General features: G+C 33.9%; 3 protein-coding genes across 3 annotated transcripts; all 3 read right to left on the bottom strand.

The window, feature by feature from the left end:
• Positions 1 to 15,824: 15,824 nt before the first annotated feature.
• On the bottom strand, positions 15,825 to 17,206 carry LOC133193278 (complement C1q and tumor necrosis factor-related protein 9B-like). Its single transcript, XM_061329235.1, has 2 exons — positions 16,771 to 17,206; positions 15,825 to 16,249 (listed from the first exon to the last, which is right to left on the bottom strand). The coding sequence occupies exons 1-2, from the start codon at positions 17,204 to 17,206 to the stop codon at positions 15,825 to 15,827; spliced, it is 861 nt and encodes a 286-aa protein (XP_061185219.1).
• Positions 17,207 to 24,485: 7,279 nt separating this feature from the next.
• Positions 24,486 to 37,552, bottom strand: LOC133193276 (uncharacterized). Its single transcript, XM_061329234.1, has 2 exons — positions 37,060 to 37,552; positions 24,486 to 24,910 (listed from the first exon to the last, which is right to left on the bottom strand). The coding sequence occupies exons 1-2, from the start codon at positions 37,550 to 37,552 to the stop codon at positions 24,486 to 24,488; spliced, it is 918 nt and encodes a 305-aa protein (XP_061185218.1).
• A 265-nt stretch (positions 37,553 to 37,817) lies between these two features.
• On the bottom strand, positions 37,818 to 44,393 carry LOC133193275 (uncharacterized). Its single transcript, XM_061329233.1, has 5 exons — positions 44,283 to 44,393; positions 43,746 to 43,964; positions 41,330 to 42,578; positions 38,414 to 40,411; positions 37,818 to 38,275 (listed from the first exon to the last, which is right to left on the bottom strand). Exons 1-5 carry the CDS (start codon positions 44,391 to 44,393, stop codon positions 37,860 to 37,862), a joined length of 3,993 nt encoding a protein of 1,330 aa, XP_061185217.1. The 3' UTR covers positions 37,818 to 37,859.
• Between the last annotated feature and the right edge of the window lie 27,696 nt (positions 44,394 to 72,089).

Raw genomic sequence — 72,089 nt, 5'->3', positions numbered from 1 at the left:
TTTCCTGTAAGTCTATAGAGGCTACAAAGTCGGAAACCTCAGTGTTGTCTGCCATTAACTGCACAAAGTCGTGCTCCCAAATAGTCACAACATTCATGCCGAGAGATTTGAGATATTTTTCTTTTTTTATAGTTAATGCAAGCAGTTCATCTAAGGTTTGGTTAGTGCGCGGCACGCGGAGTCTACGTTTGTTTGGGTAACATATAGAACATCCGTGCCACAGACATCCGTTAAATTCATAAGCGGTGTTTGTTTCCCTACAATAGCCATCTAATTTATATTTTGAATTGGGAATTTTATATTCCCCCTCGTTTAAAGCATGTGTTATATATATCGGAACATTTCCTTCTCTTTTTTCCTTTTCCATAACCCATTCTAACCACTCGATAGAAGCTTTACTATACTGATCGCGATGATATCCCGAGGACGGAACTTGAGCAAGGGGACTATCGAGAAATAGCTCCTCCTCTACAAAATAATCCTCTTCTTGTAAGGCCTGCGTGTTAACCCACCCCCTTCCCGGAATGTTTACGCGAACCCCCCCATCCAATCGCCTGGCTTCTGCCCATAAGACTTCATCCTGGTGTCTAAGTTTAACTTTTAAGTCCTCATGCAGAAATTTAGATTTAAAAACTGCCATGCAAACACTGGCAATGGTTATATGTTGGAACGGATCTACGCTACCTTTTAGATAATATTCAATGTTCCCATCGTCATTTAGTTCAAAGTCACCTTTACCTGTTATTTCCATTAAAATTTCTCTAAACTTTAAACAGGCTTGACGAAGTATATCAACATCACTTCGACAATATTCTACAATTTCTTTGGCAAAATCAAATTGTTCATTGTTATTAATTTTCGTCTGATACCAGGTTAAAAATTCGCTGCGGTCTGTATTACTCATTGTATCACATCCGTAATGAGCAGGATCGGGGTACGGCCCCACGTAACTTTGATTATTATTTGTGTTGAAGAAATGAGGGAAATAACCTTTTTTCTTTTCGTTTAAACCAAAAGCTTTTGGTAGATTGGATAGTTTTGTAGGCAAAAAATTGTAGGAGTCGACAATTCGAATGTTTATTTGATTCGCGACATGTATATACATAAGTTTTGATCCCGAATAGATAACTTCCGGTATGATACTGTTCTCGACTAGATATTCTAACAAAAAATACCCGTCATATCCTTTCATGTTATGAGCTATCGCGGTATAATTTTTATGTTGCTCTGAAAAAAGCCACTGACCAAAGTCTTGTTTTATATTTTCTCCTCGAAACACGACTTCGCGAAAACCGCAGGTCTGTTCACAGGGTTCACTACTGAAACAATCGTTTTCATGATCAAAATGATCACATTCAGGACATCGCTTTCCGCAGAATTGACACTTAATGTCGATTTGTTGTTCATCTATACACATCTCGCAAACTTTGTGAGCAATGACTAAATTTGGAACGTGTTCAAACTTTCCGCAATGAGACTGTTGACAATTTGAACACAACAAACAAGTCGGTCCGGTGCAGGCTTTACATCGCGCGGGGTCGTGAGTATATCCTTCGGGACACTGTAAAATGCAATCGCTTTGCGTGCACTCAAAATCAAAAAAAATAAATTTTGGGATGGATTTCTTGCTTTCATTTGGGCGTATGAAACACAGATGGTCAGCTGGGACATATTTACCGCAACTCTTACACAACCACTCGCCACACACGTGTCGTTCGGGGTCAAGCACCTTTCGATCTATCACTTTCTGACATGTGACACACTTCCACCACCTGACACACGCCGATTCTTTTCGTTTACCTTGCGGAACTAAATGGCTTTTGTAACAAGAGAGTGATCGACAAGTCATATGACATAATTTGCAACTCATTTGCACATTTGAACGCCTACACTCTTCTTTTCTTTTACATACATAACACGAGGATTCACATTGATGTAAATTTTTATACGGAACTAAACAACGTGAGCAAAACTTTGATTTGCCAAAAAACCCACAAATATTAACAATAGCATCGAAATGGGGACTTTTGGTTCCAGTTTTTTTATCTTCTATATCTGATAAATATAAATAGAGGCGTTGTTTTACACTATCTTCGGGAGGGGTTTTGATAAATTTATTTCCGCCTACAGCCCTTATCACTAAAATATCTACATTCAGAAATTGTTCAAAAGTATTTATATCCGAAACGGCTAGGTGGCGATCTGTAGGTACACCGACTAACCTACAAAGTTCTTTAGTAAGTTTAGTCTGTCGCTGTCCTGGATCCTGTTGATGACGCAATTTTGAAAAATACCATTGAGGAACTTTTTTATATTTCCAAATTAACTTTTCTAAATTACACTCGTCATCACCCTCAATGAGTAAATGCCAATCCGTTGTGATGACTTGATTGGCTTTGGCAAATGCCATAGTTATAGCACGAGCCATGCAGGTTTCATCCTGGTTATTAATGGTGATAACAGACCTTTTTGTCTTAGTTGATCTATTAGGCCCATGAAGTCGCTGTATGGCTCGTCCACGTCCGCCTATATAAAATAAAATGTAGGTTACCCAAAAAAAGTAGTTAGAGTTATCTCTCTTTTCCCAGTAACGTGAGAGAAAATACTTACCGGTAGGCACTTGCACGGTTCCAATATCTAAATAAAAACTTTCATCTAAGGGCATGTCTTCATAACTGGTCAGGACGTGGTTTATATGATCCAGAATGACCTGTGGTGTCATATTTTCGATTTTCCGCAAAGGGACAATAATAGGTGTATTCAGAGAGTCTGAGTGTACGATGACACGAATAAAGTCACTTTCAGCCCTTAGATCTTGCGTAGCGTCTCTTAATGTGGCACCAAACATCTTAGAAAGTTTATCTTGTACATCTATCACTCTTTTTTTTTCCCGGACAAGGTCCGAATTTAATTTCACGACGTAATGTCGATCAATGGCTTTGTTTGTTTGATACGTTTTTTGGTTTACTTTACGGAAGGTATAAGAAATTTCTTCTTCTTCTTCTTCATCCGTTGAAGGCCCTGCCCCTGTTTGATGCAGTCCTTCGTGAAATCGGAAAAGTTCATTATTGTCGTGAAATACGGCACCACACCATTTACATTTTTGAATTAATAGAACTTCTTCTTTTTTTTCTTCTTCTTCTTCTTCAAGGATTCTCCGTAATTTAGCTGGAATGAGGATATTTAATTCTTCCACTCTCTCGTGGGTATATTTATGAAATCGGAAAGTTTCTTCATTTTCAAACCTTCTCGGACAATATGGGCACTGAAAAACCATATCCTATTTTAAAAAAAAATATATATATAAGTATTATAGTCATTTGTTTTTGTGTGTGTTTGGTTTTTTTTTTTTTGTAAATAAAGAAAATATATATTGTATATATCGCCGCGCGCCGCCGCGCGGCGCCGCCGCCCCCGCCCTCTTTTTTCGTTGGGAATGGGAGAAATCATAGAGAAATGGGGGGAGGGGATCCCCGTACTCCCCCCCCCTTCTCCCCTTCCCCCCTCCTCCCATTTGGAAATGGAAATTATGAAAAAAGTGGGGGTTAGTTTGACCAAATGGGTAAAAATTTAAAAAAAGTGGGTGGGTATGTGCTCTCTCTTTCTTTCTTTCTTTCTCTCTCTCTTTGTCTGTCTAGCTCGCGCGCGCGCGCCTTGCATCTTCTGATGTTGCCGCTCCCTCCCCCCTTTGTCTCAAAAAAAAAAAGGCCAGACTAGGATAGTCATTCCACGATAAAATGGACCAATTCAGAGTATAAAACATGAAAAAAAAATACTTGTTTCAAATACCAAAATGAACATCATAATTCTCCTAAGGACATATCAGTGAACTTGAAAACAAAGAATTGTCCACAAATCTGGTATCGTTAACTTTTGACAATAATTTCAAGATACCATTGATTTTAAGAAAATGTTACGGAAGTTAATGCTTGATCAATTCTTATTAGTTTTAAGTAAAGCTGAATTTGACCAATTTTTCGTTTCTAATGTACAGTAAAGAACGCTAAAGTATGATTCATGAAGTCTCGCATAAATCCGAATTTAAATTAAATTTTCGGGGAAAATGTCGTTACGGAAGTTAATTCCCAGCAATAAAAGTTAAAAAATTCTCTTCAGTAGTTAAAATCAAAGTTTGTTTTAGGATATTAAACAAAAGTCTGAAGCATTTCGCTCCGAAAATAAAATAAATTTCTATACCTTTAATGCAAAAAACTTTCCTGAATTACCGTTACGGAAGTTAAATTGTTAAGAGAGACAACTGTTTTTATCTAATTCATTTTGTTATGCCGAAAATGTTATCGTCTAAAATAGCTGAATCGCAACTAGAATCGACGATATAAGGTTCCGTGATAACTTTCAGATAAATAAGTTTCAGTTCTTTTTGAAATCTACATTCTATGCGTGAAATTTAAAACTAAATCGTTATGGAAGTTGATCGATTTTAAGCGACATGCTTATGACTTCGCATGAAAAGAGATCCATGCATTTCTTTGCGAGAAGTGGTTTGATTTCTTTTTATATAGGATAAATGACATTTTTTAACATTCATTGCAATCTATTCGAAACAATTTTACGGCTGAAAATTTCATCTTGAATTTTGTAAATAAATAAAGCGACATTAAGATTTGCAGTGGAATACATTTTTCAACATTACATTATGTTCATATCAAAACTTAAAACTGCATATATTTCGGTGAATATTTACAAAACCATGTGTGTATGTGAAGTCTTAGAGTTGAAATCGATCTTTATTTTATAGTTGAGATATTACAACGGTAAATCAGATTGTTCCCGCTTTCTTTTTGACAAAATCAGTAAACTTGAATGGAAAAAAATGTCATTACATTAAACATTCTGTATAAACTTTTATACTCCCTTAAATTTCCCGTTTTTTCACTGTGTGTGTGTTAGTTTTTTGTTGTTTTTTTTTTTTAACGAGGTTCGTTCCTGAGCTTTTAAGCATATTTTTGTTTTCACCTCTATTTAAAAAATTCTGCATAATGTTTTAGTTCTTATGATAGATTTAAAATTCTACAATGCAAATCAAACTATGATATATTAAAACCCCATTATTAAATTTCATGCCAAAATCATTGAGTTCCTATTTTTTCTGGGGGGAGATTTTTGTTTAAAAAAATAAAATGATTAATTTTCTTTTCGAAAAATTTACAGTACAGTATTGTCAAGTTCGGCTTCCTAATTTTCCATGCAGCCTGCACACAGAGTTATTTTGTGCAGTGAACTGTTTTATGCTCGTCCTAAATAATATATTAAATTAACTGCATTGAATTCTATCATCATATTTGACAAATATCTCCAATATGTTTTGCAAGTCCAAGAAAAAATAAGCCCCAATTTAAGCTTAAAATTAACACTTTTTTAGTAATATCTAAAAATCAACACCACAGACCCCTACTTTTAATTCCTGTCTTCTGAATGTGTACGATAATTTTAACTATTCTGCTTTAAATTCAGTAAAATGACATTATACTTTCTAATGATTTTATTGCTTCAGTGTTAAACTTTTAATGGCAACAAAAAGACATAATTGACCATGCGAAGTAATTTGAAACCTTTCTTGATGTCACAAATTTTATTCCTATAATTTATTTGGAGGAAAAACTATAAAAAGTTGATTTATACATTAGACGTAATAACAGTGTCAAAAGAAGCGCATTAACCCCCATTCTTTGTTTTGACTTTTAATTGAGGTATGTGTGTAGATTCGAAAAACACACTTGATAAAAAAAAATTCTCAATGCTTTTGACAGCAAGATTTAACCTCCTTATAAAATATTTATTGTCTTTGTAAAACTTTATCAACCCACTTTTTCTCTGAATCTTGTGGAGAGTTTTCAGAAATGGATTCAAAATCTACTAGAACAATGCAAGTATTTTTTTTTTTTTTACTTCTTTTTAGTTTATTTTTTATTTTATTTAAATAGGCAACGACTAACAAAGTTTTTTTTTTTTTTTTTTTTTAAATCTCTTGTAGTTTTGTAGAAGACTTATTTTTCCTAGCAGCCACTCTTCCGTATGAATTACGGTATCATATTTATATGATGGTTTGTCTTTGGAATAAAGATGTTCAAAATTCCCGACGAGCAGTTCTGAGGGAAATTACTTATATTAATGGGTCCTTAGATACATGGCTCGTTCCATTTATAACTAGATCGGCGGGACGTTTGATATTAAGAAGAAACTCTCTACGTCTTGTTCACCGTGACATAAACATTTTTGTTAATGGACCTGACAATGAAGTTCGTCCTCCATCCAAAGTAATTTATATACAAAACAATGTAAAACGAGGACATTCCCTACTTTCTGCTGTTCATTAGAACTTTCGGCTGCTTCGTCGTCTTCCTGATGAATTAAGGATGCCATCAACATCCGTGATAATAATTGCAGCCCCTCTTCATTTATTTTAATAATCAAACTACTTTGTATGATATTCTTTACTATTTTGTTTTATTTTTTATTTCTACAAAACAAAATATTTATGATAACTTATTCTGATTCCTCGTCGTTTTTTATTTAAAAATGACGGGTGTTTAAATAAAACGTTCTCCATCTTTTCATTTCGTTTCTTTCTTCTTATTTTTTTACATACATCCAGAAAGAACAAGACCATTAACCAGAAAACTTACAGCAAAGAAAAGTATTCAAGGATTAAAAAAATGATATATAAAAGATATAAAACTTTTATCTCAAAAATCAAGCATTTTACAAGAGGACCTTAAAGAAAAATACATAGAACTAAATTTAAAATCATAACTGTTTTTTTTTTTTAAAAATTCCCTTACTTTTAAATGGCTGTTGTCCTCGATGATTAATATTAGTAGTTAGATCTTGTTTTTTCCTGTTTTATACCATGCGGGGACTTTTTTTAAAACAAATTCATCATTACAATTTTAAATTCAGTTCGTGGTTTTCCAAACTTCAATTTAGGTTTTAATGGTTTTATCCTTATTAACTCCATGTATTTTATGTAAAATACTTTCTAACGAGTTTCTAATTACTCCTGTACTTTAAATAAACCCATAGCACTAATCATTTCAGTTCTTTTATTTTTCATTATACTTACTGTATGAAAACTTTTCCATTGTGTATTACCCTTTTTTCTTTTTTTAAATAACATTTCCTTGTACAAGGATTTCTAAGCTGATGGGGGGGGGGGGGGATGATAAGTCAGGCTGTTCCTGTATAAAACATCTTAAAGTAATGAACTGATAGAAAATGGAATGAGTATAGTTATCTTGTATAAAAGAACCCTTAACGGCATGTTAAGTAACGCCACGGTGAAAAGGAACACAGAGTATATTTGAAAAGCTTTGTGATAGTAAATGTCTAAACTAAAATGGAGATGGTATGAACTAAGCTATAAAAGATTTCGAGAATTTTTTTAGGAGTTTTTAAAACATGTATAAAAAAAATTTATAACTGACAATGAAAGAAATATATATAAAGTGTATGTATATAAATAGGGATAACCAATGAGAAAGGAGGGCTAACATCTCTGAACTATAAAAGGAGAACATACAAAAAACCGTGTTTTATTCTTGTATTGATTTGAATGAAGAACATGGAATCTAGTTCAGCGATAAGCAATTTGATGGTTACGGAATGTGAGAAGGAATTAAATCAGTCTGACAGTGTTCCTCGAAAGAGGCCAATCAGAGCAGTGATCATTTATAGTACGATAATTGCAATGATGACACTCTTATCCGTTAACACTGTTATTCTGGAGGAGAAACGAGGGGGAAGAAATACACCAAAGGTACTGGAAATCCGTGACTGCAATCAATGGAAGAGCGAAAATTCAACAGCAGTACAACTATCGTGTCCCTACAGCAATAAATTTCCACTGAGCGAGGACATCTTTGTGCTTATTTGTGATAAAAAACAAAAAATGTCCATAGATATTCGACGTTTTAAAGGACATAATGCAACAGTAGAAGGAATCCATTTAAATCTCAATCAGTTTTTATATTTAAAAACATTAATGAGACAGATAGTTTCTACAACTACAGAGAGTACTTCAGAAGAGAATGTCAGATGAATTGCATCCTTTGTATATAAGACGAGATTAATAAAATGTAACTATGTAAACTCAAGATGATGTTTTCTTCTTCTATTTGATCATTCACATGATAATGCTATATGAATAATTTACCAAGAATAAAATGATGACAGTTCGTATTACTAAAAAAAAAGTGGGAGGAGGAAGTTAGTTTGCACATGACAGACAAAACAGCTCTGGAAAAAGTGTGATGTAGAGTTGGAAAAAAAAGAGAGAACTTGAGAGGAGTTATTCGTCACGATAACTGTTAAAACTTAAGAACACTTTCAACGTAAATGCGAGAGGTTTTTAGATATTTAAAACGAATGTAACCTTCTAAGTGGAATGTTTGAAAATCTTATTTTGAATACGACCATACCATGTAGTTTTAATATGTACTTATTTTCTTCATACTATCATTATAACGTAAATTCTCTTCTGTTGTTGGAGAAAGGTCATATGAAAAATACCAATTTATAGACCACTTTGACATTTAATCTTTCGCTATATTCAGAGTTTAATATTCTCATTTTCTTTGTTAACAGTAAATATTTGTAAATATAGACTCCTCCTCTTGGATTATACTTATCCATCGACTGGTATTGCCTGTCTCTATCGTTCGAAAATCGCGCATATCAGGCAGGCAAGCCAGTCTAACGTATCCATATCTATTATGATTAAAAACCCTCCCTTTTTCCATAAAATATCTGACTCTCCTCTCCCTTACTAATCATCGTCTGGGGCTATATCTGCCCAACCAATCATCGTCTGGGGCTATTTTTCCATAAAATATCTTACTCTCCTCTCCCTTACTAATCATCATCTGGGGCTATATCTGCCCAACCAATCATCGTCTGGGGCTATATCTGTGATCCCTCCCCCTCTTGGGTCTGCTTGACAGGAGGGCTATACAGCCTAACCAATCAGCGTCTGGGGCTATATCTGTGACTCCTCCCCTTCCTTGCTTGGCAGCTGGGGCTATACAGACCCCTATGCAGCACTCAGGTGAGCTAAAAAGACTGAGCAAGAAGCAAGGGGTGAATTTATGCCCTCACAAAATCAATGTATCAAACTAAAACGCTGACATTAAAGAAATAATTTAATTATTTTTAACATCTGTAGATTAGGTTAATCAAGTAATAAAACCTAGAAGTCTCTTTTTTCATTCATCCAAATAAATATATAAAATTAAACCTTCATACATTTACTTATAAATGCATTTAATATTAAAATTTAACAAAATATAAACAGGTTTTAGGTCACCCGAGTGACTAATGTGACCTTTTGGTATCTGTTTTCACCCGTCGCTGTGCATCGGTCGTAAACTTTTAAGAAACTTTCTTTGGATCAGCTGGACCAACTTCAACCAATTATAGCACCTATGTGTAAAGGGAAACAAAAGGAAAGGCGTTCTGGTACTAATGCCGGGCTCAATTAATAATGAAGTGAAAGTTTTACACAAGACTTGGAGATATTATTGACTTTTGATTTGTTCAATTACCGTAAATTATGTCACCGATACATGTAGCTATCTATACTACTATATTACTACTATAATACCGATAAATCGGAAGAATACTGTCTTTTGTTTTATATATTTTAAACATCATTGGTACTTGAAGATTACCAATTTGTTTTTATTTTTTCTCAATTAAGCTTCGCTAATCAATAATCATCGAAAATTCCTCAAAAAATTCCGGAAATCATCTGGATTTTTTTTGGATTTTACAATCTTGCGCGTGCGCATTACATTCACGCTAAATCACGGTGTTCAAATCAGAGAAGACAAAAGTACTATGTAGATATATATTTTTTATTTTATAATTTCCCTTATAAGAAATCATAAATATATATGAACAGAATATATAACAAATTTCCAATGAAAAATTTACAGTATTTGTATTATCGTTTCTGACTTCATCCATGCAAATGTGATATTGTGGCCACGTGGGTAATCATTCGCCATCTCGGAGACGCATTTATTATATGTTATTTATGTCTCTGGACATCTCAACGGAGGCAATATTAATGTAACTACCCGATTTTATTTTATCCTTCCTTTCTTTTATGCTTTTTGAGGGGAAAAGGGGGGGGGGTGTTACAACTCCAGCTAAAATCACATCTTAGTGAAGTAGGCACTCCCCCCCCCCCCCCAAAAAAAAAAATTACAATAACATTATTTTCATTTCTTAACTTTGAAATAAATCGGAATAATTAAATAACGTCAATATAACCGATATTTTCAAGTTGAAATGTGTCTATATGATTGGAACTTGAATTTGTTCGCCATGTTTACTATTACCTTCACTGCTGAAATTTATAACGCGGTAAATATGAAACATAAACTAAGGGCAAAGAAATATTTGATTCCATGCAAAAAATTCACATTATATTTCTTAGGAGAGTGTAGTGCAATTAATAGCATTATTGTAGGCTTATAGCTTTGTTATTTAAATACATGTAATGACCTCTGACCCTGGTCTGTCAACAATACGGTGAACACCTCCTGAGTTACCTGGGGCCCAGGTATAACCAATAGCCATGTTGTCAACAACACGTACCTCCTGTCTTTTATGTATGCCTTTGTGTTTATTGTCCTGCCTGTTTACCCGCGTGTATGGACATGCATATGTAGCATGCATTCGTAGCTTTTATTTAAATAATAAAATGCTTTCTTAAGTGGTTCATGTGAGATATGCATGACACCTGCATAAAAGTAGCATTGCAGAAAAAAACAAACATATGTAACCCGTATTAGCGGATTATGTAATTTTTTTCTGCAATGCTTGCGCCGTGCATTTCCCACGTGAACCATCAAAGAAAGCATTTTATTGCTTATATTTAAATTCACCTCCAAAAATTTCTTTAACTTTCAAAAAAAAGTGGGTAAAATATGTAAATTATTGTTATTGATCTTCAGTAGGTTATATAGAAGGGATAGCCTGTTTTTCTAAATATGCAAAGGTTGTCATGGTAACTACGCTTGATAGGTAGTCTGGAGTCAGCCCTTGCGGCCCGTACAGTTCATAGACAGTCGAGGATCCAGGAATTCAAGTTAGAGGGGGCGCATAAAGTAGGCAGGGGGTCTGGTGGCCGCCTTGAGGCAGCCAGTGGGACCAGGGCGAAGCCCTGGGGGACCCAGGGGGCTAAGCCCCCGGAAGCTCCTGGATTCTAGAGATTTTGTAGGGTAAAAATGAGGTCTATCGAGTGGGCATTTTTACATTTTCTCGACGAAACTATGATTTACGCTTTGACAGTTTTTTTTTTTTTGGGGGGGGGGGGGGGGGGGCGCCGGGTGCGCCACGCCCTTAAATCCGCCACTGTTCCATCAATGCTGCTAAAATATCGATTGTTTGTAAAATATAATCCATGTATAGTAAATCTCAAAACTATGAGGCGGGACAAAATTAAGATCGTAAAAAAATATTTATTCATTGATGAAATGAATTATATTTAATCGTAGCAAACAAACTAACGTTTTATTAAATCGCCACAAGAAAAAATACACACAAAAAACAAGTTAAATTGTCTTCTTCAGCAGCCCATGACAGTTCTCAAGTGATGTAATTACTTTTGATTGAAAACGTTTAATACTGCAGTAGATTAACTTTTGTTATCACTAAATAGATATATTAATGTTTATGAGGTATGTATTTTATTTTTGCTGCATTATTTACGTATGAAGTAAGAAAAATCCCCATATTCAGTTCAAGATCCGCTCCCAAATTTTCATTGGCTGTCCCAAAATAAAATCGGTGAAGGTCAGTAAACTTTAAAGTTTGCGGTAAACTTAGACTTTACTAAATATTTTGGAAAAATTTATGCTCTTAATAATTACATCAAAAACATTAATTTTAAAATGTTTCCGATTGCATTGTACGATTTCAATTAAAAAGTGGAAATGATATTGTATGATCCAAAAAGAGTTGTACCCCACCCCCACCCCCAGGAAAAGTCTTCATTATTGCAGCAAGAAGTACTTTCAAGTTCCTACTTTCCTACTTAGGATACCCTTGGTAAATGTCCGATATGCACATGGATGCATTCATAACAATGTCAACCCGTGCACGCACGGGTCAAAGTCTAGTATTGAATATAATAATTCATGAAGAATTATAAATGAATAATACAAAAAAACAAGATGTGTTTGTGAATTACTGATGCCCCCGTATGGCAACTTATAGTAAAGGTTAAACTTTCTCAAATGCAAATAAGTAGGGTCTTTTCTCGAGGAATATACCTGTGAAATATGAAAGCCCTAGCAGCAACCATTGAATAGATATGGAAAAAGTTAAAGTTTTCTAAAAGTAATTCAAACATCAAGGTCAAATGGTCAAAATTAATGGTGCCTAAGGAAAGGCCTTCTCACAAGAAATATACAGGTGAAATATGAAAGCTGAAGCACGAATCGTTCAAAAGTTATGACCAAGGTTAAAGTGTTTCAAAAGTAGGTCAAACTCCAAGGTCAAGGTCAATGGATTACAATTGTTGGTATCCAAAGGAAGGTCTTGTCACAAGGAAAAAAACATGTTAAATATGAAAGCCCTAGCAACAACTTTTCAAAAGATGTTTACAAGGTTAAAGTTTTCGAAAAGTAAGTCAAAGTCCAAAGTCAAAGGGTCAAAGTTGTATCCAAAGGAAGGGCTTGTCACAAGGATTATATATGTAAAGTAAGAAAGCCCTAGCACCAACAGTTCAAAAGTTATGGCCAAGGTTAAAGTTTTTCAAAAGTAGGTCAAACTCCAAGGTCAAGATCAAAGGGTCAAAGTTGTTGGCATCTAAAGGAAGGTCTTGTCAGAAGGATTTTATATGCCAAGTATGAAAGCCTTAGCACCAACCGTTCAAAAGTTATAACCAATGTTAAAGTTTTTCAAAGGAAATATATGGAGATAACGAACAGTATTCAACCTCAAAAGTCCATTAATCAATACAAAATAGGAGCAGAGCAAACACGGACCTCCAAACATCAGAGGTGGGATCAGGTGCCATGGAGGAGTGAGCATCCCCTGCCGACCGGTCACACCCGCCGTGTGCTCCCTGTCATGATCGATAAATAACGGAAAAGTCCGTCGACAATTCAGTGTGTAAATAATGGCCTAACAATTAGTGTGAAAAGCGTCAGTCAGCATTTGACTCAATGATAAATTGTATTTGCTGACAAGGTCATTGTATCGACCATAGAACTTACGAAATGATGACTTTAAACGAGACAGCTGCTATTCTTGTTTCATTAACTTATTTGTCAATAATTTACCTCGTTTTAGAAATTGTACATACGTAGAGCATGCTCTTGCGTATCGAATCAACTGAGAGATATATACCCCGTATGCAGGTGATGAAGGTATATTGCTGCATAAGTAAGGGAAGTTGACGATTGAAAAGTTAAAGTCAAAAGTAAGTCAAACTTCAAGGTCAAAAATGGTGGTACCCAAAGAAAGGTCTTGTGGCAAGGAATACACATGTGAACTATGAAAGCCCTAGCACCAATTGTTCAAAAGTTGTGGCCAAGAATAAAGTTGGGAAATTTTTCGCAAAACTGGGTCAAACTCCAAAGTCAAGGTCAAAAGGTCAAATATGGTGGTACCCAAAGAAATATACCCCTGAATCTTCGATACGGGGGCATAAAATGTATTTTTATTGTTTTTAATGGTCATGTAGACTTGTAAATATGAAATAAACATCAGTAAAAATACTTTACATTTAAATGCGTACAATAAATATAACTAAAAGAACAGGACAGCATGATTAAAGGGTTTTATGCTGAAGGACCATATTTACAGTATAAAATCATTAGATTTTATTCTTTATCATTTACAAGGTTGTACATGTACATTTCTCATATTCAGGCGATCGTTTAAACCCTTAGCCTTTTTTCCCTTTACCTTTTATAAAGCTGAACAGTTCATCACAGCGACCAATTATAATAGCACCATGAACGTATTTTGACAGTTTTATTATGACTTCACAAATCATCATGAGAGGAACTGCATGTACTTTAACATTGTTCTTACATGTACATGATGGTTTGTAATGGAAATTATTTATATATGCATTCACTTGTATAATATATAATTATCTACTTAGTTTGGCGCATGCAAGCGAGTCTTCCCAGGTTTAAAATGGGGCCGACTTCATTTGTTACAGATCGGCGTACGCCGAATTGCGCCGGTCATATGACCGGCGTAAAACAGCTAAGTGGCAAATGAAGTAAACCGGCGAAAACAAAATATAATTATTCTAAATAATAATCAATTAATTATGATCTATCACTTTTTACATTATGTCTTAGCGAAAAAAAGGTTGAATTATTCAAAATTCAATGTAAAAAAAAATCAAGGACCTCATGAAAAATTTTAATTTCTAAAATAACAACAGATTTTAAATATATGAATGGAGATTTATTTTGTTCAAAAAATGCAAACAATTAAAGAACATGCCGAGTTGGTAAAAAGTATCAGCATTTTAACAGTTGTTTTATCTTCCCGTCGTATTTCTAAGACCGGCGAATCCCTCTCCGGTCATTTCAAATCGGCGAGATCGGCGTACGCCGGCGAACCTTCCCCGGTCAAATGAAGTAACAAGCCGGGTTATCAAAGGTCAAGCGGCGCATTCGGCGTGTGCCGGTTTGACAAATGAAGTCCCACCATTGAAATCGGCGTACTTGACGAGGCGAAACTGAGTCCTTATAAGGATTTCAATTTCACTCTCGGGATGCCTCCATGTTACTAGTTGATGCAGATTTCTTAATTGGCGCACCTGACCGTACTAACTGCATTTGTGGCTAGCAGGGACTCTCTTCTCATAAAAAACCAATATTGAAAACAGAATGTGCATGTGAAACACTGATCATGACAGCTCAAGGCCAAGGTAAACGTATTTAAAATGTAGGTCAAACCTTAATATCCAAAGAATGGTCTTGGCACAAGAAATACATGTATGAAATATGAAAGAATTCGGAAAATATGGTCAAAGTTATAATTTTTTCTTTTCAAAAGAAGGTCATACTTCCAAGATCAAGGAAATGTTGAGTCTTGAGCCCTATCTATTGGTAACGAAAGGAATAGTCCTGCCACAAAAAAAATGTAAGTTAAATATGAAAGCCCTAGCAGACAACCGTTCATAAGTTATAAGCAAGATCAAAGTCTTTTCAAATCCAGGTCAAATGCAAAGGTCAAGGTCAGGAAGAAAAAAATGTTGGTTCCCAAGAAAGGTCTTATCACAAGGAATACACATATGCATATGAAAGCCCTGGCACCATTCCTTCAAAAGTTATAGCAAGGTTACAGTCTTCAAAAGGTCAAGCTTCAAGGCCAAAAGATCCAAAAAAATTCAAAAGAAAGGTTTGGTCATGTGGAATGCATAAAATGCGAAATATAAAAGCCCTAGTTCCAACTGTTTTGAAGTTATGGCCAAGAAAATGTTGATAACATTTTGTAAAAATAGGTCAAAATTCAAGGTCAAGGTAAAAATGTTGGTACCAAAGGAAAGGTTTAGGTACAAGGAATACGCTTGAGAAATATGAAAGCTCTAGCACAACCATTCAAAAGATTTGGTAATGTTTAAATTTTTGCGGACAAACAGCAGACAAATAGACAGGCGGAGGGGGACATACCTAAAACTTCGATTGTGAGCACATAAAAAAGTAAACTTTAACAGAAAAGAAAATACTACTTGTACCAGGAGGTTTCAAATTTTAATGCACTAAGGTTTGGTAATAAAAAGTTTAGAATCTTAAATTGTCGAGTTTTGTTTCAAATTTTAGATGCTATTCGATCAAAAATCCAGAAAAATCCGTTCTGCTGAAATCATCACTCAAAATTTGTCCATAATTATCAGTGTCCCTTGTGCGGATGAAGATTTCGTCTCCCTCGTTCACATTTAGGATAACATTTCCAGTAGCACTATCACGCTGACCTGCAATCGTAGCAACGTAAATTGCTCCATTAGGAACCGTGTTAACGACCAACTCTGTAGAATGGGAGGCTGAGTTATAGAGAGACATTGTCCAGGTGAAGAAATAAGTACCAGACCTAGGGACAATGAACACTCCGATACGAGGATGGTAACCATTGCCTTCATTAGTTTTGACCGTATCAAAAATCAGAGTATGATGCCCGCCAGGGTTATTCAAATGGCTACTCATGTGAGCATGAAACGCAATGGGTTGTACTGCTAGGATTCTTGTTGTATCTATAAGAAGAAAAAAAGGTAAAGTCTCGATTTGAATTCTCAAATTAAGGTACAAGTACAAAGGTAAATCATTTAAGGACAAAAGTTTTTGGACATCTAAAAGCGCAGTCTCTCAAGAAAAGTCATTGTCGTGGGGCCTACAGTTTTAATCTGTCTTTCGTTTGTTTGGTATTTCTGTCGTCAGTCATGTCTGTAAGAAACGTTTTAAAAAATTTTTCTAAATACTCGGAAACTGAACATAGGAAAACTTTCCCATTGGTGATGCATGACAGTCAGAATAATAGTTTTTTTTTCGATATTTGCAAAAAATGCTGAATTTTTGGTTATGGGCAGTACGAGTTTTTGATTTTTGACATAATTATGACTGTTTGAATCACCATCCCTGAAAGTCCATGAATAAGATTTTTGCCTTGATTTTTAATGAGGATATAGGAAATGTTTCCCCTCTAGGGGATTTATTATAACATATTGAATATTTCAAAAAGGCTACTTGTATTTTGCAAAATGTGAATAAAACATACCCCGCCTGATCCTTTGGTTTCCTTTCCTTCTACAAGGTAAATGAACGTGCCTTCTATAAAATTCAATGCCTGTTTGATTTGATCCCTTTGGATTAAAAAGCTGGGTACGTTTAGTGTTATCAGTTATCGTTATCAAATTTGTTTTTTCAACAGCATGACCATCGGAGTGTTTCGGTGCACTTAGCTTTTCAAGTTGAATAAGTCTCATGTTTTGGTCTCGAATGATCTCGTTCTGATTTTCAATTACGTTTTCTAACGCTGACATCCTAGAACGTAGCAACTGTACTTCCTGCAACACAAACTGTAAAACATTTTCTAGATCACGATCGTCTTTACCACAAGCAGGAGAAAAATTGCCAAACAGCAGGAGAATCACACAGAGCACCATGTCTTGTACTGCACCTTTGTATATACAATAAGTTCTACCTGTGCCCATGTGGTCAGACCGCACTACTGTTTATCTGCATTTGAATAAATGATCTCTAAAGCCTTGAACCATATGCTTGATTTCATTCTGAGTGCAAATATTATGTAACGTGTAAAAGGTAAAGATAACGAACAGTGGTCAATCCCATAAACTCAGTTAAAGGAAGGAATCTTGAAAAAGGCAAAACACAGGACACCTGGAAACACCAGAGGCGGGATCAAGTGCCTAGGAGGAGTAAGCATCCCCTGTCGAACGTTCACTCCCGCCCTGAACCCTATGTTTTGATCAGACAGACGAAGTAGACAATTAAGATTAAAAGCAATGATCTAAAAAGTGGTGCGAAACATGTCAGACAAAATAAGACTTGTATTTACAATGTCTCAGGGTTCTCCATAAGCTGTTTTACTGTGTCGGCCCCGACACAGTAAAATTTTCCCCGACCTAGTATCGATTCAAATTTTATGCGTGCGACACAATAAAATAATTGCGACACAGTAAGATCTGCTATAATCAGGAAATCAGAACAGAAATACTCTCTAACTGAAATTTTAATACAACAAATCTACCTTCTTTCAATTTTTAAGACTGAGCACTTATATATCTCTTGTTTAGGACACATTGTCTTGCTCCACCTTGCATTGTCAATTATCTCCTAGACCCTCGCTGGACTTTACGCATGAAGGAACACGGACAATTACTTCCATGTAACCGTGTAACTGCTAGTTGCATCTGTAAATATTATTAAGGAGGCTCTTTACACCACTTTTTGATGACGTTGTAAACAATGAGAACAAGGTAACGGATCTATTATAAATCACAAACGAGGAAGGATTATTTTTAAGTAGAGACCAAATAGAATGACAGTCAAATCTTCGCTACCCAAGTAGTGTACAATGTCATGGCGAAAGCACCATTGACAGCATGTATGTAGAGAGGAAATCTGAGTTGAAATCTACAACCTCGTTGAAATAAATTATAATTGACTTGCGCCTTTAGAGTACTGTACTATTGTTGGTTTGTGTGGTTGTCTTTATTTCTTTGAAAAATGTATATTTATTCTGAATCTGATATTTTCAACCGTTCCTGGGTGTTTGAGTCAGGGGGATTTAGGAAAGATAACTCTTGCAAATGGACTTTTTATTCCAATTACATTGTATTTCTTTAATTGGAATTTTCATTTCCTTAAACATTTTTCATTCAAATTGTCACTTGTTATTCATTAATATACATTCCTTGTCTATTTATAACTGATTTTCCAGACTATTCATGCAAAAATTAAGAAGAAAATCACATTAATTTTTTGGGGGGAGAAAAATATTTTTTCTATTAGAAATAATATTGAATATTATGAAGTGTTATTATATTGCTTACATAACTGAAGATTATATCCATCACTTGACACTGCGATTCCTGCAATACTATAAATCAGAAACATGAAATAAAACATTTAACCAAAATAAGAAAAAAGACCAAAAAATTTTGAGAAAATATTTATCCTATCATAACATCCATTTGTATATTTGAAATCTTCATAATAAGTGGTGCTGTAATGAAATCTAAAATAAACTGTGGGTGTAGTAAGCCTTCTTTAAACATTTAAAATTAATTAAATATACTTCATGTCTTTACTTCAGAACCACGTCTCTAGAATTATGTTGGCACTGCGAGTGAAACATCGTGCCGCAATCATTTAGTTGAAGCAGAGACATGTATTATATGTCTTCTCTGGTTGAAGTACATTTACAACAACAGTTGATGTAAATGTTTTGTTGAAGAATTTTAAGGCATCCCCTAAAAGTATTTTACTATTCTAAAGTTTCTTTTTTAAATTCAAAAACTTAAAAGTAATTCGATCAACTGACAAAAATTAAGGCAAGTTTACTTATAAGGATAGTAAATAGTTCTATTGTATCGACCAGAATTTCCTCTGCTCGTCAGTGCATGTGTAATATATTAAGTTACAAAAATATACACGTACAATGATATAAACATACAACTTGTAGATCGTGATTTAAGTATAAATCATAAGTTTTTTTTTTAAATCGTACAAATTTTTAGCGTACCTGAGATGAAAGCTCAAGTGAGCTTTTCTGGTCACCCGTTGTCCGTCCGTCCGTCTGTAAACTTTCCACATTTTCAACTTCTTCTCAAGAACCACTGGGCCAATTTCAACCTAACTTGGTACAAAGTATCCTTGGGTGAAGGGGAGTTTAAATTGTTAAAGTAAAGGGCCAAGTCCCCTTACAAGGGGAGATACATGTAATCAAGAAAAGACAAAAATAGGGAGGGGTCATTAAAAAATCTACTCAGGAACCACTGAGCCAAAAAAGCTAAAACTTTTTGGAAGCATCCTGGGATAGTGTAGATTCTAAATTGTTAAAATCATGGCCCCGGGGGTAGGGCGGGGCCACAATAGGCAATCCAAATTTCACATCGAAATATATAGGAAAAAATCTTTAAAACCATCTCAAGAACCACTGGACAAGAAAAGCTGAAACTTATGTGGAAACATCCTTGGATAGTGTAGATTCTAAATTGTTCATTTTTTCATTTTCTATTAATATGTACCGACCATACAATTTGTGTAACGAATTAGTGGTGTGTATGCTTTCGTTATTATAATGAATAGTGTGGTTCAGTTGCTAATTTGATCGCGAAAATGTCGCGAATATATTAGTACTTCGCGTATTGTCTGCAACACAGTAAAATTTCAAATGATGGAGAACCCTGATGTCTCATGATGACGGATCCTTCGGATGAAACCTTAAAAACAGAGGGCCCGTGCCAAGGTAGGCGTTGGCATGATAAAGATCCCTCACTGCTCAATGGCCCTAAGTGCCGAGTAAAGCTCTAAAGTTGAGGCCCTTCACCAGTATATGGTGACGTCTTTATGAGTGAAAAATTCTCGAACGGGGTGTAAAATTACATACAATCAATCAATCTTTATAATGATCTTAGAATTTGCGAAAAGGCTTCTTTGATAAATAATATCTTACAAATACTAGGATTTTATTCTTTTTTTTCATTTTTACGATTAATATTTAGATATACTGTTGTATACCTTTGATGGCAATATTCAATACACTGAACAGGTTATGGTTTCGCTATAGCGCATTTAAATTACAGTTCCAAGCATATAGCTTTAGAAATCATAGTATGAATGCTGACTGACGTTTTTCATACTTATTGTTAGGCCATTTAGGAATTGCCGACGGATTTTTCCCTCATTTACCGATCATGACAAGGAGCACACGGCGGGTGTGACCGGTCGGCAGGGGATACTGACTCCTCCATGGCACCTGATCCCACTCTGATGTTTTGGAGGTCCGTGTTTGCTCTGCACATATTTTGTAATGTTTAATGGACTTTTGAGTTTGAATACTGTTCGTTATCTCCATATATTTCATAGTGTTACTCAATTTTTTAATCCATACACAAAGGGAGATTAAATTAAATTCGAAATTTCGTGGTGTTTCTAATAGCTCTCCTAAATGATTAAAAACCCTTGGTTTAACGCCTGTTTATACTGAGTAACGTATTTCAAAACAATCTTTCTCTAATATAGAGGTATTTTATGAATTGTATGAATTTTGGGAAAAATCTTGCCGATTGAGTAACGTTCCCTAATCTACTCTGCAGTATCAGAACAATAAAGTTAGTGAGAGTTACGAAACCTTAAAGTTGGTTGCAGAGGCCTGGGTTCGATTCTGGGTGGACGGATCGTAGGCTTTTAGCGGTTCAAAATTGTATTTATCATTCAAAGGCATGAGAATGCTTTAACATGACATACGATAAGAGAATGTAGCACTTCTTTGATGATTTTTTCTATGTACACGTATATTAGACTAGTTAATTCAAGCTGCCGTCCCGTCCTTGCTGAAAAAAGGAAAGATAACGAACAGTGGTCCATCTCAAAATCTACAACCAATACAAATATTTGAACTTGGCATAAAACAAGGACCCCCGGACATTCCAGAGTTGGGATCAGGTGCCTAGGAGGAATAAGCATCTCCCGTAAACGGGTCAAACGCGCCGTGATTCCCATGTATTTATCAGAAAGTCGGATTATTCCGTAGTCGAATTTAGCATAAAATCAAAGGCTAACAGTTGGTATGAAATACGTCAGCCAAAATACGACACTGTGATAGATTATATTTGCAAACAGTCATTAAAACGACCTTAGAATTCACGAATGCTGACGTTAAACGAGATTATTAAAATTCTTGCAACATTAATATATCTTTCAGTAGCCTGACTCGGTAAAAGATTAATCGTTCTAGAAGCATGTTCTTGAGTATAGAATAAGTTGGGAGACGTAAATACCATATGCAGGTGATAGCGAAATATCACTACTAAGGAAAGTGAACGATGGTAAAAGAACCCAAGACGTAAACATAGGTTAGTGACTGTTCCAGCGTGAAAGTCTAGGGTCTGTCGTATGAGACCTTGAAAACCGCTGTCCTTTGTCACGGTAGGCTTCTCTGCTCAATGGCCCGGAGTGCCGAGTAGTGCCTTTTTTGAAGCCCTTCCTCGCCAAATGGTGTCAAAATGAGTAAGGAATTCTTGAACAACATACAATCAATCAATTATTCGTCTAATCATCAAATTGTAAATAAATAAAATATCATTTTTATTCATTATCTTTGTCTTGCGTTGTTCCTATCTGATAAAGATATCTCAGGTTGAGTCTCCAGAGAACACGACTGTCCTAAAAGCAGACTATAAATCATTATTCCTCTTTGGGAGAAGCAGTCTTATCATATTTTCAGCCAAAAAACAGATATAGGACTGGATTTTACTTGAGTAATGTATTGGTAGTGATTTAATATTCATCACAATTTACAGGTATATGTGTTATTAATTATGTATATGAATTAACAACTTATGACTAAGAAATGTTTCTTCATAATTCATTTCTTAAGCAGTATTGACATTTTTTCTTGGTGTACTTAACATTAGTGGGCTTAGATAGAAATGCCTAGGTTTCCTCTTTTTGATTGGGAAGTCTTATCGACAAGGCAACTATAGCTCTTTGGAAATTACACGATAAATAATGCTTAAGTTTATACATCAAATTTTCAAATAATGGTCAAATATATGTAAACTTTGACCTTGATCTTTCACACTAATATTTCAAAATTTTCTTGAGCCGTTCTCAATTAATTTTTCTACCAATGTAACAATTATAAAGTCCGTTAGTCAAACAATGTTAAACGATTTTGTAACACATATGCGTCAGTCACTTAAATAAAATTTAACAAGTGCATGTTCTATTCTGTACTAATTGACACTATATACATAAAACCTAGTAGTTAAAGAACTGTCTCGGCTATTATATGTAAATAATGAAATGGTCGGAGGAGTTACCTCCCGTTACTTGTTAATATAATAGTTAATAGATATGAATATTGTAATTAATTGGTCGATTGATAGAAGAATGATACAAGTATAATTGATAAATGATGTTAAGTCAAAAAATAATTGTCTCGTCAAAAGAGTTCGGTGTATTTTGTTAACAGAATATTGGGAAACTTAAGAATATTGATTACGTTGGAGTACAAAGAGAAGTACAGTCAATGGGCCAATGAGGGAAAGTTGGTGTGAACATATTGCCATGTGCTAATTGCCCTGTGTAATATGTCATAGTCGTTGACCAGTGAAATGCTGTGTTGGGAGTAACAGACATTGTACCCTCTTGACAGAAAAGTGAATAATCAGTGACAGATTAGATTGTGTTTGTATAACAGTGTCACTTGGCTTGGGTAGAGTTAGGCAACTGGTAAGCCGTAAGACACCAGGCAGGTGTCAGGATATAAGCTCCGGCCAATTACCCAGAGACGCCATTAAGGTGTCATTTGGCGTGTGTGCAATTTTTATTGCTAACCAAACCCCCTGGAGAGGGTACAAAACTGTAAACAATACAATAAAACAGGATAAACCTTACTGATGTTTCCATAGAATTATGATCAATAAAATATCAAATAAATGCTACTTTAAAGAATATACCAAATATTTCAAGCGAATCATGACCAAAATACAATGCAGTAATTTCCAAGTTTGTTTACATTATGCTCGAGCAATCAAATCTCTGATAAAAGGTTTTTAAACAGAAAAAAATTACAATATTCATAATAACAGTAATAATTCATATAATTTGATAAAACACTTTCTCTGTGTAGGGCCAAAACACCTAATTTCTGCATAAAATAATAGCGTACAACAGCATGCTTGCTCTGCATAAACATTCCATGTACGATCTTATAACTTCCTGTTATTTCATAATTAAAATATAAAAAGACGGAATGCGAAATTTTGGATTGAGCGTCACCACAACGTGTATAGACAGTGGTTTCAGAGTCGGGCATATAAGGCACCAGGCAGGCGTCATTTTAAACTGTATATACAAAGCACATAGGTCACTTGATTCAAAGACACAAGGAAGGCGTCACGCTATTTATATATTTTGCATTAATCATACCCCCAGTAAAACTCGGTAATCCGAGCACGGACCAAATGGCCGGTCACGTCCGACACGTTACAATAACTTAGTTACATAATTGATGATACTAATAGAGCATGCTCTTCATATGAACAATATGGTCGATATAATGACCTTATCAGCAAATACTATTTATCATAAAGTCAAATGGTGACTGACGTTTTTCATACTTATTGTTAGGCCATTATTTACACACTGAATTGTCGACAGATTTTTCCGTTATTACCCGATAGTGACAAAGAGCACACGGCGGGTGTGACCGGTCGGCAGGAGATGCTCACCCCTCCATGGCACATGATCCCACCTCTGATGTGCTTGCTGTGCTCCAAACTTTGTATTGTTTAATGGACTTTTGAGCTTGAATACTGTTCGTTATCTCCACATATTTCATTTATTATCTTGATCTTGGTCCCTGTGAAGCCAAAAGTTGTACATTGTCCTCCAAATTACTATCAACCCTCTGACAGAAAACAACAGCTATTTTAATAGGGTACCTTCAATTTGGTCCAGGCTGGGGACCTTATTTATGACAAGCTTCTAATGAAAGAATAGATATAGTAATAAATCATTAAGAACTTAATTAAATTAACCTACTTTAATTACAAAATTCATCAAATATATAATTAAAATTTCTTTATCATTTTTCTATACATTCACAAATGGAAATTTGAAAAAAAAATCATTATTACTCAAATTTTTTTAATCTTTCCTTCGCAAATGACAAAAATATTTCACAGTAAATAATGGATATTTTACTGCTGAACTTTTATTTGAATTTGGTTTTTGATGTTATTCGATCAGAAATCCAGAGAAATCCGTTCTGCCGTACGCATCACTTATGATGCCGCCACTATTGAAATTGTTCTTTGTGCGAAAATAGACTTCATCGCCTTCGTTCACGCTAAGGATGAGGTTTCCTGTAGCACTATCACGCTGGTCTGAACTCGTATGAATGTAAATGGCGCCATTTGCGACATTGTTAACGACAAGTTCTGCAGAGTGATAGGATGAGGCCTGGAGAGACATTGTCCATGTAAAGAAATAAGTTCCAGATTTAGGGACGATGAAGACCCCGACAAGAGGATGGTATCCAAGGCCTTGATTTGTTTTAACCGTATCAGAAATCAGTGTATTATGTCCACCAGGATTATTCAAATTGCCACTCATGTAAGCATAAAACGCTATGGGTTGCACCGCTAGAATTTTTGTTGATTCTGCAGGGTCAAAAGAAATGAATCGTTTAAATGTACGAAAAGGTAAAGTATCGATTTGCTCTAATATCCATATATAATTCACAATTTTCTACAAAGTGCTCTTCGTCCTCAATACAAGTTTTATTAACTATTTGACAAAAGAGAGAGTACCTGTTTTCTCTAGAATTACCCTTAAATCGACCATGTTCAATTTCCAAACAGTGACTAGAAGTTATTAATTTACATAGTGATTCTCTAAAAGACGTATTGTTTATAACATATATGTACCTTTCCGGTTCAAAAAGAATTTTGAATTAACAATGAAAATCTAATTTACTATAGGAGCTCAATGATGAGTGCCATTCCTGCATATAGTTATCCTGTACTCTTTGTACAAACTCTTTTAAAAATAATACATTATCACCTATACACCTTGATATAGCCATACATAATGGAAACCATATCTAAATAACATTGACTTCACTGCTGATTCCCAGTTACCTCTAATTCTACCAACAATGTTTAACTGAAGTAAAAATAAGTAACATCTTTTGGGGTATCTGTTATCTTCCATACAAAGTATCTTGAACCAGTACGCAATAAATTTCTTAAAGTACTGTTACTACTGTACCATAAGAGGATATCGCCCCAGTTCTCCTAAGACAACTATTTCAGGTGTATTGTTCTTGAGTCTTAATACTCTTCTACAAAACTTCGTATGTATAGATTCAATACATTTAGATAACTCAAACCCCAATATTTCAGCACCATAAGTCAAAATAGGTACAATCATTCTATCAAGGATGCAAAAGATTTGTTTATATGATGCATTGTACATCTTCGTAAATTTATATACAATAAGCAATGCTTTTTCTGCTGACACACACAGAGACTTCATTGTCAATTCCCATGACATTGTACTTGTGAAATATAACCCTAGATATTTGTAAAATGGTACAATTTCTTTTCCATCAAAAAAACCATTTCTCTGTACTTTTTGTTATACCTCCACGTCTAAACACCATGATCTTTGACTTTTGTAAATTAATTTTCATGTCATATTTATAGCAAAATTTTCTAATACTTTAATTTGATTTTGTGAATTAATAACTCTGCAAAATTTACTACATAATCGGCAAAAGTAACTGCATAATGTTAGGAAATGACTCATCAATGTAAACACCTTTACATTCCATTGATTCTAATAATTCTGTAAGTTCACCAATAAACATGATGAATAAGAGAGGACTTAGCATGCAACCCTGTCTAGTGCCTATATTACACTGGAAAAAGTCTGAAATATGATTTTGCCTTCTAATACATGATGTTAATTTGGAATACATTGACTTTAAAATCAATAAAAAATTTTTGTACTGACTCCTTTCTTAAATAGTGTATACAATAAAATATGATGTTATTTTGAAACACTTGAGATTTTAGAAAAACACTGAATTATTTTTATATATGGAAATGATGTAGTGTTAATGATATTGCAAAATTTTCCTTTTTAGCTTTCAAAGAGAGGGAAAAGTTCATTGAGAATCTAATATGTGACAATTGATAAGCATAATTCAAATGTTCCCACGTATATGTTTAAATATGTGAGCCTGATTTGTAATTGTAAATCTAGCATTTTAATATATGATTGTACTTTGGGCCGGTGGCCTGTAATACTCTATAAATATCTTGAATTGAATGGAATTGTATCGATTTGCGTTCTGAGATTGTGCGAGACAAATCAACTCGGAAGCCACGTGTTTTTTGTCCATTCTATTTACATAAACCAGTGGATATCTACTTCAAAATTCTTTCGTTTCCGCGAATGAATAATTTATCAAGTGAAACCAGATTGATCTTGACCAATGAAATCACAATGCTGAATTAATAGCAGAGTCTTATGTTTAGCTTGCTTTAATTATTAGTTCTTTTACCGGCGAATCCCTACCAAAACAATACTATAGTTAACTTTAATAAACTATAGTTAATTATAGTTCACTATAGTTTACTATAGTATTAAAGTTTTTTACTATAGTACATGTAAATCAAAGTATTTTTACTATGGATTTCATTTCTTTCTGTATCTCCGCTTTCACTGAAAGTGGGGGATATTTATTTGGGTCTATCTGTCCGTCCGTTTGTCAGTCCCTCTGTATTTCTGTCTGTCTGTAACACTTTCGTTTCCGCGCGATATCTCGAGAAACCTTTGAGCTTTTGCAATGAAATTTTGCATAGCAACTCCCTATGGCCTAACAAAGAACCATATTGATTTTGAGATCAAAAGGTCAATGTCATAAATTCATAAATACTGTCTGTTTTAACACTTTCGTTTCCGCGCGATATCTCGGGAATCGTTTGCGTTTTTGCAAAGAAATTTTACATAACAACTCCCTGTGGCTTAAGGAGGAGAAGGGCCTTGAGCTGAAAAAAATACTTCTCATTCATTTTTTTCATATTTTGTACATTTCTAATTAAGTATGTCCCAAATATTTTAATGCAGTTATATCATTAGGTTTCTTACCTTATTTTGGAGATATTGATTGACAAATACTATGCCCTACCGTATCTAAGTGGAGTTTTAATTCTCCATGTTTCCGGACTCATTTCTCTGTCCATAATGGGATTTTTTAAGGATATATAAAAATATTAAAGTGGACATGTATCTTTTAAAATATTTCAGAGTATAAATAGATTTAAAATTCGAAAAAGCAAATTTTGTCCATCACACTGCATCTGGATATGGAAAATTACGCACTTTTTAAGACTACTTAAACAATAAAAAAAAAACGTAATTTACAAAAAAATTCTATCATTCAATATTTTTATTTATTGACGGTGAAATGCAAATCCTTCAAATTATTGATTAACTGTAAAAATTTCAAATGATGAAGCTGACCTCAATATTTCACAGGACATCGTTAAAGAGGACATAAGCATGACAAAAAACGTGTCAAGTTACATTTCTCGAGTACGGGAAATCCAACTGTGACGTCACACGTAAGCTAAATAAGATATACATAAGATTTCCGTCATCAGCCATGCAAAAATAATTTTTGTGTTCCCTGTTTCTCAAAATATTTCATCATATACCGATTATGACCTGATTTTACATAATAATACCGTCCCTGTATTCACCGAGTATGATCTTGCTCTACTAACAGATCGTGTATGACGTCACCGACTTGTTGGACGCGCAGGTTAGGAAACAGAGGAGTGGATCAATCTTTTTCATAATTCGTTAACGTTTACCAGAATGTTGAAACTTTTTACTTTTTTATATAAGATGGTAAATAGAGTTAAAACATTGTCAAAAATTAATCCAAGATTTGACGCTTTACACGTTTTGCACTTATATAAACGGAGACTATGACGTAGTTAAACAGAGTCATGTGATCATGTGTCCTTCTCCTCCGAAAGGGAAACCCCTATTGATCTTGAGGACAGAAAGTCAATGTTCAAGGTCGTAAATTTATACATTCTGTGTGTAACACTTTCGTTTCTGTGCGATATCTCAAGAAGCTTTTGCAATGAAATTTTACACCATAACTCCCTATGGCCTCTCTCGCCCCCCTCAAAGTGTCCTGCCTTTTTTTCTTTTTGTTTAATTATTGTATTAAAAGTTGCTTGGCACTATTTTTAGCACAGGGGCATGTGGAGAGTTATTACATATAATGGTGGTTGTCGGCGGACTTCATATTCTAATTACATTTATTAAAACTGTTAAGTAAAGGCTTAATTAGACATCATGTATTGTGTAAAATTTTGACAATATCGAAAGTGAATATAAAGATTATATGTGACCCAATGTTTGCATTTAATGTGATTTTTAAGCGCTAAGCGCAGCGCAAAGCGCTTTCTGTCATCTTAATTCTACTTCCGTTCGCGATCCAGCGCCACTAAGCAAGTTAGATAACTCCACTGGGTTTTCTAAAAATTTGCAACTGGAAATCCCCGACGCTCTTTCGGCTATTTTAGTGTAATACTGCGTTACGTGCAGTTCTAATAATAGGAGTCAATTAGTAAGGTAAAGAGTATGCATGTACATTGCACGAAAATCCACTGTTAGTAGATAGGGGAGATAGGGGCGGTTCTTATCTCTATACATTGTAGTTCATTTAAAATCGTGTCGGCACATACCACTTGTGTACCACGTAGCTAACAATTACTGTATCTATGGCGCAGATACCTTAAAAACGGTTAATTATATGTCATGTACATACGATGTAGTGATTGAATAAGTACATATTTTTAAAACTGAGATGGGATTTTCATAAGTATTTAAAACTCAAACTGGAATTAAGTTATTTAGTAGAAAATTTCGCATAAAATTGATTTACAATGTACCTACATATGTACGTTCTATATAATTTATATCCATATTAACTAATATTTCTTCTAGACCCTTATTTCAGACAATGAAACTAAAAACAAGTCTTCCTACATGTATTATCACCCTTGCACCATGCAGAGAGCTATCAATGAAGTTGATTTTCGCATCTCAGTGTCAAAATTAGTAACAGACTGGAATGCATTCATGAACTGTCTTTACTTGTGTTGTATTCTATACTTGTAATATGGGTAAAAAAAATATGATGTTAATAATTCGCAAAGAAAGGCAGTTTGCGGCTGTACGTACACGTAGGGAACGTGGAGGCTGTGTATTCAACGAATCCACTTAGATAGGAAAACTAATTTCTCGGAAATATTGATGACAAATATTGTGCTTTGAAATTGTGTGTGCAGTGCGCAAGATCTGGCGGAAAATGCTAAAAGCTTAATTAAACGTTCTTAGCAATGGACAGGAATAGCGCTGATGAAATGTTAAGCATACTTGTGTTAGGAACTAAGGAAGAAATAGTTTAGGTAAAGGTGTGTGTGTGTTGCTGATTTGTCTGCTAAGCGACTTAATTAGGACTAAGTAAAAACAGAATAAAACAATGTTGCATACCTTCATAAAGATTTATTCATACTTGAGATTAATATAATGTCTTTTCTTTCTTGGGCTCTTGAATTATTTGTCATGGAATTAGCAGAAAAATTACGGGTCAATTATTTTCAGTACTAGTATTCCTTTTTAACACACCAGTGCTGTGGATATTTTTTCCCTCTCAACATGTTTTGCGTGGTAGTTAATTTCATACATAAACAAGTAAAGATTGGTGTAAAGTATCAAATATCCGTGAAAAAAAAATACTGAAGCATTTTAAGTATTTCAACAAGAGTCCAAAAATTACTTTTGGAGTTTTAATGATATATTTTTATTCCGAAGAAGAAAAGTATAAAAATTTTATTTTAAAAAAAGTAAAATTTACAAATCGGATACATATATTGTAGATCAACAGAAAAGACTAATTTTTTGATGCAAATACATTATAAATCATGTACATATATATGAAAATTAGATGTAAAGGATAGCTTTGAATGTGTTATCATCAAACGAAGAAGACAAATATAATATCCTTAATTATAATCAAAATGTATATTTACCAATTATCTCTGACAAAATGACGTAAAATCTACGGGTGCTCATTTAATAGATTTTTTTCACATGATGATTCCGATATGCTGCACAGCGCGATGAATGTGAAGTGTAAAAAATGTATAATGCAGAGCTGTAGCATATTCAAAACAAAATGAAATAAATAGTCTAAGTTTTATTTATCATTAATAAATACCGGACGCTCGTAGCGATTGTGTAAATATCTTACACACTCCATTAATGTATTTCTTGTAAAATCCTTTCTATAGATTCGTAAATTTAAAAATCGCTCATGAATATGAAAAAAAAGAGATATACTAAAAAATAATTAAGTGAGAATACTAGTATTCGATAGTTTTCAGATCTTTAATTCATAACTTTAATAAAATATGTTATCAATAAGGAAATATTTATTGACGCAATAAAAAATAACATTTTTAATTTTTTGGAGCACTTTCTAAAATAAATTCACAATCACAAACAGCCATCTTCAATTTGAAACACTCGTGAACACGGAATGAATTATTAAAAATTATCACCAGAACATTTTAGTTATCAGTGTTGCACATTAATGAGAGGAATATCAGCGACATTTTCAAAGGTTCAAAATTATTTAAAAATATACATTTTCCAGCAAATGTATAGCTACATTTATAGTCTAAATTTGGTTGGAAAACTCGTCGACCCCCCCCCCCCCACCTCCAATGAATTGCGATTTATGCGCAAACCTACCTCTTATAGACTCCTAGAAATACATTACTGTTTGGACTAAATTTTTATATATTGTTTTTTTTTTTTTTAAAGAAACGGAGAATCTCGAACCTTCAAATGTTTTCCCCGGCGGATATAAGTTTTATTCTAAATTAAGTGAATATGTATCGAAGAACTGTGCTCGCCCCAGCGCGGTTGCACTGTCAACATAATACTTCTTCCAATACAACAGGCAATTTAAATTTAAAATAATTCTGATAAATTTCTCTGATCGAATAAGCTTGTTGTTCTTTTATATTAAAAGGAATATTGGTATATTCACATATTATTTGGAAATTTTGCATCACTCTATTTTTAATTAAAGAGAATTTAAGCTTTGAAATCTCAAAAAAAAAGTTCTAGGGTAATGTTTCATTGTGAATCAAAGTTTTAATTATAATAAACTATAGTATATTTTTGTTAGCCAATAGGGATTGCAAAAAGGGGACTATGAATTTACTATGTAAGCAATTTCTCTGTCAGCTGTCATTCAGATTTTTAAGGACCTCTCTTTCTAGATACTAGCAGATACTGAATTGACTGTTTATATGTCAGAATTAAAAGTTAGCCTTAGATGATTTGTTTCACAAACTAAGAATGAACAGGGTTTTTAATTTTTTCTTTTAAACTTACTACAAAGAGTTGGTTTTTGGTTCATTTCAAGTTTAATATACAAGGGGAAAAATTCTTAAACAGCATTACATTTTCCCAAGTCAGAGGTTTCTGATTCAATCCGCTCCGCATAAATCTTTTACAAATAAGACTGAGTTTGACGGGGTTTACCATAACGCCATCTTGTGAGATTACACAATTTGAGCTCTACTGACGTCTGCTACTGACAAATCAAAGTAGGCGAATAAAACAAAGAACAAAAATATTTTACACAAAAGTTGAGAATAGCCTTTATAACTGTTTTTTAAGGTTTCGTTGTGGCGTGTTTTTTGGTGTATTTTCTGTTTATGGTTAAGTTTCTGGTTTAACAAACACACTGTTTTAATTAGCTCATGCAAACTTTTATGAGCTCAATAAGATATAGCGCATTTCTAACTCCGTCAAACTCAGTCTATTCGATCAAATGTTTCTTTGGAATGGAGTTGATCACAAACCCTTGACTTTGGAAGATGGCTGCTTCCATCAAACAAGGTGAGCGAAATGCAATTAGTACAACAAATACAATTGTTTGTTTGTTGTTTAACGTCCCTCTCGAGTTTTTTTTCACTCATATGGAGACGCCACCACTGTCCGGTGGAGGGCTACAAATTTTTACCTATACTCTGCACTCAGGGCCATTGAGCAGTGAGGGATCTTTTTCGTGCCAGCACCTACTGCGACCTCGTTTTATACGGTCTCATCCGAAGGACAGGTCTCCATGTCCCGCAGTGGGATTCGAACCCGCGACGTAAAGATCATTTCTTACTCCGCGACTCTAGAGCAGACGCCTTAACCACTGCGCCACGCCGGCAACTCAACGAATACGAAGGTGAAAAATTAAATCTCAATTACAACATTTTTTTTTTTTGATATTTCATCTAACATTCAAATATACCTTATGTAAAATCTCCACAATTTAAAAAAAATTCACAAAGAATGCAATTATTTGCCGATGAAATACCATATACACACTAAAAAGGACATAAAGAATCATTATCTCATAACACATTTTTCCATATTAGTGGGTCTTCGCTCAATTTTTTTTAAAGTTTATTTTCAAAGTTTGTACAAAATATGCATTTTTTGGTTAACAAAAACGTGGAGCAAAGACCCAATTTACCTTAAAATTACAAGTACACTTTTATTACGTCGCGGGTTCGAATCCCACTTTGGGACGTGGAGACCGGTCCTTCGGATGAGACCGTATAAACCGAGGTCCCGTGTCGCAGTAGGTACTGGTACGAAAAAGATCCCTCAATGCTCAATGCCCGTAAGTGCCGAGCATAGGACAAAATTTGCAGCTCTCCACCGGCAAGTGGTGGCGTCTCCATACGAGTGAAAAATTATCGAGAGGGACGTTAAACAAAATACAAACAAACAAACAAGTACACTTTTATGACACAAAATTCGTATCATTCCGAGAAATACTTGAAGTCCATTTAGTAAAGGTTCATATCACAAACATGATTTAAATGCCACTTTTCACCAGGAGTTGTGTAGCATTGTGGTTAGAGAGTTAGTCTCAAAGAAAAATAATACGATTTTTATTGCTAGAGTTCGAACCCAAAGACTACCACATTTTTTTTTAATAAAAAAATTTCGCAGAGAAAATTTTCCTCAGAAAAGCTTTGTTTGACAATTTCATAAATTTCAACTAGAACTGTCCAAAAGGGACAAATACCCCCCGCAGGGATTTCAGAGAAGATGCCAAGTCACTAACACTAGTATTTAATGGATCCAAGAGGTCTTCACAATTGGTTTAAACATTTAGAGTGAAAATTTACTGGTAATTGCTCATTAATTTTTTTATGAATGAAACTAAGGCGCAGCCTAATAAAACATCAATACCTAAAATAACATTTTTTTATTACATTGAAAAAATAAATAACAACTTTTCAAGTATTTCTCTGTTGGAAAGTATGGATGCATTATTTATCCACTTTTTCTACAGTGACTATAGGTCAAGATCATGACACACCCTCAGGTCATAAGCAATCTTTGTGTGAAGTGGAAACTCCTAGCATCCCAACATTATTCTCGATAAGAGATACAGACCGGACATAAATTATAAACTTTTTCTGTCAGTGACCTTGAACTTGCCCAAATGACCCTGGGATAAGGACTTGACACACCCTCAGGTCACAAGCAATAGAAACTCGTCAAGTTTATCACTAAGAAAGATATGGAACGGAAACGAATTTTGAACTTTTTCTTTCAGTGACCTTGACCTTGCCAAAATGACCTTGGGTCTAGGTCATCATACAGCCTCAGGTCATAAGCAATATGTGTGTAAAATGGGAACTCACTAAATTTATCAATAAGAAAGATATGGACTGAACAGCAATTATGAACTTTTCTTTCGACCTTGAACTTGCCCGAATGACCTTGGGTCAAAGTCATGTCACATCCTCAGATCATGAACAATCTTTATGTGAAATGGGAATACACCAAGTTTATCCATAAGAAGGTATGGACCGGACACGAATTATAAATTTTTTATTTAAGTGACCTTGAATGCCCATATGAGGTCATAGCACACCCTCAGGTCAAGTGCAACCTTTGTCTTAAATGGGAACTCGCCAAGTTTATCAATAAGAAAGATAAAAAACTGGACACGAATTCTGAACTTTTTCCTTCAGTGACATTGAACTTGCCCAAATGACATGCATTTTATTGACTGCACTATGAGAAAACTGTACTAGTGAACAAAGTGCAGTTTCGAAAATCCAGATTTGGAATAAAAAGTAGTCGGGTTCGATGGGTAAAAATTATAGGGTCAGTCGGGGTAACGGTAACAGAAACACAGGGTTTTTTTTTTTTGGAGGGGGGGGGGGTTAAAGTACAGCAGTGCCATTTTGACTCAGGTGAGCATTATGGCCCATGTATCTCTTATATATTTGTATACATAATTATTTTGTATATCAAATTTGATTTTGTTTTGTGAGCTTATTTACAGAATGGAAAGTGATATGGAAAGCAGTAATCTAAGGAAATCAACGGAAGTATTTTTCCATTCCTGTTAATATAACACTATGGCTAAATGAAAGTATTATTTTTTCATACCTTAAAAAGATTTTCTCTGTCTAAGGATATTTACTTTGTGGATGTTTTTTTTTTGTAGGTAATGGGATTGAGTCTTGCTGAAACAATTTGTACAAGTATTACAACACATGGAACCACCAACAATTAATTATTTTACCATACAGAAAACACATGCAAAAATTCTTTGAAAATCTTCTTTCTTGCTCTTAAGTATTTAGCAGAGAAAATAAGTGCATGGTTATGATGAACACAGTGAATCTTCCAAAATTGTGAAATTCTGGGTTCTGGAATTAGAATTAGTTGGGAATTTTTTAATTTAATTTTTAATTTATTTTCCTTTGTAATTCACTAATCCGTGTAAATAATGTAATTGATAGGTAAATTGAATAATTTAAGAATTATACAAGCGTTTTTATCATACGATACAGAAAATACTTCCATAGTTTTCAATAGTTTAAACCACTTTCCCCAATACTCGCAATGGCTGAATTTTTAGAGAAATGGTAAAAAAGAAATTTTGAAAAAGAAGCTAATATTGCTTAAACTCCAAGAAATGTAAATCTACATGAAATATCCTGCAAAATTAAATTTCCAAAACAAAAAAAAGGCAATTTTTTTTTTAAATTGAAGTCTTATTTTTTTGTCAGTGTTGAGGCCAATGAACCTCTTGCTTGATTTGTAAATTTGACAGTTTTTAAATCATTTGTTTTCCCAAGACTCCCCTGGCAAGGTTGATATTTAAAAAAATGGAAAAAAGAAATTTTGAAAAAAAGCAGTTATTACAAAAACTCAAGGATTGAAATGTAAATCTACATGGATTGACCCATTCATATTATATTTATCATAGCCAATGAAGAATTTAGTATCAGTTGTGCCAGGTGAGTTTCTGCCTTTTTCAATCAAATCCAAATATTTCTGATATGATCTTACATCTGATTTTTAAATTTACAATTCTGCCCAGGCTTCATCAGTTGGGAGGCAGAAATAAGGAAATTATTTTTTTTTTAATAATTTGAAAGAGATATCAATAAACCAGATAAAATTATTAAGACATGTAACCTGTAGCTGTAGCTAGAAATAAAGAATTAATTTGATTTTTAAACGAATGTGATTTGGATGCAACACTTATATGAAAGTATGATTTATGTACAGTAAGCAGTTGACAAGCATTTGATAATATGTGAAAATGTAATAGACATATGGCTCATCAGATGAAATTTATGTACAGAATGATTAGATGATTTTCAGTATCTACATGCCTAATTAAAGATCATGAACAAAGTATGATAAGAAAAAAAGTTTGATTGTGATCACTACTATTAAAAGAAGAATTGCAGGAATTCTGATTTGTTGTCATTATAATTTAAAAAAAAAGAAGGCAGAATTGAATTACAATTAAAGATCAAGAATTGTACAGTACTTTCAAGTGGGATACAAGTTTCGTAACCCAACAAAAACTAAGAGTAACAAATCAATGTTGCTTAATCCATGCACATTGAACATGAGTTCTGCTGTTCTTCCAAATCAACACAAATCACAGGGGTGGAAGAACATCCTCTTCACTGTCACTGTCTTGATGTTCAATAAGATTTTCTTCTTGACCGAAGATGATTGTATCTGTTAAATTTTGTATATCTGTACTTTCAAGCGGGATACAAGTGTCGTGACCCAACAAAAACTAAGAGTAACAAATCAATGTTGCTTAATCCATGCACATTGAACATGAGGTCTGTTGTTCTTCCAACACAACACAAAACACAGGGGTGGAAGAACTTCTTCTTCACTGTCACTGTCTTGATGTTCAATAAGATTTTATTCTTGACTGAAGATGGTTGTACCTGTTAAATTTTGTATATCTGTACTATTTTCTTCTGCTTATCAAATTATAAAATAAATATGGGATCCAAAATTAGATTTACAATGTATATCCATAGTATGAAAGGTTAATGATTAACTTATCGAAAGTCATTCTCTTCTGACCTTGAACAACTCTGTGTTTCATAATTTCTAGATCGAAATTCATTTGACGCTTGTCAACTTTTGATACTGGAGTTTTTCCAAAACTTGGAAAGCCTATAATTATAGACATGATATATTGTATTCCTTGATATATTTTTTAAGATAAGGTTATTTAGTAAGTGGTAATGTTAGTAATGTTAAATTATTTTGAATCTTTGGTTTTTCTACAAGAATGCAAAATTTTTAAGTTTATATTTTCAAATTTTGAAAGGCGAAATGAAAAAACAGAAACCTTTCATGTCCCTGCCAGGTTGCAATGTAAATGGCTTTGTAGTTTTCAAAATTTGTAATATTTTTTCTTTATCTTCAGCAGACACAGTCTTTGTGTGCCTTGATGATTTTGGCTTGATGTTTAGCGCTGTATCGAGCTGTCTGCAGACACTGTCAACAACAACTCCAGCAGAAGCAGAACGTAGTATAGCCTTCTCTGTCTTATTTGCTCCCAACTGGCGGATGAGTGTTTTCTGTGCTCTTACAGAGTGTTCTTGAACAAGGTCTGCTTCAACATTTCCTCTTTCTCCTCCTTTGGTGTTGACAAAACAAAATTCCAGTACCCTTATCTTCATAAATGGAGATAAGGTATACTGGACCTTGTGGATGAAGTCAATAAATTCATACATGTATTTACTTTGCCGAGATGTGGTATATAGAAAAGGGACACAGGCTTTCAGGTTCGGGATGACCTGGTCTATATTTCCTGTTTTGGCTGTTTCGTCCAGAGCCATGATAAGCAAATACCAATGGCATAGGTTTAAGCAATATGAGAAGACTTTATCTGTTGTCTCCTGGTGATCCAAGTTAAACTGGAGGAAACTAAATGATAAACATTAATAATAATAATAATATAATAATAACACTTTATTTAAAGAGGGTAACCCGATTAGTGCAATGCACTAGTCTTCCTCGGGGCCCTCTAAACTTATTAATAATAATACAATTACATGTATGAAAACATTGTACACTAATTAAATAATACAACATGATGGAAAAATACAAGTACAATTAAAAGTTTAGGACATGGAATTACGTTACTTAAACAGTGTTGCGGCAAGTTATAATAAATTTTTCCACATTTTTACGAAATGTGTTTACAGTTTGTGAAAAACGTATATACAAAGGTAATTTGTTCCATAAATGAACACCGGAATAATGAAAAGAATTTTTAAATTGACTTGTTCGATATTTCGGTAGACGAAGGTCATAGTTGGTTTCAGATCGTAAAACATAATTATTAGAAGAAATAAATTCAAAAGAGTCTCTTAAATAATCAGGTGCCATACCATGAAGTGTTTTGTACAGTAATACATATTTATGAAAATCAATCAACTCATATATGGTAAGCCATCCAAGTTTTTCAAATAATGGTAGTGAAGGGGCATCATAAGCCACATCTAATATAATCCGGGCTGCCCTTTTTTGCAATTTAAAAACTCTATCTATGCCAGCACCTGGCGCATTACCCCAAATAGTTAGACAATAATTTAAAGAAGGCAAAATGTAGGCATTATAGAATAGTTTTCTTGTGTGTAATGGGAGAATTTTTTTAATTCTGCGTAAGGTATATAATTTATACGTCAAAGATTTACAAACTGAGTCAATATGGTAATTATAGCGCAATGAATGATCAATATATACTCCCAAAAGTTTTTCAGATTCAACATTTTCAATTAATTTGTTTGAAGCATATAAATTTAATTCAGGAGAATTTATCTTTGATTTTCTATGTTGAGTTCCCATAAGCATACATTTTGTCTTATTGGTATTCAACACCATTTGATTTTTGGAACACCAATTTTCAATCTCACACAAATCAAAGTTAAGGGCATTCTCAATACCTTCTACATTTTTATGATGTGTATGTAAGGTCGCATCATCAGCAAACATATCAATATCTGTTCTATTTACATGTAAAGGGAGATCATTTATATACAATAAAAATAATAGGGGACCTAAGATAGATCCCTGGGGCACTCCTGCTGTGACAGGCAAGAAATCAGAGGAATATGTACCTATTTTTACACACTGAGACCTTGAGGTTAGATAAGAATGAAACCATTTAATAGCCATTTGGTCAAAGTGATATGATTGAAGTTTACTTATAAGGATATCATGATTTACCAAATCAAATGCCTTGCTAAAATCAAGGAAAGTTATGCCTACTAGATTTCCTTGGTCCATAGCTTGTAACCAATTATCTGTTAGTTTTGTTAGAGCCGTTTGACATGAATGAAATTCTCGAAATCCAGATTGTGATTTAAATAAAAGATCAAAGCTAGAGGTAAAGTTGCGTATTTGATTGGCTATGTGTTTTTCAACTAATTTTGATAATGTTGGAAGAATGGATATGGGTCTGTAGTTCCCTGGATCTGCGTGGTCGCCATTTTTGAAAATAGGAGTGACTTTTGCTTGTTTTAAACGGGATGGAAATACACCATTAGTAATGCTAGCATTTATAAGATGTGTAATAGATTTGCATATAACATTTACTGAAAGTTTTAGTAGACGAGGTCCAATAAAGTCAATGCCTGCTGACTTGTTCACATCAAGTGTATTCAACATATTAAATACTTCAAACTCACTTATTTGATTTATACTGAAAAAATTTTCTTTCCCTAGTTTAGTTTCTGTAAATTGATTTAATAATTCTGAATCAAAACTTTGTACTGATATATTTGCTAATAACTTACAGGATATTTCTGTAAAGTGTTTGTTAAAAATATCAACAATATCCTGTAAATTTTCAAAATCCAAACCATTTTGTGTAATACGGTTAGGTGTAAAATTTTTGGAATTGGATGCCAAATGGTTTAAATAACTCCACATTTCTTTAGGACTTGAACTTTCTTCAATTGCTGATTTGTAATACTTTGATTTGGCTTGATCTATTAATTGTGTGACTTTATTTCTCCAAAATTTGTAATTTTCTGAATTTCTTTGTAGATGGTATGTATCACGTAAAAGTCTAGCATCATTTATTTCCTGTGTAAGCCATTTAGGTCGAATTTCAGTCTTGACTCTTTTAGTTTTTACTTTGGCATGTTTTTTAAGAATATCATTAAATAATTCATAAAATTTATTCAATATTTCGTTTGGGTCTTTTAGTTCAAGAAGACTGTTAAAATTTGCATTTTCTAAATCTCTTAGAAACTTATTTTCATTGAATTTTTTAAAATCTCGATATTGGATTTCAGTATGTTTTCCATTACGCTGTATGCAGTTAGTTTTCCGTGTCAAACATACAGGGTAGTGGTCAGATATAGCAATAGGGGGCACACTGGTTTCACATATGTTTTCTGGTTTGGTTGTATAAAAATGATCAATTAAGGTACTTGAAGTACTTGTTATTCTAGTTGGAACAGTAATTATCTGTGAAAATCCAAACTCCTCTAAAGCAGATGTCCAGTATTGTGGGGGGTCTTTCATTAAATCAATATTAAAATCACCTGCTAGAATTATTTCAGTATCATCACAGCAGGAGGCACGGTTTACCTCCCTTGCTAGATCCTCAGCCCAGCAGGAGGGGGCAGATGGTGGACGATAAGCAGAGCAATAAAATATAGGTTTTGAATTTCTTAAATTTATCTCTAGCCAGATTGTCTCAATATTACTGATTTCAAATCAGTTCTACGTTTATATGAAATATCATTTGAAATGTATATTAAAATTCCACCACCTGCCTTTAGTACACGATCTTTTCTTTCAAAAACGAAGCCCTCAATATTCAATTCAGAGTTGCCTATCTGCTCGGTCAAAAATGTTTCACATATACCTAAAATATCTAAAGTTTGTCTATTTTGGAGCAGTAGTTTTATTTCATCAATTTTTGGAATAATATGACAAATATTTAAATTTCCGAATCTTAAACCTTTTTTTACCAACCCAAATCCTTGGTTCTTTTGTGTTGTTTGAATATCATTTTTATTGGTCAAAGGAACTGGGTTTTTTACTTGTGAAACAGATTTGAATGAGCTAGGCATAGGAGATATGACAGTAGTTTGTATAGCTGATCTCTGATTACTTTTAGAATCTGTGTTCAATTGAGTCTTTCGTTTAACATGTGGTTTTCTTGACAATTTAAAATTTGTAGAGTTATTACAGTTATCAGTATGGTCGTCACATGAACATTGAAAATTGTTACATTCATTACATAAAATACTAAGAATAGAAAATATACTAGAGTTTGGTAAAGATTTTAGTTTGGTTGTGGACGGCTACACATTCATTGCCTGATACCTAGTACATGTATGGACAGGATTTCGTCTTGTGTCCTAATTCACCGCAGTTCCAGCAGTCAAGCTTTCGTCCGTGTCTACAGTGGCGTGATGTGTGTCCGTGTTCACTACAGAAGTAGCAAGTCACAGACTGATAAAAGCTTGCATTGGAGTCCGTATTGGTTCGACCGGAATTCACACGCAGAATTGAAACTTCGCTGTTAATCCGTTTAAGCAGCATTGACGTCCCCTTGTCTGAAAGATGAATACCGTCTCTCCAATAATGCATACGGTTTACCTCCTTGAATTCACTTTTGTTGGAAATAAAGACACCTCCATATTCATCACATACATATTTTAGTGTGGTATTCACATGAGATACATCCACATCCCGTCTTGGTAATACTTCGGAAAAATATACTTTGGTTCCCGGAGAACGATGTTTGATATTGGAGATGATTTCCGCGGCATCATGTTCAATGGCGTCCATGTCTCGATGAGATGAGGCATCATTTCCCCCGGCTTGGATAATGATGTGGGAGTATTCTGCTACATTTATTTTGAGAAGTTTAGCTTTGATGTGGGAAAGTTTAGCCCCTCTATTTGTTCTTACATGAACACCCTTTTGTAGTCCTCTTGTTCTTACCCGTTGTAGGATTGAACTGCCAATTATAAGTTTTGTATTACCAGATTTTTCCTTTTCTTCAATCACTGATCTTGCAGGTGTATGTATTGGGTGGTTGTGTGGTTCAGTGTTTGTACCAGAATCAGCTGTGCATTTTGTTTTCTTTTCCGGTAAAGAATGTTCGCACTGAGTGTGTCTAGATATGGAATTCGTTGGTGCAGATTTTAAACCATGCACGTCTGTTTCCTTGTTTTTCACAACCTTGATTGATGTCTGAGTGTTTTTGTCAACCAGTATTGGTTTGTTGTGATCGTCTTCTTTTATTTGACATTTTAGTTTTTCTTTTAATTCTTGTAATTCTTTAGCTAAATTACAGATAGCCAGTTGTAGAGATTGAATTGTATTCGCACACTGTGTACAATTTTGTACATCACTTGACTGACTGGTCGACACAAGAGAAGCACTTTTAACTGGAGTTGATGCCATTTGTGGTGATGATTGGCCCAGAACATTACTAATATTGTTAGTATCTTTGCTCTTGATGTCGTGAACGAATTTGTCAAGCCAGGTATTTGCTGACGAACCTTGAATGTGTAAGACGCTAGTCCCAGCATAGAGTGTGGCCGTCACAGAATCACAATCAGACTTGAAAATTTGTCCATTTTTCCCTACTTCTTTAATTGGTTTTAGTTCCTCATTTAAATAGCTCAAAATAGTTACATATTTTTCTTGTTGGAAGGACACAGTTATACTGTATTTGTTATATGTCACATTTAGGAAGTGTGGTATACTCACATCAGTAGTAGTGATATTTTCATCTCCATCAAATGATTGTGTAAGTCCAGAAAAGGATTTAAATAAGCTTGAATTAATACTTTGATCCATATATTTATTAGACTCAGCCATATATTTTGGCTAGGAAAACACAACACAATCACTCATAGTAATTCAACATAGGTAAGAGGTAAGATTAGAGCTGCCCCCCAAAAAACACGTTTTATCAGTTCGGCTGCTTATCAAATCAAACTGGAATTAAGTTATCTAGTAGAAAATTTCGCATGAAATTGATTTACAATGTACCTACATATGTACGTTCTATATAATATATATCCATATTAACTAATATTTCTTCTTCTAGGATTATTTACTTTCTTTTAGAGAATACTGTCACTACTGACAAGTAGGACAACTATACTGTCAGGATTAGGCAGTAAATCCTAGAATTAAACAATTGGTGCTGGAAAGAATACATGGCTTATGCAATTATTTGAGCAGTGATTTGTAAATTCTGGCCGTTCATCCATGTCGTGAATGGATTTCGCATTTGTATAAAAATTATAATTTTACCTTTTGAACTTCCCATCCATAGTATGCTGTTTTGAATGTTACATGTGAAATGTAAATTGTGTATTGATTACACAGTTATTAGTGCAGGAATTATACAGTTAGTGCAGAGATTGTGCAATTAGTGCAGTGATTATGACAACGAGTGCAGGGATTAGTAAGCCTATGGGAGGCCTACCAAACATATTCAGTACTGTGTGTATCTAAGTAGTGGTGGGATTCGAACCCACACGTCCCCATACATAAGCCAGACTGTTAGCAACATACAGAGGATAACAGTAGACAAGACCAGTACAACATTTACACATTTTACATCTCACATATATACACAGGTGTTCGTGCTATAGTTAATAAAACACAAGACAGTACAAGGATTAGACAGTTAGTGCTTGGATTATACATTTATTGCAGATTGAGATTGTGCAATTAGTGCAGTGATTAAGACAATGAGTGCAGGGATTAGTAAGCCTATGGGAGACCTACCAAACATATTCACTACTGTGTGTATCTAAGTAGTGGTGGGATTCGAACCCACATGTCCCCATACATAAGCCAGACTGTTAGCAACATACAGAGGATAAGACATAGATAGGACAATTAAGTACATCATTTTACATGTGAAATATACAGGGTATCTGTTCTAGTATTGATAAGACACATTAAGGATAAAACATTAAGGATAAAAGCATTTCCAATAGCAGTTCTTTTCTCATCCTTTGTTAAATTTTGCAAATCTACAATATTTGCTGTTGGAATGCCATTGTTGTCAATGGCAAAAAACTCTCTGGCCAACTCCAGAATCATGACTTCTCCCACCAAGGAGAAAAATTCAAAATGAGACTGGAATTTCCCTTTTACTTTCCCAGTTATATCTGACCGTAATAGTTTGCATTTGAAAAAGGCCAAGGAGGCAGGATCCCTGCAACCTTTTGTTGAAAAGAGTGCTTTGAAAGCTTTCTGTAAATGCAATTATTAAAATTAAAGGTTCAATGTTCATAATTTTCAACAGATTCGTATACATTTACATTCTAACATTTTATCAGATATCTTAAATATATCTTTGGCTTTCAATATTGTTTCCACTTAAAGTCTATTTTTATCATTTCCGATGTCTTTTACCAAGTGGTCCCATTGGACTAGACCTTGAGATGTTTGACTGGTCAGTAGATGCTGGACAGTTATGACATTCTTTTAGTCCATTTTGGATCAAAATGCATGTTGCCCTTGACATAGTTAATAAACGGATATTGCACAAATGATCTAACTTTACTTAACCCCTAAAATATCCTGCTTCAGATGCCAAAATTCTATAAATATTCCTCCAATGTCCTCAAACCGCATTTTTGGATCTGCTGAAAGTGCTCTTAAAGCCTTGGCCTCTTGCATTCTGCACCTGGTCAGTTGGTCTCCTCCAAGATAGCCGGATGTTCTTTCAACTTATCGTCGTTGCCTAATAGAGAGTTGGATAGAAGATTAGCAAAGGTAAACTGAAATTCAGTAACTGATATTTTTTTGGGACAAAAAATATCTTTACATTGTAAACTTTCTTGATAATGAAGAAAAAGAAATATGGTACTAGTGTGTAATTAAATGACAGGTTTGTCTGTTTTATTTCTTTTTGTTGTATAAAAAATCCTACTTCTAATATTTTAAGCCAATAATGGGAACTTTATAAATTGAACTCATGATGACAATTACAATTTTAAATAGTACACTATCAAAACCAGATGTTAAAAAATGAGTGACTTGGTTGATCAATAAAATGTTATCTACATTTAATTTTCTAATAAATAATACCATAAGATTCGATGAATAAATTAGTAGGTGTATTCTCAAACTCATCTAAGATGCCTAAGCAGTCCTCATGCTTGGCTTCATTTTTAGCATAATGGGGAGCTGAATAACAGTAGATTTCTCCCTCATTCTTGATTGAAATGCAAATGAATTCTTTGGCTCATATGAGTCCATCCACCTAAATCCTTCGTCAGGATTTTCCTTTAGAATTCTGCTAACTATGATCTACAAATGGTTTGACAATTATACAATTTTATCTATATGTCTATCTGAAAAATTCGTATTGTCTACAAATTGTATACTGCTTAATTAATATCTATACTAAATTTGTTTCAAAGTTTTTTTTTTTGTTTTAATATTCCCATTACATTGCACTGTCCCAAAGTGTACTAATTGCTACATTTACATGTACCTTGTAGCACAACATCATCCGTTCTTTCCCTGCTCCATCTTGCAATATGAAGCTCGCTTCAGGTATTTGAGCAGGAATGTTTAGTTTGTCATTTGATATGGTGGTGCATTGTAGGTGGGCAATTCTGGGAAAAACTATGTTTGATGCAAATAAGTGAAGGGATCTATTTGGATTGTTCATTGGAAGATGTGCAGATTTCACATGTATAAAAAAAAATTTGAATGTGATTCGTTACAGGGCTGCAATATTTCATGCAGAATCCTAATAATAAGTGCATGCAGCATAATTAAATGAAACAATGCTTTAAGTTTAATTGGAAATGTAATGGTTTCATGTATAATTATAGAGATTTTTTTATCATCTTGCACGATAAGATGTTCTAATCAAGCAAATACTTATTAATAAGTACTATCTTTAATCTACCATAACATCCAAATTGTCTCCTGTTGTCTTGATCAGAGGTGTTCTTTTGATATGTTCAATAATTTGCAATTTTGAAGTTTTGGAGGCTTCATTCTGCAGATTCAGTTTGCTTGTGGGTGCAAGACAAAGTCCGAAGTGATTTAATCTGGTGAGAGCCTTTAAAATTGATATCATTATGTCATTGAAACTGATACTGTGTATCTGAGGTTGTAAAACATGATGAATTTTTATACTTGATCATTAACTTCGAAACCCGACGAAAAATAGTGTCCTTACTTTTTTCTTTATCAAACTTGATTTAAGCATAAGAATAGAAAATCTTCTCAGCATCAGAGTACTATCATTATAATTAGTACAAATCTCTTTTCTGCTAGAACTTTCAGTAAGGCATGACATTCTTGGCTATACATAAGTAGAGTCTCTCAAATAGTGACCTAGATTCTCATTGGTTGCCGGATTAGCTCATCAATATTGAAATTTACACAGCTTTTCATTCAGGGGTGAAATACACATAGGATAAAAATGGTTCTGACATCAACGAGTGAAGCAAGAAACCAATTAGGTACATCGTTTCTTACAGTGAAGAGGTGTGGCTTATGTCATCTCATTGTTTGTTAACAACAATCTAAAGTTGCTAATGTTATTAATTTCTTAACCAATGAGAATCTAGGTCACCATTTGAGAGACACTAATTATGTATCGCCGAGATTGCCACGCCTTACTGAGAGTTCAAGCAGAAAAGAGATTGAATTGTAATTAAATTAATCCCTGCCAGGAAAATTAATTACATGCATTTTAAAATAATCATATACAAACACTGTCTTCAAGTTGACCCCTCAAACACACAAGTGAAATTAGTCTTTGGAAAGCAGAAGCCATGTGGTTTCTCTGAAATAAAATGATTCCAATGACTGCTGTCAGAGGGCCAATAATGGTGGGTGAAACTTTCCCAATCAACTTTAAAAAAATCTTCATCAGGAGAGGAACCCTGTAAATATCACACATTTTATTCAAAATCCTTCCTGAGTGCAAGTTAAAAAATGGCAAACTAATTTTCATGTTTAATCAGCTTTTTGTACTTTCATTCAGTTTGATATATATATCTCCCCCAGGATGGGTTAATTCATAATATGTAAATTTGATATTGAAACTGTATTGATTAGAAGGATTATAAGGAAGTCTACACTTCCAGATAATGGGATATTTTGAGCTGTCAATGTATAAAATTAATAAATTTTTAAAGTTAATTATGACTCGGGTATGCTTAGGGACAAGGGGCCTCTTGTGCCTGCAGTAATATACTTTTAAATTAGACTTTTTCCTCTCATGCAATATATATCAATTTATTTTTCCTGAATACTGGTAGTCATCGTTCATGCAATTACCGCTCTATTATCTCCTCTAGCAGATCAAATGGAAAGTCCTGACATGCCTGCAACTTCATGAGAGGTTTCATTGTTGTTAACACATTACATCTTTGAAATGAAACTATAGGGTCAACAAGTTCTTTCTCAATAAAAGAATTGTGTTCCCCAGCAGAATTTCCTAATGCCTCCAGCTTCTTCAAAACTTGGTCTGTTCGGCTAGTTTTTGAATGCAACTCTCCATCTAGTACATTTTTATATTTAAATTTTAAATTCAACTATAAATATTTCACAAAATTGTTAAGAATTTTTTTTTTTTACATACATCTACCACTCAATTGATACATATATATATATATATATATATATATATATATATATATATATATATATATATATATATATATATAGATAGATAGATATAGATATAGATATGAGGAAAACTACGGCATTCAAAACGCCATAACACGGACATGAGATCAAAAAGTTAAAGTATGCATTTAACTTTGACGTCACAAACGTTGAAAGTCGTGAAAGTGCAACATCCTAAGTGAAATCAAAATTCACGCTCACAATGAACAGAAGCTGTTGCAACGGCTCTTCCATTAATGTATAAACTCACCCGAAGGATAAAACAGCGATTATAAAAATGTATTACTCATTTGCAGGCAAGGAAAGGAGTTAAAAATGTAAATATAAGCATCGAATCATTATTTTTTTCAAGATATAGTCAGTCATAACTGCAACAGTGTTCTCATAACGCCAACACTCGTTATTCAATTTGTTTGCACACACTGTTGCAGTAAAGAGACCATATCTTGCAAAAAATAATGATTCAATGCTCAAATACATGGATTAATTTATTAATTCATATTTTGCATATTTACCTTTGGTCAAACTTGGAAAAAGTGATTTTCTTGTTCTCTTTGCTTGGTTGGTCATGCTTTCATTTGAAGAAATTGTGCATGGAGTACTGGCCTCCACAAACACATTATGGGATTTTGAAATTCTTTTCTGGGTAACTAAAATTTTGTATTACAGTAGCAATTGTAATTAAACATTCTCAAGCTCTAGATTATCGAATAAATTTCCTACAACCATGTGCAATTCCAGTAAGTGTGAAAGGGGAGGTAACAATGTAATAAGCATTCCCATGCATATACATGATATAGCTGAATCTGCATTTTCGTTTTAATTTCCTGATGCTATATACTACATGTCACAGCCTTATAATGTGGTAAAATATAACACAACACGGCTGCTGGGTTCGATGTTTATATATAATATATATTCTACGATTGTGGAATATTATAATATAGAAGGAAGGGTGACCTGAAATATAACAACAGGTATTAAATATCTCTCGCCTCACTCACACTTTTACGCGGATCATAATTTAAATTTTATAAATTTGGAGAATTTATAAAATACTTGATTGAAATAAAATGATCAAATAGATATTGAATAGTAATTGAATCCTTAGAAATAATTTACCAGTTATTTCTTACCGTAAATCCTAGACAAAGTTCACAATTATCGTGAGATAAAGTTGTGTTGGGGAGAGAGAGCGTCTTCTCTCCCCAAAGTCTTAGGTTGGAGTGCTTGAGAATTAGTACCCTTACCAAAAATATTGCCTTCCTGCAAACACTTGCTGCAAGTCTGCAGCAAACATTGCTGCAAACTTGCTGCAGACATTGCTGCAAGCTTGCTGCAATGAAGCTAAAGAAACCATTACAGCCTATACAAAGCCTATGTGTTTGCAGCAAGTTTGCGGCAGATATGCAGCAAGCTTGCAGCAAACATTTTACCATGCAAATGAGGTTTGCTGCAAATCTGCAGCAAACATTGGATTTTCCAAATATGGAAACCTTGCTGCAAGCTTGCAGCAAACGTTTCTGCAAGCTTGCGGCAAAAGTTACTGCTAACTTGCGGCAAGCAATATAGTTATTGTTTTGGCACATTCCTGCGTACAAGCAGCAAGTTCGCAGAAAGCCTTTGTCTTGACCTTAATCTGTTAATTATAGAGAAAATCCACCACATGTGTCTGAAATGATGCAATTTTCTGAAGTGTTGATAGTCTCTTTTAATGTTCCCAGGCTATTCTTAACTAAAATGTAATATAATTTTTTTTCTGACATGAACAGAAAATTAAGAACATTTGTACATGACTTTATACACATACAATTAAATTTACAGTAAATACCAATTTATCTGAAAACATATAAACATTTATAAAAATTGATTTGGAACCTTTAATACATTAAAGAAACATACAACTGTGATATTAAAATAAAGATTGAAATTCAATGATAGATTTAGATTTAGCAAGATCATCAGTTACTTAAACATGCTTTAAAGAGATAATTGTTTCATATTAAAATAAAACAAAATCAGATCTTACCAATCAGATGTTTGTATGCCAATGTATACCTACATCCAGAATTATGCTTTTGTAAACATTCAAAATGGTATGTATTCCTAAGAAAATACTGAAACATCTACAACTTCCATTCAAACATTTCAAAATGGCTAATTCTGTATTGACCCCAGTACAATTTGCATTTCATTGGCTGATTTGACTTGTTTACTGTTCTTGCGAACTTCCTGCAAACATTCAATTTGTTGAATGTTTCCTGCGAACTTGCTGCGAACAACAGATTGGTGTGTATGTTTCTTGCAATGTTCCTGCAAACACGTTGAGTTCCTGCGAATTTGCTGCAAGCTTGCAGCAATTGCTGCAATGTTTGCCGCAAGATCGCAGCTAGCGGCAATCATCTGCGAACAAGAAAATTTTCTTCCTGCGAACAATTTTGTTTGCTGCAAACTTGCAGCAAACTTGCTGCAGGTCTGCAGCAAACATAACAGTTTGGTAAGGGTATTGGCGCGAATGCGCAGGGGACAGAATAAAACCAGTTTGACCACTCACACACCCGTACTCTCACTGACCACTCACCCGTATAAATGAATGAATGAATGAATAAGGCAATGAATGAACGTAGTAAATTCCGTAGTGAGAACGGAATTCACTAGTTACTATAATAATATAATGCCTTAGACAAATGTATGAATATGATATGAATGATAATTAGTAATATTAATTAATTAATTATAATTTACCCTGTGACATTCTCCTCCTCTTTGAGAAAAATGTGTCCTCACATTTCATCAAATTACATTGTAAAAAAAATATATATCAACTGAAATAAAAATATTAAATATTAAAAATATCAACACACATATAATTGATAACAGTATTACAGTAACATCTACATAATATTGCTAAGACATATAAAAATAAGTGCATGGATTAGACAGTGCAAAGATTAATCAACTCAGCTAGGCCCTACCCAAAAGATTTGCTACATGTGTTGATCAAGCAGGGGTTTGGGATATCAACATTTCATTACTATCCGGGAAATTAAATACCAAAATAATTTCCAAGAAATTAACAATAATGATGAATAAAATTGATCTTTTTTAAAGTTATTCAGGGCTTTCAATCGGAGAATCCTACTTTGGGCAGTGAAAAATCCCTCTCAAGCATTGCGCTTGAAAAAGAAGAGTCCATGTGCAAAGAAAATAGCAAACAACATATTATTATGACACAAGCACACCTGTTAGGTCTTTACCTACCTGCCTTTATATTCCACATTACATTTAGTAAAATATTTAATACAGTATAACTTGATTAATATACTCATTCATTAACTTAGGTCTTAACTCATTATATACAGTCAATAACACACTACTGTATTCATAAACAAAAGTTATAAAGCAGTTTCCAATACGATCATTGTCTTTGTTTTTACATCGGATAATCGGTTAGTCAGAATTTAACCGGGTTACTTCCGGATAAACAGAACTAACTAAGTTGTACGTATACTTGTAAACATGTCTAGTACAGGTGCCCCCATGCACCGTTGGTCATTAAGAGATAGTTTCCCTGAAGGGAGACCAAACAAGCAACTATAGATAATATATAGCACATTAAACTGATATGATTTTACATAAATAATAATGACATATAAACACATTAAAAGACATCCGATATTATATATATCATGAGTACGTATAAATGAATCTTACCGATGCCTCTGCTTCTTTCAATTTCTCCACGGTCTTTGGCCCAGCAATATCATCTATAACCTCCTCAGGGATGCTGCTGTCATTGAATTTCCTCCCTTTTAAAGCAAATAAAATTTTCAGGGACGAAAAACACAAGAAACACTTTAAATACTTCTTAACAGGTGTCGTTCCTGTTGAATCCATCTTTCGAGCTAAACGTCATCTGACGTCACATAACCCGCGTGATCTGGGGTCACGGGGTCATATCAAATAAGCCTGTGGCAGCGATGATATGGAGTTGTAGCGTAACGTAATACTGAGCTGTCTGGAGCTTGTGTTGTTTATTAATGTAAAAAGAACTATGATTGAAGGAAATTTTCCCGGAATGTATATTATACATGTACCTTTTGATTTAAAAAAAAAAATATACTAAAATGTTGTTGGTAACTTTGTAAGACCATATGATCAAATCAGATAAAATTCCGTAGAGACCGAGTGCTAAAAAACAAATATTCAGAGAGGATAGAATAAATTCCGGGAAGAATTCGTCCCGTCGTTCCCGCTTTACAATTAGTGCAACTATTCAGAGGCCCAAGCTAATGTCGAGTAAAAAAATAAGGCCAATTTTGGAGTATGATTTCAGCATATCTCGGGAAGTGTACGGAATTTCGGAAAGAACTTTGGTAGTAAAGTAGATTTTTTTTATGAATAGGAAGTAAAATTTTAAATCAAGAGTATTTTATTGGCGAATGTGGGTATATTAGGAAAGGAGTTCCATATCTTTATTTTTTTTAACACCTTAACTTTTTAAAGCGATCTAAGGGCCTTTGGTCACTCACTGCTGAACGAAAATTAAGGACATTGCTATGTAAAGAAACGTTAACATTGCCACCTATGGGAAAACAATTAGTTGGCTGTACTCATTTGTACATAATACTAAGGCTTCTAAAGTATAATATACATTAAATGATAAATTGCTGAAACATAAATAAATAAAATAAATTTTCTGTAAATATATATAATCAAACTATTTTAAGGAAAATTATTATTTATACAAAGTATTGAAATGCTACAATTATAAACTCTTTTCAACTATTTACACTTTACCACACACGTCTTGATTCAAATTCACCTAATATAAGCTCTTCATTTTCACGGGGGGGGGGGGGGTAAAAGACTTATCACTCTCATTCTCTATTGAATTTAAGCTATTAAGTGCCTAATGTTACCATAAGTCTGCGTTCATCCAGATGTATTGGAGTCCGTATTAGGCAGAACTTTAAGTTGTTGTGCATCTTTGTATGTGCACCACAGATGCACGTATAGTTTCTTCCTATCTGCTGGCCGAGCAGGGTAATCTTCACTGAAAACGCGAGCTTTGTTTTGCAATACGATACCATCACTGATTTGTCGGGACTGACTGCCAGATTAAACCTTATTTATGTGTCATCTGGTCCACATCTGTATTGTCCAATCAAGTATATACAACAGAGGCAGATCTACAAGACTCACTTTGGATACTGCTAATTCTTTCTGTGGGATGAAGCTCTGCGAATTTCTTGCTCATCTGTTTGATAATACACAGAATCATACATGAAGGACACCATGAAGCTGACATAAGATATTTTTAAAAGGTCAGGGTGTTCATGCCAAATTTTCACATGCCTTGAACTTGTTTAAGTTGTTCATTTTCATTTCTTCTCTTTTAGTATTTCTCTCAGACGGTTCAAAGTTCTTCCACTTGCTCCTCTGTCATCTTATACTGATAGGGATCACTGGTGCCACCTTCTCTCTTATAAATATTTCACCTCTTGCAATACTTTATCTCATGTCTTAAATAAGTTTTCTTGATGTTGGGACTGATACTTTGGTAGCAATTCTTTTCTATATTCTTCTTTTTCTTTAGTTAACACTGTGGAACTCTGCTTTGTTCTGCTCAGAGATACAGTTTTACCAAAATTATAGTTATCTCTTATTTTCCTAAATTTGTAATGTATTAGGAAACTCGTATCTTAATAACCATTTAAATATTTAAAAATCATTCAAATATGCTGTTTCAAATTGACTTGGAGTTAGGGGCAAAACAATGCTATCGTTTGCAGTTTTTTGAAATGGATTTTGAGCTTGAATACTGTTCGGTAGCTCCATATTTCAATTTCAATCATTAGATTAAAGCTCTGCATTAGAAATTATCCGTTAACGACATATACAGAATCGAGGAAAGGTCATGTGTTATAGCAATATTTTGGCTTCATCAATGAGATTCAATTACTTGATTCAAATGCTCTATAATAGCAAAATAACAGTTCATTAATTTCATTATTTCACCGTGCATATTTTGAACAGTACAGATGGTTTATGAATTGTTAGGTAGTACAAACAAATTCCTCTGTATGGAGATTAATGCAGCATATTTCCTTATATATCTCATAATTTGCGGAGTTCAGCTGATAAAGGGAGGACAATGTCAGGTATTGAATATTCAATTTATCCAGATCTTTGAATAGTTTTAAAGAAAAGACACGATGAACAGGGTTTCCGTGTATACATGTACCAAAACAGGTGTCAATATAATTATCTTACTTTAAATGTAATTATCTATAAACATAATATGATTACGATTAAAGCATATGCTAAAATGCATTTGTTATCGGCCGCAGCAGCAGCTGATCTATTTGTGATTGTGTTAGAAAGTGCACATGGGGAAATGAGACGTTATTTCTTTATTAATTCAGTAAAATAACTCTTTCATGAAAATCATGAGTAAAATATTTTGAAAATTTGTTTTAAACTAAGTCTTAATTGTTGTTATATTTCATTTTTCATGAGATAATTGTTAATCAAAAGAGTTTACAATAGGTACATGTAATCCCCAACCTGGGACTGTGTAAGATATGAACGCAAATCGGATTGATTTTCCGGATAAGTGCATATTAAATAAAAATTGAAGAGTTGTTCAACAAATAAAAATTGTTTTGAATATGTTATAGCTGCAAATGAAACAAGGATATTTTTTCTACATTTTGCACCGCGCGGTGCAGCATTGCTTATCGGCATAATCACGTGACAAAGATCCTGGGTATCAGCATGTGGTTCATCTTGAGATCTTAATATAAATAGGCCTACAACTTCTTATTGATGACAATAAAATTTTAATTCATTTATAACTTCCTTTATTACATCGATGAATCAATTTGATGAACAAATGTGCTAAAGATTTTGTTTTGTTTGTTTTGATTTGTTTTGTTTTTTTTTTTGTTTTTTTTCTTTGCTTTGAAGACAGTAGGAAATAAAAGCGATCCCTCTTTCAGCTTTAAATATCTTGTGCTTTCCTTGGATGCTTGATTGTGAAAGTACTTTTTTGAAACTTTTGCGGCCGATTTGATGCTTTGCATAACTGGTAGACATAAGAAAATACCTCGACAACAAAGATTATGCACTTCATGTAATGCTATTGATGATGAATTTCATTTCTTTTTACAATGTAATTCGAATATACTTATAAAAACCATGTTAGATAATTGTTCCTCATTCTATCTCAAATCACCCATACAGAAACTTGAATATATACTTAGCCCAACAATTGAAGTTATACCGGCTGTTTTCACTTTTATAAAACAATCATTAGAATTAAGAAATAAAACAGGGGTGTAGCTGCAAATACGCAAGTGCGTACACATCATTTTCAAAAGAAAAAAAAGGAGAGAGAGAGAGAGGAGGGTATTCGAAGAAAAAATCTCTGTTCTGTACCATCCAACAAATATCCGTGTTTGTGTCATATTGTTTCGATTTGAATTTTATCACAATTATAAAATAAAATTTGAAATCCTTTATTAAATCATTGCCAAATCCAAATAAATCATTAATTTTTAATTGTTCTTTAATACACTGATAGCTTTTTTAAAGATCTTTTAGAAGTTAAATTTCAAACATATCTTTGAATGCTATGATCTACTAGTATATGAATTATATTACGATATTTTTTCTTAATAATTAACATTAAGTATACGTGTTTTTGAATGTTAAAAAAGAGTATATGATACCAATATCATTATTATTATTATTTTTTTTTTTTTGCTTGTCAGGAAATGTTTGGTATGCCCCCTCAACTGTCAACTGAAAATGTTTTGCTGTGCCCCCCCCAACTGAATTTGCTTCCTACGGGCCTGAATATATCGGTTAAATACATGTATTTAGGCTAAACTACATGTACAATAAGATTCCATGGAAGTATTAACTTTGCGTTAAAACAATAAATATTAATATAATGTCTTTTATTTTCTATACAAAAGCTACATGACAAAAGCTAAATTATATTTTGCAAGAAAATGAATGAAATATTTGGTAAAACTCCGACCTTCTGGGAACTCACCAGCAGGCACGTAGTATCGGGGGGGGGGGGGGGGGGCTGCCCCCACTTATTTCCATACCTAACCTTTTACTATTGAAAATGTTTATTGAAAGGGTGGTCCCCCCTTTTTGTTGTAGTATAGATAAATCATGGTAATTTGGTAATGTATTAATAAAATTTTGATTTGTGAAAGTTGGAACCCCGCCCCCCCCCCCCCCCCCCGCCGTTCTCTGCGTACACTTTATATCCATGCTGGCTACGCGCCTGTAAAAGGTCCACATCGGTGTAACATATAAGGAGTAAATTACTTAAATTGCGCCTATATTGTATAAATACATTCATTGTTCTTTGTTTTTTTTTTCCTTATTATGAATTGTATTGCTTGACCCATATGGGTGTATTATGCAATAAAGAATTATTATTATTATTAATTGTACTTTTATATTTCTGTTCTTAATATAAAGGATTTATTTTAATTGTAAATAATTGTTACAAAAGAAGCTCATCAAGGGAATTTTGTTTTCTCTGGATCCTACGATGCAACGCTTGTAAAAATAGTTAGGTTTTTTTATATATATTTTCAAACTTATTTCAGCAGACATGCCCTTGTTCGACAACCGCTACACCTGATATTACTTACAAGGAAATAAGGCCTTATGAGAACGTGGATTTTCAGCCACTATCAGTAACAAGAGAGTTTGATATATCTACCTTCACTGTGACGTATACAGCCAAAATTCGAGGTCCTGATGACTCCGTGAGTGGATTCAATGGCACTTTGAAAAAGGGTACACTGTAAAAAATGTGTTTACAATTCAAACACTTTTCTAAACACTTTCTTGTCACCTCCTTTTTTATATGTTTAATTTCTAAACATGTAAAATTCCTGAACATGTCTTAGAAAGTGTTTAGAATTTAAACACTTGTGTGCTTAGAAATTAAACATATCTAAACACATAAACACAAGTGTTTAAATTCTAAACACATAACAGCAGATGTGTTTAAAATCTAAACACATCATAAGTTTAATTTGTACCTGCAGAAAAACAAAACACTCTTGTAAATTTAGGCACAAAAAGTATATGTTTTTTAAATGCGCATAATTGCCAATATTTTCAAAATATGTATCCAATATTAATTATTTTCCATAAAGCCAGTGAACGTTGGGATGTATTTAATAATACAATGCATTGGTCACTGTGCGATGTACATGTACTTAATTTACACAAATAATGTAGGAGATAGAACTGAATGGATTTAATTAATCTCAACAATTCAATCAGAATGACACATAATTTATAACGTAAACACATAGACAACAAACTTTTAAACTTCAAAATTATTAAGAAAATAATATTAAGCTGACAATTTAATATCAAAACTTCATTGAATATTTCTAAAAGGCTTTATTAAAGAATTGTTAAACTAAAAATACAAAATGTATATTTATATATATATTCATTATAATCATTATATTTTGAATCGGCTGCAGAGTTTTCCTCATGTCAATCACAAAATATCAAATTTTATGAACTTTCAACAAGTCCCAAAGCACCACATATTATAATCTATATCCCATCAATAACTGCCAGAAAGTAACCCATTTCGAATGCACGAGGATAATTGTAAACACTGTCGAATTGACACAGTAGTCTTCAACAAATGAAGTTTCAAAGTGATGATTATGGAACAGCAACATTGCACTTGAAGATGACACCAGGTACTCTGATACGTGTATTTTGAGTTCGATCTGGACTACGTACGGTGCCTGTAGGAAAGAAAGCCAGATTTCAGAAAAAGTACACTATCACAGATATTTTACATTTATTTACTTAGAAAAACAAAATTGTTCAAATTTTAGTGAAACTACACAGATATAAATATAGATGTTTTTAATGACATTTAATATTATTTCTTCTCCTGCAAGTCTATGAACGAATTCAAGATATCCCAAGTCAACTTTATTTACGTTGCTCATCGTGGTTAATTAATACAAAGAAGAAGAAAACAAACCTTTAATGTATTGCAGCAACAAGATGCCCTTTCACGTATTTCACTATTTCGTCATGGTTATCCCTTGAATTGGGTTGTCATAACTCTCATTGATACATCACCTTAGCTTGTTGCGTTTTCTTTGTTTACATAGCCGCTCAAATTAACGTTCAAATATATGTGTGTCATTTCCGGGAAGATAACTCTGCACTTTACAGTAAAACGTGTTTAATTTCTAAACGCGTTTAGATATAAAACATGTTAAGACATAAGTGTTTAGTTGTTAAACACAATACTATACACGTTTAGATCTAAACATGTAATAGAAGTGTTTATTTCCTAAACACAATTTTTACAGTGTACGTGCTTTTTATTTAGGTCTCCTGTATTAATTTAGTAGAAGCAGGGCATGACTCAATTGAGTCAGTCATAATCTCAGTTAATGAAGGTGTTAAACATTTTTGTATTGAATCGAAATAGTTTTAATTATCGTGTCGGTATTTACAAATAAACACTCGATCCTTTGTTTCCTAATTACACTCATAACAAACAAATCAATGATGTCATATATGATTTTTAAATGCATTAAGGTAAAGCATACGTTGATTTCACAGTCAGAATTACAACATAAAAACAAATTTCAATTAGTGTGTCATAGGGGATTTTTTTTTTGAAACAGGAAACACAAAAATAGTTTTACGCGATGGCAATAAAAGATTCAGTGCAGTAAAATTTCATTTCGCCAGTGAAGTTTTCGTATGACGGATTTTAGGAAAGTGAATGATTTGTCCCGCGTGGATTTTCTAAGCAAAATATTAATTATTGCACATGCATCACTTCACAAGTTTAACATTAAGTGATGTACATAAATAATGCAGATTAATGTTTTACTGATTCCTAGACACGATTGATTTTTTAATATAAATTAAATCCCATATGGTCTACTATTTCATTTTTCTTCCGGGGTGGGGGTGGGGGGTTGATGTTCTGTAATTCACACACCCACTGTCACTATCTTCGTTTCTTTATTAGCTGACGCAATGTACTCGAAAGTTTGACCACTTCCCCAATCATGTTTTTTTTTATTTAGCATAGAGCTCATATAAGGATTTGAAGCGGGGCAAGTTGAAAAATATTGCAAAGACACTCAAAAAATAAAATATTGCATTCTAGCTTCACAGTGCTTCGTCCTGCTACAGTTCATTACTAAACTGAAGAACATAGGTGAACGTAAACCTTGATGCACTGTTTGATAGGATTTTTCTCAAATAATTTCTTGTCGTTAAATTTTAAGGTGTGTATTGAAAACATTGTCCACCTTAAATATTTAATAGATTGAAACAGTTATATACTGTGGTATTGTAATCTTTATTCAGAAGAATTTCGTTATCTTTACATTTTCAGTGTATGATATCAAGAACAATGCAATCCTAAAGGCACGACTTAAAGTCTCTGCTCTAGAGAAACGGACTGGGAATCATCCTGTCATCGTTCTGTCCTCACAATCTTCGTCGTCTACGTTCATCCTAGGCGTCAATACAATGACAACAAAAGCCAGACAGACGTATTTCAGTGGCACAGCGTGTTCCTACAGAATTTCTAGTACCGATACCTGGAATATCATCGGATACGATTCAAGAGCCTCCTGCTATAGACAGTCACGTGGCGTTTATTCATATTTCAAGGCAACATTGAAAGGGACCAGAAAAGGATCGAAATTGATTTTTGATGACAACAGCGGGGAAAGCGTACCGAAAAACTATTTTAATTCTACAAGTAGTGTGGATGGCAGAACAGCTTCGTGCTTTGTTAATCCTACAAGAATGCTGGTAGATGGTATAAAGCTTGATACGTTAAAGTTCGAATTATTGATGACTCCAGACACCCAGGCTCAACAGCTGGTTGCTTTTACCCTTTGGAGCTTTGATCTTGTATAATTTGCAAATATCACATTATAGTATTTAAAAAAAATGATTTTATAATTCAGCAAAACGTATCATCCTTCCCTTGTAAAGTTTTCAGGTTACTTATTAGCATGATAAGAAAGAAGGCAGCAAAACTGTAAATTGTATACTGCGCTTGAATATTTCACTTATAAAATAGCAAAGTAACAATTCGAAAAAAGATGTTCCATAGATGAGATAACATTTATTTCCCTTTCATTTAATGAGGATTTTTCTTTGTGACTTGCGAAATTATGTGGTAAATTAATTACTCAACAGAATTGTGATTATATATATATTTATATACACTTTAAAACACTTCTTGAAATATTTCAACCGTGTTACCGGCCTTCATCAGTCGTGTTTATTTAAATGCATAGCAACTAACGTTGAACAACGTATTATGACATCACAATGTACATACAATGGAAAGACAACGTCATGAATCAAAATTGCGCGAAAAACATCTGAAAAGATTGCGAGAGTTGCAAAAGTAATCAAATGATACATATATTTGGATTCTAAATAATGTAAAATAAATTATTTCATGTAAATAAACATGTATCATTTGATTACTTTTGCAACTCTCGCAATCTTTTCAGATGTTTTTCGTGCAATTTTGATTAAAAAAGAAACGTTTTCAATCGTGCCAAACAGTACCAAACGGTTAAGGATTCTATTTTGTGGTTGCATTTCGTTGCCAAACTGGAGTGAAAACAACTTGCACTTTTTTGTTAGGTCTACAACGTATTTAAAACAGTCTTATACACTCTCCTTATAAATGGAGACTAATAAAATAAGAAATGAGTACGTGTATTTAATAATAAAGTGAAAGAACACTTCATTGTCATATATGAATAGAAATATATAAAGGTCATGATTTTAACAAGTGCTATGATAAAAAAAAACTGGACAGAAAAAGTTGATAAATTTGAAGAAAAAAAACCCACTGACAATGTGGGACACTAGAAAGTTAACTATATACGGAAAATGTACAGAAAACATATCTCAATACAGTTCCAAATATCGCGATACGAAATTCCCAACCGAAACCCGATCAAAAACCATCAAAATTAATGTAATCTTTCAGATTCTTCTTAACCGAGTGGCTTAATGCCCTCAAGACCAGACACCACCCAAATCATTATCTTAAGGGTGAAGTCAGATTTAAAACCAAACGACCCTTTTAAGGGTCACCCCAAATTTTTCGAAAAGATGCCTCGAACAGCGTGTACAAAAAAATCAACACCACGTGACTTATAAAATATCTTAGCTCCCTAAAAATATTTTTATCGCACTATATTCTTTCTTTTTATGAACATATTCTATGAGATGTGATAAAAGAATTAGAAAAACCTTAAAAGGCAATATGCAAACTATCTACCCTCCGTTTACACTTGATGGAATAAATAGACTGTATGAACAGTATGTTTGGTTCCAGCCAACAAAGCTTGTAACAATATCGTCCTTGGAAGGCTTACTACATAGTATATTGTAACTATTTTAGAAGAATTTGGTACGTCTGGAAATCCAACTTATACTCAGCAAGAGAGTTATCTTTGTCAGCCATATTAGATTTCTCAAGATTGCCAACCTCAAGCTGCTATATAAGCCGCAGCTTTGTTTAGAGCTCTATGTATTTTGCTTTTTTGATTTAAACATGTTTTATTATGTACTGAAACATAAATGGATTGGGCAGCAGGCATAGTCTATATAAGCCCTCTCCACAAACCAAATGTATGTATTTTGCTTCACGGACTATACTCTAAGGATGTCTCCTTCATACTCTTTGTAATAATACTTGGGCGGAACGAAACTGTACAGATATTAAAAGTAATGTTTTTGTGAACGATTCATCGCGTCAACCCGATTGAGAAACGCCCACAATAACTTAAATCGGAATTTTCCTCAAAACGAGTATCCTACTCTTCCACATACTTTTTGTTTGCATTATCTTCCAGTGCCCATATCTCAGGTAAAATTTATATAATGCAGAAATGTAGGGTTTCCTGCGAATGTGTGGAATAATGATTTTTCAGATCAGAACTAAGGATTCTAGCAGCATTTTTTTTAGGCAAGAGATGTTTTTCAGCTATATTATTGGAAGATATTATTAAACCGCGGGTAGTGTTGTTCTGTTCGCTCTTTTGATTAAGGAATATGTTTCTTTTAATAACAGTAATGTGATGACATCGTGGTGGTGCACCTCTTGACCTCAGAAACTCTGTTGTCTTTTAAGCAACAGTTAATATTAGATTACGTTTTAGGAGGAGTAGCGTTTTAAAAGTATTTCACAGAAATTTCTATTTTTAGTATCCATGGCAACTCCGTTTATTGAAATCAAAAACCGATACACAGAATTATATATCTTAGTATAGTCTACGTGTGTGCCCAGCTATATTGAAATCAGATCAAAACTGTAGGAGGAGTAGCGTTTTGAAAGTTTTTCACAGAAATTTCTATTTTTAGTAACCATGGCAACACCGTTCATTGAAATCAAAAACCAATTATGTATCTTAGTGTAGTCTACTTACGTGCCAAGTTATATTGAAATCAAACTGTAGGAGGAGTAGCGTTTTGAAAAATTGTTTACAGACGGGCGGACGACGGACACCTTACTATCGCATAAGCTCTTCTGGCGACCGTTTCCAGACCTGCCTACCCTTTTTATTGCGAGGGTGTAATTTCGATACTCATTTGGGTGGAATATCAGAGGTAAAGGCGTAATCCTCTATGTTTCCCTAGTTTTCTAAATAAACCTGTAACTGTACATGAACAAAGCAAGCATGAATGTTTCTTTTTAAATCATTTACTGACGCAAAGTCCATGTGTTGTAGAACTGGTATCCTAAATGCAGTCTTATCAAACTTACTTTATTAATATAAATTCTACATCATTGCGCATTATTGTTTTCTTTACATTTACCTCTCTTAATGTTGTTCTTATCAATGTAAGGAGAAACTGAATTGAAAATTGGATTGACTTTACTTATTGCACATATTCAATTGTTTTCTAAATCTTTGACATGCCATCTGTTCAAAAAGCTTTTTATAGCTACAAGGTACTAAGTATATTAAGTATGCTGTTTTTACCATAAATAATCATATCGTGAAGAACCGAAACCCTCTACTAATAAGCATTATTCACCTTATCGTTTTCATTTAGCTTTACTTAAACTCCCAAGTTGACCTTTCATTAAGAAGTTTTCTAGGGAAAACATTTAAAAGCGTAAAATTATTTTTCATGGCGTAAAAGCGTAATTTTGAGGTAAAAAGAGGAAGAATTACGCCAAAAGCGGAAGGGTAGGCAGGTCTGCGTTTCACTAATAGGTCGTAGCTCGTAAACGTAGACGTAGCACGTAAGTGCGTTTCACTAAGAGTTACGACTTGCGAGTTACGATTAAAGTTGATCGTAACTCTACGAGTGGTACTATGCTCTCGTAGATAACCTCGCGTACTCGTAAACACAAACAAAATGGCGTCATTAATACTTCTAGCAGACGAAAACGTACCGTTGGTCGTTTTTGGAAAAGCGACTGGAGTTTTAGAGGAAGCAGTAAGGGATCCGCAAGGGGGTGTATCCGGACCCCACTCCAACACCCACCACTTGTATAAAATTCATATAGTAAAATACCCCAAAAATATGAAGGGAAAGGGTCAAGTCAACTTTTTAAAGTTAGTAAGATATGTAGGAAGGAAAAGTAACATCCCCCTTTCAAAATAGGTTTTTCAGGTTTGGATTAGTTTTATTTTTATTATGCCCCCGGATCGAAAGATCCCGGGGATATATTGTTTTTGACCTGTCTGTCTGTTTATCTGTTTGTCTGTTGTCAACTTTAACCTTGTCCATAACTTTTGATTGGTTGGAGCTATGACTTTCATATTTCACATGTGCATTCCTTGTGACAAGACCTTTCTTTTGGGTACCATCATATTTGACCTTGGAGTTTGACCCATTTTTGCAACATTTTAATAAGCATTAACCTTGGCCATAACTTCTGAACAGTTGGAGCTCGGGGTTTCAAACTTCACATGTGTATTCTTTGTGACAAGGCCTTTCTTTGGATACCAACAACTTTGACCTATTGACCTTCACCTAGGAGTTTGACCTACTTTTGAAAAATTTAACCTTGGCCATAACTTTTGAATGGTTGATGCTAGGGCTTTCATACTTCGCATATGTAATCCTTGTGACATCTCCTACCTTTGAATACCATCCACCTTGACCCTTTGACCTTGACACAGGAGTTTGACCTACTTTTGAAAAACTTTAACCCCGGCCATAACTTTCGAATGGTTGGTGCTAGGGCTTTCATACTTCACATATGTAATTCTTGTGACAGGACCTTCCTTTGGATACCAACCACTTTGACCTGGACATAGGAGTTTGACCTACTTTCGAAAAACTTTAACCCTGGCCATAACTTTCGAATGGTTGGTGCTAGGGCTTTCATACTTTACATATGTAATCCTTGTGACAAGACCTTTTGGATACCAACAACTTTGACCTTGACCTTGATGTTTTACTTACTTTTAAAAAACTTCAAACTTCGCCATAACTTTTCAACAGTTGCAGCTAGGGCTTCCAAATTTAACATTTTTTATCTTTTGGCCTGGATTTTGACTTGCATTTGAGAAACTCTAACCTTCGCCATAAGCTGCCATACGGGGGCATCAGTGTTTCACAAACACATCTTGTTTTAAATAAGGTTTTGTCCTTTGGGTCGATCTATTTTTTTTTTTTTTTTTTTTTTTGAGTTGGTATGGAACACCTCACTCCCTTTTCTGGGAAAAATTACAGGAAAATTCCTCAATAGATAGTTTTCAGTAGGCCCAAATTAGCAAGAGTTATTTCCCGTTGGCCGCCATATTGGAGGTCAACATGCTCATATTCCTTCATTATTCAACCAACTTTAACTTTTTATACTGGCCATTGTGGGGTAAGGAGCATTGTTTTTCTGAAAAATATACATTTGTTAAAGCCTCCTTTATTTCATAATTTTTATTCTATAAAGATTTTCCCCCAAATATTTTTGCTACACCCTCTTTGATTTGGTAAGACAAAGAGGAAAAATTACCAGGTTGACCACCGAGATGGCGGCCAAGGGAAATAACTCGGAGAGAAAATACGTCATATGAAAACTATCTATTGCGCGTTAAATTTTTCCGCGAGTCCATATTGCTTTTCCGCGAAAAATCCTTGAAGTTCTTTATCGTGAAGTACTTTTTTTTTTTTTTTACTTTTCCGCTTTTTATTAACCAGGTAGTACAATTTGCTCCTTGTCTACCACGGGGATGAATTAATGTAAAAGTCACTAAAACATCATTAATAGACCAAATAGATTGTAGGTCATCTACGCAATAACCTTTACATCTTTACAATGTCAATGTTATGTGAAATCCTATTTAAAAAGGTTGTGAAGAGAAACAACATCACAAAATCAAAATGTATGAGTAACACGTATAAAACATCGTTAGAACATGCTGTCTGTTCAATAACCCGTAGATCCTCATATATTCATGTGTCGGAACAATCTGCAATTTTGAAAAAAAGAAGATAAATTAATAGCTGATAACTTCGATGTTTGAATATTTCCAAAACTGCTGAAAGAAAAGAATAAACGAAGGTCCACGTGCATTCCTTTTTTTTAAGGATGGGCTCTGCATGTGGACATGCATCGCAGATAAAATATTATAATAGGTAGACACAAGTAAACTTATATAAATCAAGCCACAGAAAAGCAATGTCAAGTAATTATGGAGAAGTGAACAGCGTTTTGTTTTGTTTGTTTGTTTGTTTGTTGTTTTTTTTTTTTTTTTTTGTTTTTTTTTTTTTTTTTTTTTGAAAATATAATGCAGATAAACAGGAAGACCAAAATCTTGCGAGCCATACTAGTAGTACACAATAAAAAATCATTTTCTTGAACTCCTGCAATGAACATCAAAGAAAAAGTTTAAAGGTCGTTTAAGTTTTTTTTTTTTTTTTTTTTTTTTTTTAACAAAACTTGTCAATTACGGTTCGTCAAGTTAACAAACAAAGCCAATAACCTTGCTTGTGCCAATGCGGGGCTCGGAAAGTCAGAAATCCGCTTAGAATGTACTGTATATGTACACCTCTTTTTTCCCTTATGATTCAAATATTTTCAAAGCCAACCATATCAATTGATTAAAAGATTTGTCTTTAATTATCGAAAATAATTCAGTAAGTATGGTATGCTATCACATGTACACCAATACATCGAAACGTACGTTGATGAAAATGAGATATAATAAACGTACATAATAAAATATACATATAAGCTAGATTTATTTTAAAACATGACGTCCCATTCTTGTTCATGACGTCGCATAAAGCAACGTCATTATATCGCAACGTTATCATAAACTATGCAACTTTTACGTTTATATAAAACATAAATAAAACTTTGACATGCATATTTTGATAATTTCATGAAAATATACACTCTCTCGAAGAGTTTTGAGGAATATTAGTTAATTTTGACACGGAGCCAAATTTTGCACCAAAAGCACCTTGTCTTTTTGAAAGAAAAGATGTGTAAAGAGGAAAACATAAAGATACCCGATTCCATAAAAATGTTTCACAAATTACAATCCATAATTTAAATGCCCTACATCAAGGCCACCTTGACCGGTCAACAGTGGAGAAAAAAAAAAGGTTGAGAACTTAAGATGCGGGAATATAAATGTAAGAATGAAGTTTCAAATTTCTATAAATAAATTTTAGTCGTATTTTGTGGATCAAATTTCAATCCCAAACTTCAAGGACTTCTTAAGGTACAATAGAGAACAATTACACACAGCTGTACACTTTGAACTGTTTTAACTTACGGACTATATTGGGTTTTCTGACTAGTGAACCTTCCGATTAGTGAACTGTCGGACTAGTGAACCTTCGGACTAGTGGACCGTCGGACTAGAGAACCTTCGGACTAATGGACCGTGATCTCTTAACTTACTGTGGGAGCATTGAATTTGTGTTGGCTCAATTTTTCGCCTACCCCATGTAAACAAATTTACATCTTCAACGAATAAAGACAAAATCTACTTGTCAAAATTTTATTGAAAAAATTGTGTATAATAGAGTGAATTATAAACGCACAAATAAATATGGATACATTTGTTTTTATGTCCCAGAAATAGAAGATTCGGAGGTATATAGTTTTTGCCCTGTCCGTCCGTCTGTCTGTCCGCAAAAACTTTAACATTGCCTATAATTTGATTGGTTGAAGCATTGTCTTTCATATTTCAGATGTGTATTCCCTGTGACAAGAAATTCCTTGGGGTACCAACATATATGACCTCTAGACCTTGACCTTGGAGATTGGCCCACTGCAAAAAAAATATCAAGTTTAACCTTGATCACAGCTTTTGAACAGTTGGTGCCAGGGCTTTCATATTTTACATGTGTTCAATGTGACAAGACCTTTCCATGTGTGTAAATATGTTTGACCTTGACCTTAGATTTTGACCCATTTTCAAAAAACTTTAACCTTAGCCATAACTTTTGAAATTTAGTACCTGGGCTTTCAAATTTCAGAGGTATATTCCTTTTGACAAGACCTTCCTTTGGATACCAATAACTTTGAACTTGACCTTGGAGTTCGACCTACGTTTGAAGAACTTTAACCTTAACGTTTTAACATGCAGTTAGTGTTGGGGCTTTCATATTTTGCATGTTTATTTCTTATGACAAGGGCATTAATCTTGATCTTAAGTTTGATCTACTTTTGAAAAACTTTAACCTTCGCCATAACTTCTGAACATTTGGTGCTGGGGCTCTTATATTTTGCATGTGTATTTCTTATGACAAAAACTTTCCCTGCGTATCATTAATTTTGACCTTTGAGTTTGACCTACATATGAAAAACGTTAACCTTGACCTTAACGTTTGAACAGTTGGTGTTAGGGCTTTTATAATTTGCATGTGTATTTCTTATGACAAAGTCTCCACTGCGTACCATTAATTTTGATCCTCTGACCTTGAACTTGGAGTGTGACCCACTTTTAGAAAACATTAACCTTGATAAAAACTTTTGAATGGATGGTACTTAGGCTTTCATATTTACCAGGTTTATTTATTGACACAAGTCCTTTCTTTACGCAAAAATATTTTTCATCTCTTGACCTTGGACTTTGACTTGCATTTGAGAAACTTTATCTATCGCCATAAGCTGCCATACGGGGATATCAATGTTTCACTCACACATCTTGTTATATGTGTGTTACCAATTATGTGTACAATGTTTCTTCAAACATTTGCAAACCATCCATTTTCAAGTACGAAAGGCCCAATTCAGGAAAACCGCTCTCGAAAAGATCAGAGTGTTGTGACATGCGAAAAAATGAGCAATAATCTCCCAATTAGCATTTATTGGCTTAAGGGTAAATATTTAAAATAAAAAAGTTTGTTCATTTTCTGTACCTTAATTATCGTCTCCTTTTAGCATTTCGTTAAAGTCATAGCTTACGACCACATACGAACGGGAAGTTTTCAAGTATATGCAGACAGAACAAAGAGTGGCTAAAAGTTGTGGTTCTTTAATTCTGGTATTAAAGAGTCCGTTCGACGGACGGCCAAGATATCGAATATGGCGATCGTTTTCACAATTAAAAAAATGAAAAAAAAAAGTTAGCCATACATTTCAGCACATCCTATAACGATATATCATAATTCCTAGGATCTGACAGTCAAGCAACTGTGAGCGATGTGGTTTTAAGCTTCATTGCCTGTGACCCCTATTTTAGCAATGACATTTTTGTCTTCAAGCTAATCTAATTAATCTTGAAAATACATTTATATTCACGACTTGAGTTCTGAGAATTACTACCGCGAAGAACATTTCAGAGTTTTCTATAAATAAAAATGACAATTTCACGAAATTATGTCTACACGCATGCGCGAATCATGCCCCTTTTTTAAAGATATTCAGAGATAAAAGATTCCAATTAAAAATAACGAAGAAATGACCCTCCCCCTCGGGAAACAAGAACCCTTCTTTAAAAGGGTAAGTAGTAAGCAGGGTCATCTGGAGACAATAGACATCTAGGAAAGTAACCACCGCCACGAAATAGGTTTTCTCGGCTTGAGGAATTAAATTTATAAGGTTATTTATTAATTTATTAATTTTCACCGAGTCTATCTACTGGTAAAGTTGAACAGCCCCCCCCCCCCTTTTCGCCTCCAACAAACCTGTAAAAATTCAGCACTCCACGAATATTAGCTTGTACGAATTTAAATGATTTCACAGTATGCCTGACCAATAGAATCATTCATGAGCTGGTTTTTTTTCTTTCCCTGTCATGGTGCCCTAAATCTGCCTTTTCTGTAAAATAAGCTTGTAGAACAAATTGTTTGAAATGATGATATTTAAAAGAAATGTTCTGTACAAAATACCATTTTCTATAGAAAATATGCCTTATCTCTCTGAAATATTTACACACGTCTAATGTCTCTTACTTTAAATCTGACTTAGGTAGAACAAATTCCTGCAGGAATAAACGTAACATGAAAAATCTAATTTTAACTACAATAAAAGTCTACGAAGCATTACAAGTAGGCAAAAATATGTTTCATAATGTGCAATATTTATCAGTAGATGTGGTTTTTAAATCAGAGCTCCTGATGATTATGTTGCAACAATAAGATGTAAAATCAGTGAAGAAAACCGAAAGAATTGAAAAGCATTACTTACTTTCATCCTCCCAAAACTCTTCTCTTTCATCTTCAATTTCCTCATCTTCATTTTGGTGTCATCGATTCCACAGATATTTTTATCATCTGAGTATTCTTTTTTCCCTATCAATACCATAAAAGGAAAAAAAATACATGAATCGGGCATGAAATATCACGTAAAGAATTCACATGAAGCAGAGCGTGAAATATTGGGAGAAAGTTGCATTCTTTCTGTGCCACCCCTACAGACCCTGAAACGCGCTACTACCCCAAAAAAGCGTGTGACTTTCGTGCGCTTTTCGTTTCGTGCAAACCGTGTAGCGTTTCGTGTAAACCGTGCAGCGTTTCGTGCAAACCGTGTAGCGTTTCGTGTAAACCGTGCAGCGTTTCGTGTAAGCTCCAAAGCGTTTCGTGCAAACCGTGTAGCGAGCGTGCGAGAAGCGTGTGAGAAACGTGCGACTTTCGTGTAAGAAGCGTGTGAGAAACGTGCGACTTTCGTGCAAGAATCGTGTGAGAAACGTGTAGGATTCATTCGGAAATCCTTTTATTTTAAATATGGTTATTGATGGATCAACAACTCATTCTGTGGTGTTTGTAACTAATATTATTCGGATATGTATCATACCGGTGGTATTTTAAGAGTGAAAAAAAAAATACGGAAACAACAAAATAAAATTACTCGGTAATGTATTACATCTTTCTTTTTTATTTCAATAAAGATGGACAGAAAATGTGTTAAAAGTAATTAATTATATGCACATAAATTTTAAGGTATTTGATTCAATACATTTTTTAAAGGGAGCAATACAGAACATTTTTTAAAAGAAAATTCATTAGGAATCCGGCCTTGTCCTTTTCATTCATTTACTTGAATCTCCTCACCATTTTACAATTATGGGATGTGGGATTATAAGAAAACATCGGTGATTAATACGAAATAATAGATAGATATGGCAGGCGTGAAAAATAAAACGCAAAATTTAGTGTGTTGATATTAATGTGAAGAATTGGAATTCTAGGCCGGGGAGCACAGTTTACTGATTTTCTTTATAAACGAACATAATTTTCTTATGTTATAAGATTGTGATACAAATAATTTTGAAACGATGAATCATTTATAGTCTTTCTATGCATAAAATTGGCTGATTAATAATAGTCATATAAATGAATTATAATTCACGTGCATCGGCAAATACAGGGTTAAATATTTCCGGGGGGGGGGGGGGATCAAATGAAAATACTAACTAAGTTTTTGTTGTAAACAAGTCTTTTATTGATAATTTTCTTTTTTAAAATAATTTAATGCTTTTTTCAGGGTGCACCCGATGCACCCCTTAAAAAATATTGGAATCTTCTTTACACTTTCAACACTCTTCTTAAGGCCGTGATCAAGGTCATTTACAACAGCGATCACGGGCTCCGCGTGCCAGGACTGAAAACTTGTTCTGCAATTATTTCTTGTCAGTCATAGCTAAGATGACACCCGAAAATAACGATTGATTTTTAATTCGTGAAATTAAACAGTTTTATTAGTATTTAATGGGTATAAATAAATATCCGTGGATTTTATTTCTTAAATTTATCCTATTGTCTGTAAACAGTGAATTAGTTTGCCAGTGCATTCGTGAATAAAATAAATCCTGAATAATCACATATTAGTTGTTTTATTAATCACGCAGTTCTAGAGCATATTTTTTTTTTTTTAATTTTTAGGACATTGGACATGTATATATATTGAGTGTATTGTTAAGAGTCGCAACTATTGATTACACAATTATTGATTTTTTTGTCTAGACGGGGTTGGAAATCAAGGATTTTAAAAGGTGGTGGGTGTAATATTGTTTTTATTTGATAAACACAATACCTCAAAAGAGAACTAAAGAGTCACAATACCTATCCCCCGGCTTCTCTACCATATAATGATTAATTAAAGTTTAATTCTGTAATGAAATGATATATGTACCATTCTGAATAAAGAGCATTTAATGAATTACATGTATCGGGTCCCGCTGGATATAAGGGTATCCTTTTTTTCTTAGAACGGGCACTTGTTTCTATAACATATTTTTTTCCGATGGTATACTTACTGAAACAAGTGCCCGTTATATTTAGTCATGTACAGATTTGAAGATACAACAGTAAGATCTCGGTACCCCCCCCCCCCTCTCCTGCACAATGTTCCTGTTAGATGCAGTTAACATACTACCTTTGCAAATTATAAACAGAACATAATTTAATCAAATGAATTTTTTCTTTTACTAAATCAAAAAATGTATAAATCAATCAATAATAAAAGAAAAAAGGAAAAGAAAATCAATCCGTTTACAGAAGTCATACGCAATTTAATCATTTTTTTTTTCAAATCAATATCTAAGTTTAATTGTCAGTAATAAACAACTATTTAATATCAAACTATAATTGGAAAAAAACATCAAATGCTGTAAAAGATTAAGATTTACAAATATAATTTTTTTTCAGTGCGTAATTTAGAATCTAGGTTTGTACACAGACGATAATATGTATTTCACCGGGCGGGTCACATACTCATTGACAACTATTTATTAACTGAACATTGAATATTTTATCTGTTAATATAGTACTGGTGTAGCGAGTTTTAATCTTAACTTAATCTGAATGATTGCAATTCTTAACTTATCTTTGATTAATCCGTAATAACTGAAATAAAGTCCGAAAGATTCCGAATAGAAAATCCAGATCGAGGCCAAAGCGTGCGAGAATCGTGTACAAAGCGTGTGAGAAACGTGTACAAAGCGTTTCGTGTAGGCTTTCGTGTAAACCGTGCAGCCTTTCGTGCAAAGCGTTTCGTGTAAACCGTGTAGCGTTTCGTGCAAACCGTGTAGCGTTTCGTGTAAACCGTGCAGCGTTTCGTGCAAACCGTGTAGCGAGCGTGTACCGTTCGTGCAGCGAGCGTGTGGGGTAGTAGCACGTTTCAGGGTCTGTAACAAAAAAGTACTTTAGCATACAATAATTTACTATACTTAACTATAGTATTAAAGTTTTCACTATAGTTAATCAGTTTTTACG

Source organism: Saccostrea echinata, unplaced genomic scaffold, assembly GCF_033153115.1.
Source record: "Saccostrea echinata isolate AGI-Se365-2 ecotype Australia unplaced genomic scaffold, CSIRO_AGI_Sech_v1 ptg000027l, whole genome shotgun sequence".
In the NCBI taxonomy this organism is placed as follows: Eukaryota; Metazoa; Mollusca; class Bivalvia; order Ostreida; family Ostreidae; genus Saccostrea; species Saccostrea echinata.
The sequence above is the reverse complement of the archived record's forward strand: the minus strand, read 5'-3'. Positions and strand labels throughout refer to the sequence as shown.

Coding starts and splice junctions, on each gene's coding strand:
- LOC133193278 (XM_061329235.1), bottom strand. CDS start 17,206: ATGGGCACAGGTAGAACTTATTGTATATACAAAGGTGCAGTACAAGAC. Junction 16,250..16,770: donor AAACCAAAGGATCAGGCGGG/GTATGTTTTATT, acceptor TTCTTCTTATAG/ATACAACAAGAATCCTAGCA.
- LOC133193276 (XM_061329234.1), bottom strand. CDS start 37,552: ATGGCTCTGGACGAAACAGCCAAAACAGGAAATATAGACCAGGTCATC. Junction 24,911..37,059: donor ACCTGGCAGGGACATGAAAG/GTTTCTGTTTTT, acceptor TTGACCCTGCAG/AATCAACAAAAATTCTAGCG.
- LOC133193275 (XM_061329233.1), bottom strand. CDS start 44,393: ATGCAAGAGGCCAAGGCTTTAAGAGCACTTTCAGCAGATCCAAAAATG. Junction 43,965..44,282: donor TGAAGCAGGATATTTTAGGG/GTTAAGTAAAGT, acceptor TTGCATTTACAG/AAAGCTTTCAAAGCACTCTT. Junction 40,412..41,329: donor TGAATTCAAGGAGGTAAACC/GTATGCATTATT, acceptor CAATCTGGCTAG/AGATAAATTTAAGAAATTCA.